Below are 72,089 nucleotides of genomic sequence, written 5' to 3'. Positions count from 1 at the left end.
CACAAGCACGAGGAGAACATACAAACTCCTTGCAGATGTTGTTCCTGTCAGGATTTGAACCCCAGACTCCTGTGGTGCTAACCACTGAGCCACTGTGTTGCCCTGATCCAGCTGCATTTTGCCCAGTATTGTGTATAATAATAATAATAATAATACATTTTATTTATATAGCGCCAACATATTCCGCAGCGCTGTACAATTTATAGGGTTCAGATACAGACATACATAACAAAGAACGTCATTTCACACAATGGGACTGAGGGCCCTGCTCAAAAGAGCTTACAATCTATGAGGTAGAGGGGGTGACACAAGAGGTAGCAGGGGCGGCATTGCTTATACAGTGTTCAGACAATTTTGTGCATTAGGAATTGTGATAGGCTTGTCTGAAAAGATGCGTCTTTAGTTTGCGTTTGAAACTGTAGAAGTTGGGAGTTAATCTTATTGTCCGGGGTAGAGCATTCCAGAGAAGTGGTGCAGCTCGGGAAAAGTCTTGTATACGAGCGTGGGAGGTTCTGATAATAGAGGATGTAAGTGTTAGGTCATTGAGTGAGCGGAGAGCACGGGTTGGGCGGTAGACAGAGATGAGGGAAGAAATGTAGGGAGGTGCGGCATTATGGAGAGCCTTGTGGATGAGAGTGATAACTTTATATTTTATTCTATAATGAATAGGCAGCCAATGTAGTGACTGGCACAGACCAGAGGCATCGCTGTAGCGTCTAGCCTGATAGATGAGCCTGGCTGCTGCATTCAGAATAGAATAGTGTATAGTATGGGCATCAGAAGCAAACCTGTACAGTTGATCAGTGTGGGGGCCAGATGTTTACCACCCACCAACCAGATATTTATGGTGTCTCCTAATAGGTCAACCTGGTAAAACTCTTTAAAGTAAGAGTTTCCCTTTAAGTTGTATCCAGATGTTGATCTTGGCAACTTAGATTTCAGCGTTGCTGTTAATTCTGATTGTTGCATTGAATATGTATATATCTGTATTTTACCAATAGTTTAGAGTATTTTATTGGATCTGTACTATGTATGCTAGAGATGTATATACAAAGGGTTAATGTTATGCTGTTTTTGCACTGGTTGCTAAGGTTCCGTATCTCCTTTTGGGGAACTGAACCTTTGTATAACCTGGATGTTGAACTGCACAGAGAGTATATTGACATGACCGGGATATTCCTATGTCATTGGGATATAACGAATGAACAAGCTGAAACCTAGATGACCCCCCCGGCCCAACCCACCCTGGCATAAATAAGACTCATAACAACTTGTACGATGGAATATGAGCGGCCACAAACAGCCAATTTATTGAATAGCATTTAAACAATTGATAACATATGCAATACTTAAATGGAAGGTCTGACAGGGCCCACATACTAGATAGAGAGGCAGTCCAAACAACCTCCCAGCCGCAGCGCGCCGACACAGGAGAAGACAAGATGTCCTGGTACTGCCGTGAACTCCCACTTCACCTTGATACGTTTTCCTATTATGATAACGAACATTTGCAAAGGTACCCTTCCATGGGTCCCCTGTATTTGAGCGATACTCCACTTTGCAGAGTGCCCTGCTAGACCTTCCTACCGCCGGCTGTCGTGACAGAAAGGACGGTCAACCTGCAAAAAAGGAAAACAACAAAGGCACAGAACAAAGAAACTACAAGGCAAAAGCGAAATGGGGAAAGGGAGGGAGGGAAAGTCCCAGGTAAGAGTGACAATCTTGTGAGGGACAAGGGGAGATTAAATAGCCCCTATAATCAAAACATCCCACCCCTTTGTCCTAACAATGACCCCAAATATTGACGGTTACACTGAGGCCATTGACCCCCACTGTACTGAAAGATTTACAACAGCATGACAAGAAAGTTCCCTGTCATGACGGGCCTAATGCAAAGTTCCTATGCTCGGCCCTAACTTGACCGGGATATTCCTATGTCATTGGGATATAACGAATGAACAAGCTGAAACCTAGATGACCCCCCCGGCCCAACCCACCCTGGCATAAATAAGACTCATAACAACTTGTACGATGGAATATGAGTGGCCACAAACAGCCAATTTATTGAATAGCATTTAAACAATTGATAACTTATGCAATACTTAAATGGAAGGTCTGACAGGGCCCACATACTAGATAGAGAGGCAGTCCAAACAACCTCCCAGCCGCAGCGCGCCGACACGGGAGAAGACAAGATGTCCTGGTACTGCCGTGAACTCCCACTTCACCTTGATACGTTTTCCTATTATGATAACGAACATTTGCAAAGGTACCCTTCCATGGGTCCCCTGTATTTGAGCGATACTCCACTTTGCAGAGTGCCCTGCTAGACCTTCCTACCGCCAACACTATCATGCATGACACCTTATACATGATAGTCCGCCCATGCTCTGACAGCTCTCTCTACACCATCCTGCAAGGCTAACATCCAGATGTCACACCCTACATCGTTCAGATGGACACCGTCCCGGCTCAAGTGGCCGCTCTGTGGGACCTCCAAATCACAATGGCGAACAACGATGCCCCCATTGCGGGCTACAAAGGCCGAGACAGCGGTATTAACCTTATGCCTGGCCTTATTCAGTTTGGCAACAGAACGAGCGTGTCTCCAAGCTAACCGGGCTACAATGTCTGACCAAACAACAATAATTCCTGGATACATAGACAACACCTGCAAGAGATCATATTTGATGTCCCTGATGAGTTCGCGGGAGGTACGAACACCCAGATCGTTACCCCCCGTGTGAATCACTAAGACATTGGGGGGGGCAATGCAACTGGGCATGAAAATGTAGCAAAGGCAACAATCCCGACCACAGCATACCTCGTACACCGATCCACCTAACTAACGCCTGGCTGGGGGAAAAACCTAGTTGCCTACCATTAGGTCTAACAGCGGCTCTGAGGGCTCCCCAGTGGACATAAGAGTGCCCCACAATCCACACAAGGCACGGAACAGCACCTAGAAAAAATACAAACATGAAAAATGACAACGATCCAGAAAAAGAACTAAGGGAAGCAACTATTACAACGGGTGAGGGCGGACATACAAGCGATAACGCCTGGACGCCCAACGTCCTATGCGCATAACTGTAGCCTCAGGCAATCCACACCCAGAGGCCTCAGTGGCTGCGCCAATACGAAAAGAATGGGAATTGTATTGGTCTGGCGAGATGTTCAAACTGGTCAAAACTTTGCGGAATACGGCAATAAACTGAAAACGGGAAAGAGCTCTTCCGGACAAATGGATCAAAAAGGCCCCGCCGCAAGCGGGCCGCATATTCAAGAACCCGGTAACTGCCGAAACCGGGCATGAAGAGGCCCCTAACACTGGGAACAAACGTACAGCCGTACCCCTAGCCTCCTGATCTGTCTTGGAGCGCCGTATCCGGCAGACAATACTGCCATCACGAACAGTGACATGTGAGAACAGCAAGCCGTCGTGCGCCAGACCCGAGGAACTCACCAACTCGCTGATCCTGAATGCCCCATAAAAGGCCAGAGAAAAAGCTACACGGAATAACTGAGCCTCATAATCTGACCTACAAATAGAAGACAACCGGGGCAACATCGATTCCAACAGGCTGAAGGACACCGGTCGACGAGCGTCCGGAGAAGGGGAAGAACGACTGAAACCCAAAAGAGCCTGGCGGACCAAAAAAGTCTTGGTGGTATCAACAAAGCCGAAAAACTTAAACCAAAAAGACAAGGCAGCGAGGCTCTTGCGGGCAACAGTCTTGGACCTACCTTCCGAAAAACAGGAACCCAACCAAGCTAAAACCAAAGACAGAGGGGCACCAGAGTAACAATCAGACTTCAGACCTGCTCCTCCGTGCAGGCCGCGACGTGGATTTCCTGGCAGCGCCGCGGCCTAGCGACGCTGCCGCTGACGTCACTCCGTGGACGGGGGGCGGGGCCTGCAGGAGTAGGCCAGGGGCCTCCGTGGCAGTGGCTTGGCAATCCGGGCTTCTGACGGCGTCGCTAGGCCGCGCCGCCGCCGCCGCCGTCATTCCGGCGTCAGGAGGCGGGGCCTGGGGAAGTAGGCCCGAGACCTCCGTAGAAGTAGGATCCCGATGGCGCCGAGCAGATGGATTCCGTCGGCCCTGAGAAGCCACATGGCGGGAAGGCTGATCACCGGAGGCAAGCTCAAGGGCCGGCGGGTCCCTGGCGGGGCTCCGTGCCCGGCGCCGACGTACCGGTGAGGAGGATGGGCTGAGGCGCTGAGGCGGCCGGGAAGGCCTCGTGCGCCGTGAAGAGGGCAGCAGGGATGCAGGAGGCGGTGGGGAAGCAGGCAAGGCAGCAAGCAGTGTATCCCGAATCCAAGCTGCACCATGGAGAGAAGATAGGCGACGAATGGAATCCTGCAGGATCTCTTCATCAGTTGGGGAAGACATCATGGAAAGTGACGTGGAGGACGTGGAGTAGAAAGTCCCAGGTAAGAGTGACAATCTTGTGAGGGACAAGGGGAGATTAAATAGCCCCTATAATCAAAACATCCCACCCCTTTGTCCTAACAATGACCCCAAATATTGACGGTTACACTGAGGCCATTGACCCCCACTGTACTGAAAGATTTACAACAGCATGACAAGAAAGTTCCCTGTCATGACGGGCCTAATGCAAAGTTCCTATGCTCGGCCCTAACTTACTTCACAGTACAACCCTGCCATGGCTACTCTCTATATAGGAGTGCCTGCACATTACTTCATAAGCTCCAGTTTGGTGGTGTTACATATCAACACCTCTGTCCTCTGGAGTGCCATCATTGTATCAACTGTGAGGCCAAACTACTACCGCCATGTAAAGCTCTGCTGAGGTTGTCTCCCAGGTTTCTCTGTACCTGCTAAACCATTTAATTCCATTAAAAACTATGATGGATCCAAATGGTCTGATCTTCATTTTTCTTATCAGATTGAACCAGACCCCCCAAACCCAGCATCACAATGGATGACCAAATATTATTTTTACTATAACCCCCACCACCCCGTTTTATATGTATGACTGCTTGCTTGTTGCATTGTATTGATGGCACTTCTCTACTTCTTGTATAAGCTGCTATTACAGGATGGTTCCAGACTTGAATAATTTTTTTGCATGACAGTTACTTTATAACACTAGTCCTCCCACTATTCTGGGCACTGCATATTCTGCGAGTGAGTTTATATCTAGTGATGCCCACTGTTAGACTAATAGTATACCCACACATAAAGTAACAGATTCCTGGTGTGAGCACAGGAACAGCTGGACATTATCAGTGTAGGAGGTTACTGATGGCACTTGGCTGGCATCACATTTATTCCGTATCCTCCCAGCAGATTCCGTCTGAGGTTATGTTAAAATATACAGCAGATTGTATAATAATATTTTGTTCTGCAGAGGTGTCTGGGACAATTAGGTAGTCACGTGGTCTGGAGAGCAGCCATTGTATCAAGTTCATGTAAGCAGAATGCTAACATGTTTTCAGTGCAAGCAGAAAAGCTAGCAGGAAAAGGAACCCATTGAAGTCCATGGGAAGCTTTTTTTTCAGCGCTGAATCTGAGGCAGATTCGACGCCAAATTCAGCACCATTTTCCTCTGTGTGAATGCTCCCTTCATCTTCCCTTAGAATGAAGCACAAGAACTCTTGTATTACTGGCGCTTCTTTCATTTCTATGGGCTGCCTGAGATTGCATGAATTGAAATATTACACTGGCAACTCATTAAAAGTCATGTTAAGGGTGCGTTCACACGGAGTAACGTGCCGCGTGATGTGGCACGCATATGGCGTGTGAGACTCGTATACGCTCCCATTGATTTAAATGGGAGTTAGGATCGTATACGCCGCGTTATTTTGCAGCCGACTGCAAAGTCTCACACGCCGTATATGTGCCCAATCACGCGGCACGTTACTCTGTGTGAACGCACCCTAATAGATACAACAGCCGTACCTCTGAATGCACCCTTATCATTGATACGCCCTCTGAGTTGGATACACAATTTTTTTTCTTGTTTAACAATTTTTTTTTCTTCTTCACAGAAGTACAGAAAGTACTAAAGCGTGAGGATTGAGGAAGACAGTAATTTACACATTGCTTATACAAGTGTGAATTGTGTACATGAATCATGAACAATAGCTGCACAATAATGAAGGAAGCACTAAAGTGTCTGCAGAAACCCAAGGAGACTTCAAGATGGGAACTATTCCTGCTATCTTTTCAGAACTAATAATAGGATATTATGATGTGGTTTGGATGTGAAGGTTATCGGCATGGAAATGTTATGGAACAGACCCAGTAAATATGGAAAATAAATCTTGAGGTTCAGAGATACTTGAGAAGCGAACACCCTGAAAGTCTATGAACAGTCATATTGAAGACCAATTCCTTATTACTGCTTATAGTTACTTAGAAAGATGAAGTCCACTGACAATACTGATGTGAGAATCCATAGGCGACAAAGACAAAATATAATTGATAAGGGACAGGTACCAAAACTGATACAATGGGCAAGGAAATAGTCGCTCAAGGCAAAAGATCAGGATACAGCTTTAATTTCAGAAAAAAAGGGGCCTCTGAGAAGTGAGAGGTGAAATTTGGTATAACTTGCATAGATAGCAGTTATCATATACACAGGTATAGGACTTCAAAACCTAGCTGTATATACATGCTGACCGTTCAGTGGCCTCCAAACATTCTGATGATTTTTTTTATTTTAGCATTGTTATGAACGCGATTAACTCTACAGATCCCGGGAAGAATCCGGCACTATGATGGAATGTAATGAGCATCAGAGAGGACAATTGCTCCCACTCACAGGCTAAACCACAGTAGATCCCATTATACACTGTAAACATTTGCCGCTGACACATATGTTCCTATATTCTCTGTTATGTCACTCGGTGGCGGCAGTAGAGAGGACAAACAGAAGGCTACACTGACCCAGGACACATGTTACATTGTTCCAGTGAACAGATGCTTGAAGAGAGGACTGCTTTGCCTGCAACAAGCTGTATGACAGATGCCTGCACTGGGAGGGAGAGGGCTCAGCCACTTGTGCCAGGGAAGAAAGGGCACTCAGTCTACGAACATTAAAAGACTGCCAGTTCAAACACTTACAGAAGTATAAAAATAAGGGGGGAGCAAAGAAGACACAAAGCAAATGTTTCTATAGCAAGCAGATGGGAGGAAACATTTCACCAATACACAGGAATGATAGATAGATAGATAGATAGATAGATAGATAGATAGATAGATGGATGGATGGATGGATGGATGGATGGATGGATGGATGGATGGATGATGGATGGATGGATAGATACATAGATAGATAGATAGATAGATAGATAGATAGATAGATAGGAGATAGATAATGGATGGATGGATAGATAGATGATAGATGGATAGATAGATAGATAGATAGATAGATAGATAGATAGATAGATAGATATCTGCCTTAGGCTATTTTAAATGGAGTATGCTCTGGATCCTACTCGCCCTGTGTTCACACTGTAGACATATTCTGGGTCCAAGAGAGGTATGTTTATTTAGTGTAGGGTCCCATCTGAATGAGGTTGCCTTGTACAGGGCTTTGTACAGTTTGATCAAATATGTACAACAAAGAACCTCTAATTTATAAGAGTAGTTTATAGATTATATTAGTTGGTTTTAACAATGACGTAGTGCCTTTTGGATTTCTATTTTCACATGCCCTGGTGCTGTGTGCAGGGTGTTGCTGTTTTTTTACCTGTATAAAGCCATGGTGGGTAGCACCTGTTCACATTGGGATGTGCCATCTAAATTTTCTTTTGCAGATAGATAGATAGATGGATGGATGGATAGATAGATAGATAGATAGATAGATAGATAGATAGATAGATAGACAGATGTTAGTAACCAGGGTTAACCTAACAAGATCTGGGTCCTGAAGTCAATAGCCTCTTACCATCCACAATCATCTCCATTCATACATGACTACGATAGATCCCCTTGTCCTATTGGTCATATAGCTATTCCCTATCTATAAGAAAACAAAAAAGATAACCAATAAAATTAGAGGTGAGCGAATCGAAGCTGATGAAGTGGAATTTGATCCAAATTTCAGAAAATATTGACATTGAATCCAGATTTCCTCACAATTCGTGGCAATGAATCGCACAGCTTCAATTGGGTATTTTAACTTCTTGGATGCCGCGGTCAAACATGACTGCGGCATCCAAGGTGTTCCGCCATGCTACTTTTCCCCCTCAACAATCCCCACGACAAGATTGGGGAGTCCTGTCAAGATTAAAAATAAAAAAAATACTGATACTTACCTGTCCTGAGCTCAGCATCCACTCAGGAGCTCTTCCGGCCGGTGACTGAGGTCATGATTCCCAGGCCTCACTGCTGAGGCCTGTGATTGTGCCCCAGCAGTCAATTGGAGCACGCCGGTGTAATGACATCATCGCAATCCACTCAGGTGAGGCCTCAGCAGTGATGTCTGGGGCCACACATACAGTTCATATTTTATATTTAGTTAGTTGCTCAGACGAGCAGGTTTTGTTTAACCTTTTTGCCTGTAGTTAAGGCTGTATTTTATTTTGCTTATTCTGTGCCTGACATAAAGGTTTTGTTGTAATATGTATCCCTGTCTCTGACTGGTTTGGTGTGCACCACTGCTTCTACCGAACTACCTTCCCCACAATATATATAAAGAAATACAGTATAGGGCGCTTGAGCCTAACAAATCTCATGTAGCAGTTATCCAGTGAATAACTGAATGACTGGAAAACTTTAACAATGTCTATGTAGAGGATTTCATTTTCAAAATGTATGACAGCTGTAAGGATATCTTAAGAATAGAATGTTGGGCCTAGGATCAATAAAAAGTGACCACCTCCTTTTAAGATAATGAAGTAGGTTTATCTATAGTCCTATAGAAAACTACAGCAGAATTGTGCCAAATGAAAGACACAGCTCTGCTATAACTGTGCTAGCTTATGGAATAATATATGTCCTGCTATTTAAAAGACTGTCTCAGACGGCTACATTCTTAACTTTAGATAATTGTTGTAAGAAGGTAGAAATCTTATCATTTCTTAAAGGAATGAAAACTGATATGTATACAATATGTCATTAGTGTGCCAAATGATAAGCATATACAGGGAAACTGAAGAGGTTTACATACATATAAGGTAAATTATAAGGCGGGTGGGTATGGCTGGCATGCTTGACCACTCTTCCATGCACACTGCTGGCTCGCCCTCCTTCTATATTCTCCCTCTGTGTTCATTCTCCTTAGGAATTCCAAGAATGTGATAAGAGAAGCAGAAAACTAAAGCAACCAAATCCTTTTTACTCCAGGAGGGGGAAGGAGTTATAGAGTTAGTGAATTATGAACAGGGACTCTACATCTAACCTGATGTTCTTTAGCAGCATCAGGAGAGGTGTTCATAAATGGTAAAGATGGAGTTCCTTATTACACTGCTTATTATCATAGTCTAGTATCTCATAAACACTACCGTATTTTTCGGTGTTTTAACCCCTGGTGGTTGTCTTATAGGCCGGGTATACAGTAATTAAATGTAGACTGTTTTGGTGGGGGAGGGGAGGCAGAAGAGTGGTATTGCAACATCACCACACTCCTGCCACCACCAGCTTCCTGCAAGAGTAGAGCGATACTGTGGCCCTGACACATGTTTGGTCGACACTATCTCTCCCTGGCATCCGCCGTGCTATTACAGCAGATGCCGGATTCTCTGGTGTAATGTACAGTGGAGACGCCGGGGCTAATGCCCACAATCACTCTGATCGACCTCAGTCCACTCTGGTTGCAGGCATTATTACTTCGAAGTCTCCCACCACCCCAAAATGTCAAAATAGCCCTCAAGGCCATTCCCCTGGCCCCATACCTGTAAAGTTGCAGGCCAGCTCCTACACGGCGAGGTCGCAGGAGCCAACCTGTTCCTGTGACAGCCGGGAGCCTATTGGAAGGCTCCCAGGCCTGTCATAGTAATATTACTACTGAGGCTGGTCTATGACCAGCTGCAATAGTAATGTATAGAATCTCCCATAGACTGCAATACAGTATTGCAGTCTATGGGACTTGCAATCAAATGATTGCAGGTTCAAGCCCCCTAGGCAGGGGCTAAATTCTAAATTGCCTCCTTTCCTTAGAATTCATATAAAAGTAGAAAATTACTGTGATATACATAAACATTAGGTATCCCTGGGTCTGAAAATGCTCTGTCTACTTATAAAATATTTTTCCTGTACGGTGAACTGCAATATCAAAAGTTCCAAACTGCCGGGTTTTTTTCACTGTTTCACCTTCACCTCTGATTTAAATAAAAGGTGATCTAAGCAATGGACATTTCCCAAAATGCTAGAACTAAAAAGTACATCTGGCCCCGCAAAAAAGACGCCCTATGCATCCCTGTACAGCTGCATTTTTACAGGTGGAGAGGCTGCATACGGACATCGGCGGTTTGCTTTAAAACCTATTCAAATGAATGGGTTGTAAAGCAGACTGCTGGCAAGCTGTCGCCTATCTAGGTTCTCCAGGGTTCAGGACGGAAACCCCGGGGTGGACAGCGGCGGTAGTGTGAACCCTCCTTTATAGAAAAGATGGTTCGGAACTGGAAAGTAAAAAGAAAGCATTAAAGAGTATGGCAAGGGGTAAGTGTGCATTAAGAAGAGGTACCCCACAGAAGAGGGGTAGTCTTATACGGTGAGTATATCTCAAACTCTATATTTTAACTGGAAAAATTGGGGGTCGTCTTATACCCCTGGTAGTTTTATATGTTGAAAAATACGGTATATAAGATATTCTGTAACGGTATAGGACATAGATGACTGGAACTAAAGCGGTAATCCCCCTACATAAGATTATGGAATATGCACAGAATCAACCTCTGAGCTAAATATGCCATAATTGACTATCATGGGAATACCTCTTTAACCCCTTCCTGCTGCAAGCATTTTTCCGTTTAGTTTTTTCACTTTCTTAAAAAAGCCATAACTTTTTTATTTTTCTGTGCATTGAGCCGAATATAGTGCCTAATTTTTGCAGGACAAATTATAGTTTGTAATTGTACCATTTAATATTTTGTACTGGGAAATGGGAAGAAAAAACATTCAGAATGGGTTTAATTAGAGAAAAACTAAGTTTATGCAACATTCTACCTCCTCATAGAATGTAAGCTCTTGTGAGCAGGACCCTCACTCCTATTGTTTGATACTTTTATTTCTTTGTGACATTGTAATGTCTCATATTGTCTGTTCATGTGTCCTCTGATTTGTAAAGTGCTACAGAATATATTGGCACTGTATAAATAAAGTTATTATTATTATTACTACTACTACTACTACGGCGCTCACTGTAGAGCCAAAATGACTAGAGATGAGCAAACATCGTTCGATCAAATAGGTATTCGATCGAATATCAGGCCGTTCGAGGTATTCGTTCCCAATCGAATACCACACGGCATACGCAGTAAAAATTCGTATCCCCTCCCATCTTCCCTAGCGCGTTTTTTACACCAATAACTGTACAGGGGAGGTGGGACAGGAACTACGACAACGGAGGCAGTGAAAAAAATTGAAAAAACCCATTGGCTACCGAAAACATGTGACCTCCCATTTATAAGAACGGCCGCTGCCATATTCGCCAGATTTGCGGTCAGAGATAGGGAGAGAAACATATCTGCTGAGGGCTAGATAGGCATTAGCTTCAGATAGGCAGGGAAAAACCGAAGAACAACAACAGCTCTTCTCAGAGCTATACACTGCAGGGACAGGAGTCCAGCTTTCCACGGACGGTGGAAAACAGGGATACAGAACAGTTACTTGATGCTATATATGTGCAAACCAGCTTTTGTTAGGGGTGTCCCCACACAAAATAGCAGGAATCCACAGCAGTTACTTTTTGATATATACGTGCAAACCAGCTTTTTTGGGGTGTGTCCCCCCCACAAATTTGCAGAAATCCACAGCAGTTACCTCCTGCTATATACGTGCAAACCAGATTTTATTAGGGGTGTCCCCCACAAAGTAGCAAGAATCCACAGCAGTTGCTTCTTGCTATATATATGCAAACCAGCTTTTCTTTGGGGTGCCCCCCCACACACACACACACAAATTTGCAGGAATACAGAGCAGTTACCTCCTGCTATATATGTGCAAACCAGCTTTTATTAGGGGTGTCCCCCACAAAATAGCAGGAATCCACAGCAGTTACTTCTTGCTATATACGTGAAAACCAGCTTTTCTTTGGGGTGTCCCCCCCACACACAAATTTGCAGGAATACAGAGCAGTTACCTCCTGACATATATGTGCAAACCAGCTTTTATTAGGGGTGTCCCCCACAAAATAGCAGCAATCCACAGCAGTTACTTCTTGCTATATATGTGCAAACCACCTTTTATTAGGGGTGTCCCCCACAAAATAGCAGGAATCCACAGCAGTTACTTCTTGCTATATACGTGCAAACCAGCTTTTCAGGCAGTGTGTAACCCCAAAACAGGGATACAGAGCAATTAGGTCCGGCTATGTACACTCAATCCAGATATCCAGGGTGTGTACCCCCAAAACCTAGGTGGGAGACACCGAAATTCAGTCAGGCTATGTACGCTCAATCCAGTTTTTCACGGTGTGTACCACCAAAACCTAGGTGGGAGAGACAGAAATTCAGTCAGGCTATGTACGCTCAATCCAGATATTCAGGGTGTGTACCCCCAAAACCTAGGTGGGAGACACTGAAATTCAGTCAGGCTATGTACGCTCAATCCAGTTTTTAAGGGTCTACCCCCCGAAGCTAAGTGGGAGACAGCCGTTCATTCAGTCAGGCCATGTATGGTCAATCCAATTTTTAAGGGTCTACCCCCTGAAGCTAAGTAGGAGACAGCCGTTCATTCAGTCAGGCCATGTATGGTCAATCCAATTTTTAAGGGTCTACCCCCCGAAGCTAAGTGGGAGACAGCCGTTCATTCAGTCAGGCCATGTATGGTCAATCCAATTTTTAAGGGTCTACCCCCCCCCCCCCCCGAAGCTAAGTAGGAGACTACCCCCCAAAAGCAAAGTGTGATGCACAGCAATTCAGTCACGCTATCTCAGCTCAATCCCATTTTTTGTTCAATCCAGTATTGTTTGCTCTCCATGATGTGAACTATGCCTTTGTCTCTTGAAAAGCAACCCAACATGAAGTCAGCCATGTGTGCCAGTGTGTTACTTGGCATGACTTCGCTGCCCCCAACTGTAAGGGTCACTCTCCATTTCCTCCATTTTCCACTCCCCTTCACACCATCTGTGAATGGGATGCACCGAACTTCACCCTCAAGCCTCGTGTGGGACAGTGACATGAAATGCCACTTCATCCCCCTCGTCTTCCTCCGCCAGCCAACGGTGCGAAGATGACAGGAGTGTGCTCTGAATGTTTTCAGCCTAGCAGAGGCTACTTCTCACTTATGAAAATGGCCGCACTTCGACCAGTATATCAGGCACAATGGTGTAGGTTTCAAAGAACCTTTGCACCAACAAGTTGAAAACATGGGTCATGTGTGGACCATGTTTGAGTCTGGCAAGCTCCAGATCTGCTTCCAGCCATTATCACATAAGCAAACATGCCTGGGCCCAGGTGCAGCGGGGAAAACCATATTACCATATCATCCTGGATGGCATCCCTCACCTCAGAGGCAGTGTGCTGTCTGTCCCCCAAGCTGATGAGCTTCAGCACGGCTTGCTGACATCTCCCCACGCTAGTGGTACAGCGTTTTCAGCTCGTAGTTGGGGTGGAGGTTGCAGCACAGGAGTAGGCTTTTAGAGAAACCCTGCCATAAATTTTTGGCTGGGAGAGGAGATAGGCCACCACAGTTTGCACCCCGGGCCCAGACTCCACTACATTCACCCGGCCTGTCTTTAAAGATAAGCAGCATCCCTGACCGCAGGCGCTTGTCGATGCGTCAGTGGTCAAGTGTACCTTGCAGCAAAGCGCAGAACTCTGGGCCCAACTGATGTGCAGGCGCAAGGCGGGGACAGCACACCAACAGAAGTAGTAATGGCTAGGCCCAGGATAGGGAGGTGCCCAAGCTGCCATCTGGTGACGGAAGGCCTGAGTATAAAGAAGCAACAACATTTCCAGGGCCAGCAGTTTTTAGATGAGGCCGTTAAAGTCTTGGGCATGTGGATGGCTTGCACTATACTTCTGCCTACAATGAAACACCTGGGAGATGGGGAGTGGCTGGGAAGAGGCGCATGATGGTGCAGGCCAAAAGGGCAGATGAGGGTGAACTCCCCAATGTGTCAGAGACAGATGTGTAGGTGTCCAGGCTGGTGTAAACAGTGGAAGAGGCAGTGTCGGCAATGCTGGGCGTCGATTGTCCTGCGTTTGCTCTCTCCCACTGAGCCCAGGGCTTGCCTTCCAAATGACAGCACACGCAAAAGGTGGTAAGGTTGCTCTTTTCAGAGCCCCTACTTAGTTTAGACTTGCAAAGTGTGCAAACCGCACTAAATTTGTTATTTAACTGGTGACACTAGGCATCTCAGTGGCAGTAGTTTGGCCAGGGGGTGCTGCTAGCCTCCTGTGTGACAATCAAATCATCTGCTACTTCGTCATCCTCCTCTTCCTCCATCAATATACGCTATGAAGCAGACAGGAGTGTGCACTGACTATCCTGCTGGAATGGTTCTGCTCCTATGCCCAACTCCTCAGCGTACAATGAGTTATTCCTAATGGTGATGAGGGATTCTTGCATCACACATAGGAGCGGGATTGTTAAAATCAGTAATGCGTCGTCAAAGCTGACCCTCTTGGTGGACTCCTCAAAGACACGGAGAGATCTCGCATAAGTCTGGCAACATGGGCGAGTTTTGCTCATGGATAGTCATGGCTAGTACATGGAAAATCTTTGGCCTTGCTGCCTCTGGACATGCCTCTGCCGACACCTTTTTTCCTGCTTAGCTCGCCTCCACATCTACACTGCTTTCCCCGCTATACATCACCTCTGTCCATATTTCTGCCTGTAGCCACCTTTTTTGCTGCTTAGCCTGCCTCCATATTTACATATCATTTGTGCGATTTTTTTGCTCTCCTGTACCAGAACAAAGGATGAGATTTTTAACTTATACCAGGGGTGGATTGCAAAAATCCATTATTGTTTGCTCTCTATGATGTGAACTATGCCTTTGTCTGTTGAAAAGCAACCTAATATGAAGTCAGCCATGTGTGCCAGTGTGTTACTTGGCATGACTTATAATGAGCTTCTAACCAGCACAGTTGGAGGAATCAGGGTGGATTGAGCCTCTAACCAGAAGAGTTTGGGGGCATTAGTGTGAATTGAACCTAGTAGGAGCAGAATTGTGCAACACTGATGGTGGAGGATTATGAGGAGGAGTTGTTGCGTGTTCTGACCTCTGAGTCCTGGGGTCACTGCTGATGCTAGGTCTTGGCGTCACAGCGTCTGTGGCGCTTTATGTCAGATGGCGACCTGAGGAGGACATTGGATGCCACTGGGCACTGCGAAGATTCCCAGGTAAGGTATGATAGGATGAGTATAAGTCTGAGGAGACCCCAGAGTATAATAGTGCTCTGTGGTTGATAAAAATCGAAAGTTTCGAGTCCAACCCGAGCCAAAAGCTTTTGGAGAATTGAGGGCCTAAAAGGGACAATATACTGTGTGGAAGTCAGTAAAGGGGACCCTATACTGCTTGGGGACCAGTAAAGGAGGCAATATACTATGGAGGCCAGTAAAGGTGGCAATATACTGTGTGTGGACTAGTAAAGGAGTCAGTTTACTGTGTGAAGGTCAGTAAAGGTGGTGTTATGTCGCGTGAGGACCAATTAATGGAAAAATACACTGTGAGAGCAAGTAAAGGGCATAATATACTGTGGAGGCCACTAAAAAGGGAGTTATACTATGCATGGACCAAATAAGGAGAGTAGAGGGCTTGGGGCATGGACTACAATTTTAATTAGGGGTCCCCATAAAGGAATCAAGATCGGGTATCTTTTGGTAGGTGGGGTGCCTTTCTGTGGGTTGCCTCAGACAGCAGAGAGGCTAGGTTTACCCCTTCAGTCATTCACTGGGATACTTGCTCCAAGATACAACAAAGAAGCACCTCTATTGTATAGCTCCTCTGATACAGGCTCATTAATTGCAAATCAGAATGGCAACCTTTCATCTTACACCCATGAAATGAGGTGGGAGGAGGATGAAGAGTGTATGTGACAGCTTGATCTAGTGAAGTTCACCAGAAACAGTCCAGAGAGGTGGATACAGAGGAGTTGGATCGGCCCTGATTGGTATTGTAATTGGGCCTTTACATTAATCGTGGAACTAGCACTTGAGCTTGCTGTGTTTCTGGACTGTGGCCACTGCCTTTCATTGACCCATTAAAGGGGCTCTATCATTGTCAAAAGTCATTTTTAACTAATCACATCCTTTCATAGCCTTTAGAAAGGCTATTCCACTCATACCTTTTGTATGTAAATTGCCTCAGTAGTGTTTGAATAAGTCTGTTTTTATTTATATGCTAATTAGGCTCCTCGGTGCAGCGGAAGTTGTCAGCCAGCTCTCCTCTCTATGCTGTGTGTTGTGTATGAGAGCAGGGAGGAGGAGTCAGCAGCAGCAGCCTGTGCTGTATATACAAAAGACAGTGCACTAAGAGACTTCCAGGGTGCACCGAGAAGCTAATTAGCATATGAATAAAAAATGACTTATTCAAAATCTACTGAGGCAATTTACGTACAAAAGGTAGGTGTGGAATAGCCTTTCTAAAGGCTATGCAAGGATGTTAAAAATGACTTTTTCCAATGATAGAGCCCCTTTAAGCTGTGAAAGCCATGTATTGTCCTTGTCCATAATTGCAGCTCCACATGTGGGCGGTGACTTGCACCTTTCCCCAGACTGACATATCTAATGAAAGGCCCACGGTCTATCACCCACATGGATATATAAAGCAGGGACAGCTTTTCTAGAGAAATAATGGCAGCTAGATATCCTCCATTGAAGTTAAGCCCATGCCATCAGTTGGTAAAACACAGTGAAATCCACTAAGTGGTACAGCAGTGAGTGCACCACCAGAAGCTTGGCCAGGCGTGAGTTAAGTTGCTGCTTTCTAGTCACACATTCCCTTATGGGGCATCGAATTTTTACTGCCCCTCCCACCTTCCCTGGTGCCGAGAGCTATGCGTTGGAGGTATTCCATCGAGTATATTCGCTCATCTCTATTCAGGATGAACCTGGCTCATTATGAAGTGTTAAACCGCAAGGAGGTCTGATTACTAATGCATTGCAATGCAAATTGAGAGCTGTATAGAGCAGCCTGTAATACGAGTAAATTACGGACAGGCCTGGTAGCCTTCAATAGGCTCCCAGCTGGCATGGCAATGGATCACCAGTGCATATCTAATTCTGGTGGCAGAAGTTCTCCCCAAAATGGAAGGCACTGACAGCTCCTGTGTGGTCTCAATATTTAAATTCTCAACATCTATCATACTAGTACTTCGGATGTCAGAATATTAGAAGGATAAAAATGTTTGAAAATGGATGCACAATCCGTTTACATCTGTGATACATTAACTCAATAAAAACAATTATGTGTTTTGTTTCTAAAAATATATCTGAGTGTGTGAACATGATGTGAATACACCCTTATATGTAACCAAAGAGGCACATAAGTCTATACATGGGCTGTACACTCAAAGCTGTTGGAGCTTTTTAAACAATACAAAGTTTTTTCATGTACTAATGCAATAAGAATTATTGCAGACTTTGAACATAGCCTAAATTACTTACAAAAACAAATGACAAAATTTAAGGAGCGTTATGGCAGAGGCATATGCCATTCACTGAAAGGACAACAATAAAAAACATTCATTAGCAGCATCTTATACATAAGTCACAATACTATTTTACCGCCAGACATGTTATGAAATAAACCATAACAATTTTCCACAAATGTCTCAATTTAGCAAATGTTTCTTCACGCCTTGTCACTACCAGCAAAACAGAACCTGACACAACAAGGCAACAAAATATTCAGCAGCCGCAGAGTTAATTAGCATAATTAAAATTTACTAATCAGCAGCTCTGTCTCTCACACAATCAATAATTAATGTAACAAGGAATTGGTAATGTTTCTGGATCTCGCCTCTAGTAGCTGAAGACTGTGCTGATCAAAGTAAAGATTATGTGTTTCTCTATAATGGCGCGGCTTGCCACCAATGTGGGGACCTGTCAGACATTATACATAGAGAAAGCCAACAATTTATGCTCTTAAAGGAAAACAACCAAAATTTTCCAATATTTTCTAAAATTGCCTACTGTCTCTGACTTTGTGTACTACTGTCTCAATCACCAGTGATATAGTCGGTGCCATCTATTGGCTGGAACATGGCCACATCTTCCCCTACGGCTTAAAGGTTGCCATCCCAGTGACCTCTGAGCTGAGACAAAGTCTCCATTCCTTGCAGGTCTCTTCTCTAAGATTGGTTGTTAAAAATGGCTTAGGAGTTGTAATTCACCAGCTGGCCATTCTGTCTTCTCCTCTTGTGGGGATGTTTCTTCCCCGTGACTTCTGCCCTCTCTGATGGGTGTGATGTAAGGAGTATAAACCACTAATCCTCATCTTTGTAGGCTATAAACAGCAGCTGGGGAGCTGCTGATAAGGGCAGATCCTCTGGGATGTACCACAAAAGTGTAGGGGCACCACCTGAGTGGCCCCTGAACCCTCCTCAGATTGCACTTTGTACATATATCACATTGCTGATGATATTCAGCAGGGTGCACGGGACCTCCTGAAGACAGAATGTGAAGTGGAGGCAGAAATGGGCAGGAGTGGGGATCAGTAAGTAGGACTGCAGCACTGAGAGCATTTGTAGGGCGCATGGTCACCTGGTAGTTTCCTTTGGACTGAACACGTCTGAATGGAACTGCTATTAATTTACTCTGGGTCTGAAGAAATGCACAGCATGCTCTCTATGACTCTGCATAGTTGTCAATCACTGAAAGCACATTATAGCATTATAGCAAAGAAACAGTGGAAATTTCAATGAATAACATTATAGTGAATCTTTCCCCACACATTTATACATCAATCTGCTCGGTCTTTTCAAGTTTATAACATGTTGCCTGTGGATTGCACTGCATTTTCCTAGTAATAGGTCCCCTTTAGGGTAAGGCCCCACGGGACAACCCACAGCTATAAAGTGCTGCGGGGGGGGGGGGGGGGGGGCGGACACAGTGCTTTATAGCTGTGGGTCATCCCGTGGGGTCTTAGCCTAAAACAGGGTGAACAATCTACATACCTTTTATTGTAAAATGGAGTACCCCTTCTTTAGAAGCTCTTCACTCTGGCTAATGGGGGGAGTCCTGATCAGGTTTCAGTGGTAGTATCCATACATGCCTATGCAGGTAAAATTTATACACTGTATTATGTCTGAAGCGGTGAAGCTTGTCACAAGGATTTAAAGAGCAGCAAGGATAGAATCTCACATAACACATTTTCCTTATAGTGTTACTTTAAATTGGGACATCTCTAGGATGCAAAATAAACCTACTGATCGATGGCTGTTTGGGGTCCTTCTGCCCTGTAAGTAAGCCAGTATTATTAAACCTCATGGGGAGGGGGATTATGTTACAAAATGGTCAGTTAATAAATACAGTATTTTAGTAGTACTCCAAAAGGAATTGTACATAGATCCTGAATGGCACCAGAAACCACTGCCAATTAAAATTCTTTTAGGGATTATCATTATTGCTCTCTGTTATATCGGAACCTTTTATTTAGAAATCTGCAGTTTTACGGGATTTCCATCATTTAATGACCCCTCCCCGTGCACTTTTTCCTCACTACATTCCATCGTATCCCTGGTTTCCATCTCTAAGTTCTAATTAGTTGGAAACCCATATGATCTGACAGCAATGTTTATTTTCATTGACTTGTGATATGATACGGAGGTTTAGGAAGATTTTCCATTTATTTCAGGGAAACAGAACTAACCAGCTGCTGGATGATTAAAAAATAATCCCGAATATCCCAAATGAAGCTCAAAAGCTGAAAACAATCGTTCCATAGAAGCAAGATGTTCAGATTCAAGATTCAGATTGGTAAATAGCCTGCTCGACATGCAGACGCTTCCTAACAACCCAACTGTGAGAATGTGCTTATTATTATGCATCTAACAAAGACATTTGTGTAAAGGGGGAAAGTAGCATTACATGAAGGCTATTAAAATAAGTGGCCATCCATCTAGTGCACTGGGTGTAATAGAGGGGTGAAACACACCTACCTATCTGGTCAATGGAGTCTGCTGGCCTACATATGGCAACTGAAGATGACTAGTGGCTGATGCCTTTTTGGAGGAAACAAATGTCTGAACTGGAACTAATACAGTCAATGGCATTGTATGCTGATTGTGGCTTCAAGTTACAATTCCCAGGACAGACTGCTGTATGTTGAAAGTACTGTAACTTGAGGCCATTTGAGGAACAACTACATATTGTATAAATCTACATAAAAATCTGAGTCACTTTCCAGAGCAGTATTCACAATTCTACTAGTCATTACTGGAAGCAACAGACAAGCTTGCAGTCCAACACCACTTATAGATTTCCTGAATTTCTATAATGCAGGATGTTATTCCTACATATGACTGTACAAAACCTGGTGTAAAGAGGGCAGTTTCCCCAACACAAATTACCAGAGGAAGCTCTGTGCAAATATTAGGCCCATCGGGAATATTGGGAGATTTCAGCATAACATGATCCAACAGAGAAGTGTAAATTAATCATAAAGATTCCCTTATTAAAGGATCACCATCATTGTCAGGTTATTGTCCTGCATTGAGCAGTGCCTGATGGTGATATGTTTCTCTCATTCCATTTTAATCAATATTCCCAATAATTATGTGAACATTGGGAAGATGACTCTCCTCTTGCATAGATTTCCCATGAAGAATTGTCTCAGAGCTTCTGTATTAAGACTTATTGGTATTCACAGAGTTTTCCACTGACTTACCATCGATTCATAGTAGAAAACAATGAATTGATAGTTGTCGCATGTCAAGCTCTTCTGGGGTATGGTGGAACAAAAAGAATCAAGGAACCAATTGGCAACAGGATGTTTTATACCGCCAAACAATAAATAAGTAAGCAATTGTGTGTTAGGTATAGTACAATGTATCGGTCTCACCCAGAAAATTATTTTAGGCTAAGGCCCCACGTTGCCAAACACAGCTTTTTTTGTTGTAGATTTTATTGCAGTTTTTTGAGCTAAAGCCAGGAGCAGAGTATAAAATGGAAGTACAAGAACTTTATATTTCCCATTCCTTTTGTAGCCATTCTGCAACAAAAAAAGCTGCTTTTTCTGCCACGTGGGGTCTTAGCCTTCAATACTCTGGCGGCATATGTGTCATCAATAAAGGTGGTAATATACGTTATTAACAACTTTTATAATTACAAATTCCCTCACATGGATGGACAGGGATATAGATTAATACATAAATTCTTCTACTTTGCTATATACAAAATCTATTCCCCCATATAAATCATCCATCTAGAAGATAAATAAAACTTAACTTTTATTGCACCTATTAGCAGCTTAAAAAAATAATGTGAATAACATCCTAGGACATAGTAAATAAGGAGAAAGGGTAGACTATGTCTAAGTGCAATTTGCTATAATTCTAAATTCATAATCGTGTAACATAGCCAAGAGTCTGCAGTATTCCTATCTATTATTATGCTGTCCTCGGGTGTATTAAATAAAAGCAGGGAATCATGCTCCCCCAACAAGTTTCACCACTTCTTCAGGAATTAGAGGCTGTGTAGCTGACCATCGAACAGCCAGGGCATAAATGACCTTAACATTCCACCCTGGTGTAGAACACTAACAAATCTTAATGATATTACACTGAGTGGACAAAAGTCATGGGAAGGCACCGGATGCGCTGTTAATAGTGGGTCACCTCTCTGTGAGCACTGATAACTGCAGCAAGACGATGAAGCATGGACTCCACGAGATGTTGGAAGAGTTCTGGAAGGATATTGATCCACGCAGTCTGCACTGCAACCTACAATTGGTCCTGTGTAGTTGGCGCTGGGTCCATGGAACGGACACTGGTATCCACAGCATCCCATAAATGTTCTATGGGGTTGAGGTCGGGTGAGCGGGCAGGCCAATCGAGGGTCGTGAGTATGTTCATTAAGCCAGTCCCATGCCACCAACGAGCGATGACATGTTGCATTGTCCTGTTGGTACACAGCATCCCCATAAGGGAACTTCAACACTAGAAAGGGGTGCAGATGGTTTGCCATAAGTTGCATGTATCGAGCACCGGTCGTTGATTCCTGTACCCGGACAATGGGGACCAATTGTGACCATGTGAACATGGCCCAGACCATGACAGAGCCACCTCCTGCCTAGGCACATCCTTGTTGGCATGCAGGATCCATGGCTTCATGGGGCATACACCACACTCTCACTTGCCCATTGGCTCTGTATAACTGGAACTGTTATTCATCAGTCCATGCCACATGCCACCAGTGTTCCATGGTCCAATAATGATGGTCGCAGGCCCATGCCAGTCTTTGAGCTCTGTGTTGTGGCATCAGCAAAGGGACATGGGTCAGGCGTCGACTGTTGAAGCCTATGTGCTGTAGTTCAGGCGTCGACTGTTGAAGCCTATGTGCTGTAGTTCTCGGCGCACCGTCCTGGTGGAAATGGGGTCCTGGCACCAAACATTCAAATCGGCAGCGATTTGACCCACAATAGACCGTTGAGAGCTCCGTACGAATCTGTGGATGTGACGTAACGTCCATTCATCGAACACTCGTGGTCGATCGGTGCGCCAGTTTACACGGTTGCCAACTTTGTCTCTTGTGATAGTGCAGGTCCACCCGAGACACTGTTGACCTCAGAAACCCAAATTCCCAAGTAATCTCCAAAATGCTATGCCCCATCCGTCTTGCAACAATTATCATCCCACGTTCAAAGTCACTTAACTTGTGACGTACTGCCATGTTCATGATAAACCTGTCTGCATCAGACTGCTCAGATATCCTGGCGACACTTGCACCACAGGCCGCATCGCGTCACAATGTTTGAGCATCATATCCAACACAACCGGCACTGGGACACACCTTCCCGTGATGCATCACATGACAGACAACAGAGGTGACCAATACACATGAGAATACATGCTATGTGCAACCATACCCTACAATAGTCCAGTTGCCAGCCCTACCATTGTGCCTGCGTATAATGAACCTGAAATCCACATTTAGGCTGAGGCCCTATGTTGAGGAAACACTGTTTTTTTGTAGATTTTTCTGCTTTTTTTAAGTGGATTTACCTGAAGGGAAACATCTAAGAGCTTCCTTTATATTTCCCATTCTTTTCAAGCTTCCGCTGACCTTAGCTCAAAAAGCACAGCAAAATCTGCAATAAAAAAGCTGTGTTTCTTTAGCCTCAGTGTGTTTTTTTTTTATTGCCTGCAGAAATCTGAACACTATTTCTCACTAAAGTATGAGTGTACGGACTCTTCTATAGTGCAGGAATGTGGCTGAGGGAGGGGGGCAGGGCCGCATCAAGAAATTATATCTTTGTCTATATAAAACTTAGAACAGTGTTTCTGGTGTCATGTGACAAGTGTGTTTTTAACTTAGTTGAAAATCTGTAAGGGTACGACACCCAGAAACCTGCGGGCTACCTGCTTGAAGCGGCTGTGGTGCACCTTCATGCTGCAGCATCTTCAAACAGTTGGGGGCCCAGTTATTCGATCCCTGATAGTTCTTAATTGATGACCTATCTAAAGGATAACCTTTGGGTTAAGAACACCACTTGACCACAAGTAAGAAATAATGAGATCTTACAAAGATTTTAGGGGTCTGACCAGTGTAATGACCATAGAGAAATACATTATATACATACAGGCCGGACAGAAGCAGGCCAAGACCAGTGTAACAGTTTAAAGCCCACTGAGATTCATTGCCCCCGAGGCATGCCAGAATAAACAGCTTCAAACAGTAGAACAGTGGAAATCATTTACATAAATTGTAAGTTAAAAAAAAACAGGTATAAAATGAGCAAAATTATATGCAAAAAAAATAAAAAAAACTGCAACAAATAAGAGTAACTGACTGAGGTCTGTGGTGGGCAATGCAGCAATGGCTAACCACCATTTAAGGCAACATTAGGTAGGGTAGTATACCCAATAACAGACCTTTGTCACTTACAAATTTTGAAATGTTCTTCAAATAAAAAAGGAGTAAGACCCCAAAACAGAATAATGCATCCCCAAAAAATGAGACTGGGAATTTGTGGGATCTTGATGCGTAATCTCTTATATATTGAGTCCTTGCATTTTCTTTTTTTTTGTTGCAACTCAGTTTCAAGTGCAAGAAGTCATGAAAACATGAATCCACAGGTTGGAGATGTCCGTTGACTTCCCGGTCGTGACAAGAGGGTGCTGTCCATAGAACAGGAAAGACCCTGGTCTCTGCTTGTTAACACTAAGGAAATAAAGAAGAAGAACATTAGAACAACAAAGTTTCTTGTGCTAAGCAAAAAATAGAACAAATACGATGGATGAAGTGCTGACCTCTGCAGCTGGTCCTCCTCCTCCTCCTCGAGAACCCAATAACCCACGTTGCTCATTTCGTTTCTCTGATTTTAACTCAACAGCAAGTTCAGCTGAAGCTGGATCCTGAGATCTGAAATAGAAGTCAGTAGACCAACGTGTTAGATGCAGGATATTTCATAGGGTCAAAACAAAAAGTCCATTCAAATCCCTTTACCAACTGCCTTGTTAGGCTTATTGTTTGTACCAGCTGACAGCTCACTACACGTACATCAAAATCAAGTTGTGTTGAACATTGCTGAAAAGATCCAGCAGGTCTGATTAGATTATTTTGCATCAATAATCTAATCAGATCTCAGAGCTCTTCTGTTACAGAATTTAGGTACTTTTTAGAGTTGACTTATTTCCTAATCATGATATTACAGACCATTATCCTTCCAAACTTTAGTAATATGATATCTATAGGGATGTATCTCTAATAAATTAAGTCTTATGTGACTTTCAACATGCCCATGTCAGGGAGAGCAGTTAAATATGAGGATAAGTATAATAGTCTAATATGACCTATATATTAATATTAGTCTGTGGTATATACTGTAGTACCAAACCAACATGAAACTGGATAAGTGATCAAGCAGAGACTGGTAACTAAGTATACATACACTACTTAACAGATATTACTTTCTATATGGGGTTGTTCATTTAGCAATTCGCTCACAATGAAAAAAAAAATAAAAAAAAAATATCACAATAATGCATATAGTTAAAACACCCAATGCCCTCCTTTTGTAAAACTTTATGGTGCTGTCCCTCTGTCTCCCAGTCCCATTTACAGTCTTTAAAGGGATTCTATCATTGATGTCAGTGGTTTTGAGATAAAGACGTTCCTGGATAGCCTTTAAAAAGTATGAGTTCTAAGAGTTCTATAGCGTGCTACAACAAAATGGTGCTCAGGCATGCACAATACAACTCTGAACGAAGCGGAACTGCGCATGCCTGAGAATTCAAATGCAGCAGCGCGATCTGGCAGAAAGAACATCCAGGGAGGAGGAGGGTCAGACGGAGCACAAGCAATGGAGGGGCGTTTAATGAAGGTATGACATGGGGGGTACTTGCAGGCCTGGGGAACGCCCAGAGTGCTCGCTGGGCTCATTTACATAAAGTAATTAACCAGGATTACAAAGGAACGACAGGGAAAATCGAAAAAAAAGAAGGTAGTAGTAGAATAGCCTTTTTAAAGGCTATCCAGGAATGTCTTTATCTCAAAACCACTGACATCAATGATAGAATTCCTTTAAGACTACCATATGCGCACTGTTGTTGAATGGACTAGCCAATAGCAATGAGGAGTGTCTTAGACTACCAAAACACTGAGAAAAGCTTGGAATGAAAAGTTGGTGGTTATTTTACAGAAATGAAAATGAAAAAAGGAGGACAATAATTATTTTAACTATGAACTATTGTAAAGATAAGATAATCCTTTAATAGTCCCACCATGCGGAAATTCAGTGTGTTACAGCAGCATGGATAATACAATAATAATAATAATAATAATACAAAATACAAATGCAAAATCTACACGGTAGAGACAGGAGGTACAGATAAATGGTAAAGAATAAATGTTTATTGAGAATCGGAGGGTCACTTTAATTTAACCAGGAGGTCAAATGGCCAGTAAGCTATGGGCTATTTTGCAAGATAAACATCAAGTAACCAGAAAACCCTTAAAGAGGTTGCCCATTTTGCATAATCCTGTGAGTAATGTCCTCCAATAATAAGATGGTCACAGTTCTAGAACCCAACAAACACAAATAATTGGTCGAAAGCCCTGGCAGCACGAGTTTACACTGCAGCACCCTGAAGGGGATATTCAGGACTGCAGAGTTCTCATTGAAATGAATTTATAATGCACAGCCATGCTGCATCCTCTGTTGTAGTCACTCTCCATTCAGATTAAATGAAGGTTAAGAACAGAGTGCCCTCTATTAACTTAGAATTTTCTAACAGGGTATATAGTGAGTAGTAGTGAATTGACCAAACCATCCTTTGTATAGGGGATGTGAATCCATTTGGCAAGGTTATAATACATGTTGAAATAACTAGAAACAGTTCATGATGTAGACAAACACCTAGACAGACAGGATCTTGCCAACGTGATGACTTTGCATTGCCTTAATAAATACTGATGCAGTTCAGCATCACGGACAAATGTTGGATCGTAGGCCCTATGAGTTTCCTGAAAGGATGTTTAAAAAAGCCAAACAAACAATATTTGACACAATCGAACCCTAAGAGGAAACAGAAAACACGGCAAGATTACGCTTTTCTTTTTATACACAGTGAGGCAATGTGCTAATCTCTTATCAACTCTCATAGAGTGGACGACAACATAAAAAAAGCTCAAACATAATAGATTTGGCAAGTATTAAAGAGTAAATCCCCTATCCTGTGTATGTGTCATGAGGATTTGTTTACGTCCGCTCTCTCAGCAACAGATATTTTTGGCTCTGTTATACAACTTTATTTCCATAGTTTCACAGAATGGCAACAAAAATAAAGGAATCCAACTTGGATAATGAAACTGGATTTGATATGGCCTTTACCAGGACCTTCAAGTACAGGGCAGATGCACCTATGGCCAACCTATGTTGTCTGACTACAGCTATGGCCCCAACAGTATCACAAACATTTATAAGCCATGCACATAAAAAACAACAATAAGATGCAGCAGAAGAAGAGAAAAAAACACCCTTTTTGGATTGGATAAAGATATATCAAGCAGACAGCCCCTAGGTTTCCTATCTAGCATGAGAAACCTCCCCAGTCCCCATTAAATCCTCTAAATTGATAGAATAAATAGAAGATAGGAGAGGGGGATGCAGCTGCAATTCCTCTTTATCCCTGAGACTGCAGAGGGAGGAGCAGATTAACCACTGATTGACAGAGCTTATGACTAGATGCACACCAAGGGCCCGTCCACTTAGAAAGTATACAATGTGTAAAAAATAGACAATGCATAGATTATACAGTCAATATGTTTGCAATGCATCTATTGCATATCCACGGCTACCTAAGAAATTTTAGTTCCTTAGAATATATTAAAATTATTTTTTCTTCTCCAAAGGATAGAAAAACAGGAAGACATATTCTCCAAGGGATGTGATTCTTTTATGTCAAGAACAAGCCTAGACTTCCTGACTTTGAACTTGACAATATACTAAGCTAAAGCTGGTTAAAATTGTCATCTAATAGTCAGGGGATATGTAAGGGTTTGATCCTCGGGCACTATGAAAATGAAAATCTTGAGATTCTGGCAGAAGACTCTTATTATGGTCAAATTCAGCTTTTTATATTAAAATACAACTCCATCTAAAATACAGACTTCCTATTGCTAGCTTTGGCTTTCAATCCTGCCATTCAAAGCAGAATTGGTCATACATGAGACTCACTGGTCCGTACAGAAATTCTACCAGATGTCATAATATCATGTAACATCCTTCTGGTATTCATGAAAATGAGAGCTCTGCCCCTTAAATCCATTGAATATAATTTTTAAAGGTTCTGAAATATTTGAAGAGAATTTCCTAGCTCTCCTGGCATGTTTGAGCAAAATAAATTCTGGAGCATATTTTCTTAGTATTCTGCATTGTGTGTTTCCTCAATAATTCTTCCTGGAAAAAAGCTGACTAAATTAACAAAAGCACCTTGTGACCTGGGTGTGAGCCTACATACTGTGACATTTTCCAGTCATATATCCTGTGATAGTAGATATCAGGACCTCTTTAGCTAAAACTAAGGACATTAGACTGAACTGTACGAGAAGTACCATAGTACGGCACACATTAAATATACACCCACATTAAGCATTACATTTTGTGTATAATAATATGTTTGATCTATTATGTTTACGAAAGGAGAGGGGGTGGGCTGCAGCCAAGCCCCTCTGGTGCCAATATCAAGCAAAAGAGGATAATTTGAAATAAACCCAAAAAAAGACACTTTCACTTGGTAATTTATCAATAGCCCTGGCATTAAGAGAAAGCAGCACAAAGCATTATACAATCAGTTCAGCACATGCATTGACAGCAGCACAAATACCCCCATTATAGCATCAGGTTTTGACACCTAGTGCAGAAGGAACTGGTGTCTGTTTGTTCCTTCACGGTCACCATGAACTTTGGGCCAGGTCCCTGTCCTCTTTTTTTGCTAACAATGTAGGAGAGGTGACTCCTGCACAGATACTCACTATTAGAGATGAGCGAACACTAAAATGTTCGAGGTTCGAAATTCGATTCGAACAGCCGCTCACTGTTCGAGTGTTCGAACGGGTTTCGAACCCCATTATAGTCTATGGGGAACATATACTCGTTAAGGGGGAAACCCAAATCCGTGTCTGGAGGGTCACCAAGTCCACTATGACACCCCAGGAAATGATACCAACACCCTGGAATGACACTGGGACAGCAGGGGAAGCATGTCTGGGGGCATAAAAGTCACTTTATTTCATGGAAATCCCTGTCAGCTTGCGATTTTCGCAAGCTAACTTTTCCCCATAGAAATGCATTGGCCAGCACTGATTGGCCAGAGTACGGAATTCGACCAATCAGCGCTGGCTCTGCTGGAGGAGGCGGAGTCTAAGATCGCTCCACACCAGTCTCCATTCAGGTCCGACCTTAGACTCCGCCTCCTCCGGCAGAGCCAGCGCTGATTGGCCGAAGGCTGGCCAATGCATTCCTATGCGAATGCAGAGACTTAGCAGTGCTGAGCCAGTTCTGCTCAACTACACATCTGATGCACACTCAGCTCTGCTACATCTGATGCACACTCGGCTCTGCTACATCAGATGGGCTGACCGGCATCAGATGTAGGAATGCATTGGCCAGCCTTCGGCCAATCAGCGCTGGCTCTGCCGGAGGAGGCGGAGTCTAAGGTCGGACCTGAATGGAGACTGGTGTGGAGCGATCTTAGGCTCCGCCTCCTCCAGCAGAGCCAGCGCTGATTGGTCGAGTTCCGTACTCTGGCCAATCAGCGCTGGCCAATGCATTCCTATTGGAAAAAGTTTATGTCACAAAAATCACAATTACACACCCGATAGAGCCCCAAAAAGTTATTTGTAATAACATTCCTACCTAAATAAAGGTTATCCCTAGCTATCCCTGCCTGTACAGCTATCCCTGTCTCTTAGTCACAAAGTTCACATTCTCATATGACCCGGATTTGAAATCCACTATTCGTCTAAAATGAAGGTCACCTGATTTCGGCAGCCAATGACTTTTTCCGATTTTTTTCGATGCCTCCGGTGTCGTAGTTCCTGTCCCATCCTCCCCTGCGCTGTTATTGGTGCAAAAAAAGCGCCAGGGAAGGTGGGAGGGGAATCTAATTTTTTGGGAGTTTGCCACGTGATGTTCGATTCGAATCGAACAGCCTGATATCTGATCGAACATGTGTTCGATAGAACACTGTTCGCTCATCTCTACTCACTATCTAATAGCGAAGTGGACAGTACCAAACAGTCCCGGCCCAGGCCTCTCTGAAAGCCCTTATTTCCAGGATACAGGAAGAAAACAAAACAGTGAAGCACAACTACAGGTAGAAACACACAGGTGGGGTCGCAGGTCCAGTCACTAATGAATAAGTGACACACTGAATAATTCCAGGCTATTTCTCATTATTGAGGAGGTGACACTCTATGTACCTGGATGTACTTATACCTGCAGTCAGTTCTGGGGTCACAGGTACAGTCACTAATAAGTGACACTGATTAATTCCAGCCTATTTCTCATTATTGAGGAGGTGACACACTATATACCTGGATGTAGGTATCTCTGCGCTCAGTTCTGAAGTCACAGGAGGCGTCACTAATAAGTAAGTGACACTGATTAATTCCAGGCTATTCCTCACTATTGAGGGAGTAACACACTATGTACCTGGATGTAGTTATACCGGCAGTCAGTTCTGGGGTCACAGGTACAGTCACTAAAAAGTAAGTGACACACTGATTAATTCCAGGCTATTCCTCACTGTTGGGGGGGTAACACACTATATATCGGGATGTAGTTATACCTGCAGTCAGTTCTGGGGTCACAGATAGAGTCACTAATAAGTAAGTGACACACTGATTAATTCCAGGTTCGCTGCTGATGACGCAACCAGAGAGGAGACAGCAGGAAGGAAAGGTAAGCTGGGTCTAGTGTAGTGAGGGTAGGGGAGGAGAAGTGAGGAGACTGGAGGTGAGGGATGGAGACTGAAGCGGTGATATGGAGAGTCACAGGATACTATAAAGATGTGCCTGTGGTGGTCATGTAACCGCCCCAGCCTTCATGGTAAATATTGTATAGTATTGATAGTAAAAGTGATTTATAAAGTGGAAGGGGTGGGGGTTGTTGTTTAGTTTAATATAAAAATGTCTTTTCATCCCGGACAACCCCTTTAATTCCAGGCTATTTCTCATTAGTGAGGGGAATGACACTATGTACCTAGGTGTAGTTATAGTTGCACTCAGTTCTGGGGCCACAGGACCTGTCATTAATAACTAAGTGACACGATTATTAATTCCAGGATGACACTGCTTGTATACATACAGACAACTTCACACAGATAAGGAACATACAAAGAAGTAATAGTTAAAAACACTGGTACTTTTCCATAGTGAGATACAATGCAAAATGTGTTCCCTTATTCTGTAAATGATCAATTGAAATGCTCAATTCAGATGGGGCAATAGCCAGTGGTACGTGTATATTCAGCACCTGGTACCAAGTTGTAGCAATAACATCCTGCTCACAAGTCTCTACTCGTGTTTCCTTCTGATATCGCTTAACTAAATGTCAATAGAATCTTAAAAAATGGAAATCCCCTTTATTAAACATTTAGTGAATGAGGTCAAGGTGCTCTCTCTAATTCAGCTGAAGCAGTCTAACGTGACAACTATGTGTATCTGTGCTGAAGTATCGCCCTTATCAAAGGCTCCCTGCATTCCTCTATGTGTGGAAATCTGTACTCTTTCAGCCGTTGCACTTCAGTCTACATAGTCTTTGATGTCTGGACGCTGTTCTGTAGTGAGGAGACATGCTTTCTGATTAATACGTCTAGATAAATAAAGCCAAGGTTACTTTCACATTGCTTGCCTTGACTTACACACAGTTTTACTTTACTGTACCCAAAGGAAAGTACAAAACAGTCGCCATACCTTAGGCTTGTATCTACAAAGACCATACCTGAAACAAGGACTCAAAAAGTACTGGGAAACATCATAATATCTGATAATAATGGGGCCTTACTGTTACATTTTACACACTAATAGTTTTTATTTAAAAGCATCATTCCCAGATTCGCTCATTTCCATGCCAGGGTTTAACCAATTCCATTTGCTTTGTTTTAGAGAAAGAAAGGCATAACTCTTTCCGTTGCTTACAAATTCTGCCTATTTTAGCTTTAACCGCTGTCTCTATAGCCAATACACCTCTGGCAGCAGAAATGGGCACTCGCCTCTACTACCTGTGGAGGTCACTGTAATAAACATTACAGGCAGCAGAGATCAGTGCCGATCTTTACTGCTGGACATACATAAACTTTACATAGAAGACAAAAGTCTAGGTATCAGGCTTCACCACCAGTTGTCATGAAGCTGCAGTGGGGACCTCTAAGTAAAGGTTAAACAGTTACAACCTATTGATCATCTATCCATTAATAATGGATCAGTGGTCGTCCAACACAGGGGCCCTGCTGATCAGCTGTTTGATACACAAGCCATCTGTATAGTGGCCAAGCAATGTTTTTATAGGCTGAAATTACATTGCACAGTTGCTCTAAAACAGATTGGTGGGTGTCTGACAGTTAGGAACCCAGCAGATCAGCTTTATCCCACAGCTTGCAGCTTCTAGCATTGTTTCCATACCAGGCACTGTGCAGCTCACTCGCTGTATTCTTGATAACACCAGTTATGGATACTATAGTTTTATTCCTTTCAAGTCTCTGGGATACTGCTGCATCAGCCATAACCACCACTATCAAGAATACACTGTAGGGAGAGGGTAGGTCAAAGTTTTTACTGAGGCCCACAAGATTTACGGTAAGTTACACCACTGATTTCAACAACATCTAGCATTTGTCTCACTGCCTGGGAGACTACTATTGTACCTGCATGTACTGAAGAGATAACTAGTGTTTATTAAGTCCTGAAATCTTGTATTGCCCAATTTTAAGCTGACACTTGCTGTTCTCTGTTGATCACTTTTCAGCAGGAATTTCATTAAAGTTATTGGCAGGACTGCAATGAAAACTATCATCTATATATACACTCACCGGCCACTTTATTAGGTACACCTGTCCAACTGCTCGTTAACACTTAATTTCTAATCAACCAATCACATGGCGGCAACTCAGTGCATTTAGGCATGTAGACATGGTCAAGACAATCTCCTGCAGTTCAAACCGAGCATCAGTATGGGGAAGAAAGGTGATTTGAGTGCCTTTGAACGTGGCATGGTTGTTGGTGCCAGAAGGGCTGGTCTGAGTATTTCAGAAACTGCTGATCTACTGGGATTTTCACGCACAACCAGAGGTCAGAGGAGAATGGCCAGACTGGTTCGAGCTGATAGAAAGGCAACAGTGACTCAAATAGCCACCCGTTACAACCAAGGTAGCCAGAAGAGCATCTCTGAACGCACAGTACGTCGAACTTTGAGGCAGATGGGCTACAGCAGCAGAAGACCACACCGGGTGCCACTCCTTTCAGCTAAGAACAGGAAACTGAGGCTACAATTTGCATAAGCTCATCGAAATTGGACAATTGAAGATTGGAAAAACGTTGCCTGTCTGATGAGTCTCGATTTCTGCTGCGACATTTGGATGGTAAGGTCAGAATTTGGTGTCAACAACATGAAAGCATGGATCCATCCTGTCTTGTATCAACGGTTCAGGCTGGTGGTGGTGGTGTCATGGTGTGGGGAATATTTTCTTGGCACTCTTTGGGCCCCTTGGTACCAATTGAGCATCGTTGCAACGCCAAAGCCTACCTGAGTATTGTTGCTGACCATGTCCATCCCTTTATGACCACAATGTACCCAACATCTGATGGCTACTTTCAGCAGGATAATGCGCCATGTCATAAAGCTGGAATCATCTCAGACTGGTTTCTTGAACATGACAATGAGTTCACTGTACTCCAATGGCCTCCACAGTCACCAGATCTCAATCCAATAGAGCATCTTTGGGATGTGGTGGAAAGGGAGATTCGCATCATGGAGGTGCAGCCGACAAATCTGCGGCAACTGTGTGATGCCATCATGTCAATATGGACCAAAATCTCTGAGGAATGCTTCCAGCACCTTGTTGAATCTATGCCACGAAGAATTGAGGCAGTTCTGAAGGCAAAAGGGGGTCCAACCCGTTACTAGCATGGTGTACCTAATAAAGTGGCCGGTGAGTGTACATAGTACAGGCTGTACCCTTGACAATAGGTGATGTTCATTGCTTTACCTACTCCTCTTTGCACAATAATACAGGCCACACATCATGTCTAGAAAACCTCTGATAAAAGTCAATGAGTTATCTCCACTTTGGTTCATTCACCTGTAGGGGATCTGAGTTGCAGTAACCTAGCAGGTTTCGGCTCCCTCCACTTTGTAGTTCCTGCATTGGTGGCTGCTGAGAACAGATGGTTGGTGGGAGCCCTGGGTGAGGGAACTCCACCAATCTGATAGTGATGACCTACACTAGGGATAGGACATCAATATCAAGTGATTGGAAAAACCCTTTAATACCTGTGCTGCATTTTATTCACTAGCCTGACTGTAGCCCGAATGTTACAAAATACTCAGAAACTAACATGACAGAGACTGGTAAACACAAACTGTCATGAACTAAAATCTAATATGTGATTTGCCTTCCATAACAGGAAATGATTCTTCTTTAACCTCAAAAAAGCTCATAACTGTTGGAATTGTGGCTTTTTTTAAACAGATGGGCTGGGAAATTTTAGCTTTAGGCGGGGTGATGCCACATCTTAAGTGTTTTGTGGTTCATAAGAATAAATTAGCTAAAGTTCATAAAAAGAGAACGTCTTTCCTCTGGGAAAAATGCATTCTCTGTACAATTTGAGGATACATTTCTGAAATAGTAGATCTTGCCACAGATATAAATATAATACTCACTTAAAACGTTACAAAAATAACCATCTTTGGTTCTCCAACTTACTTAGGGGTAACAGAAACATACAGGAAAGAAATAGAAATGACCTGTCAAATGTTTTATTACCCCCTCCCCCAATCATGTCTATAGATATAGCTTGTGCAATCGTTGTATGTAAAAGAGATCATCTATCTTGCTTGTCAATTTATTCATACATGTCTAGGAGAATTAATAATAGTAGTAAAATACAGGAATGTAAGAACAGATGCTCCACTATTTCATGAAAAATATATATGTATATATATTTTAGGGAAGTTGTCCAGTCCTCTTAAAGGTGATCTGTACATGTCACGTTCTCAATAACTCCTGGTGCAACACTACATATATGTATGGTGCTGGCGCCAAAGCAAAGCAAAGCAAGGAATGCAGCAGGCACAGCAGCTGTGCTCTCACTAACTGCAGGATAGAATAGCTAGAATGGCCTGGATCCAAGAGAAGTCAAATCTCAGCTATGTAGCCCATAAAGAAGCTGCAGTCAGTGGTAACTGTGGCATCTATGTGGCTTTCTCTGTCTCCCGTCCGCCACACCCCTGTTTCCCCCAGGTACAGGGAGTTGAGGGCTTTCATGAGGTCTGATATCTGAGTAAAGGCCAGTGGCCCCCTCAGACACCAGTACTGTATTAGCGAAACCGCAACCAACATATTATTTCGGAAAGTAGAAATTGTAGCTTCTATTCTTTGAGTTGAGTTATCCTTTAAATGCTACCTCAATAAAGACACCAACAGGCTGCATGATGTCTAAGCATAGCTTTTCACAATCGGTATGCCTATTACATCCATCGGAAAGTATGAGAGGCAGAGAAGTGTATTCTTCAAATGAATGGACAGGAAAAAGACATCACAGATATTATTATATCATTTACAGCACATGACAGAAGAAAGCAGATGCACACAATTTTATTCTGGCCGATATACTAGCTGGGAGTCACCAAGCACAGCTGTCGAAAAATAAAATGGTGAAAGCTGCCAAATAGAAAAGCCGGCATTTAAGCTATGTAACGCTTTGCAAGTTATCTACTTATTATACAGCAAGAACACCAACACTCTCAATAGACAACATTTCAGAAATTGCAGAAAAATGATATATTCACGACATATCCACAGATTATACCATAAATCTCTGATACAAGTCGCGTGTAGTTACAGTATCTATGGTAGGACGGGAATCCCTGTGTTTAATGAGTCACAATTGTATAGGTAAAAAGTCATATATTTACTTACAGAAACATTTATGACTTTATAACTGAAATCTACAGTTCTAGAGCAGAGACTTCCATGAGATACATTTGGTACATTTCACTATTATTAAGAATGGCATACAAAATGGCAATTTTAATACATCCCCCCCCCCAGGGTAATGTTAGGGGAAGGATTAGGAATTTACTACACACATGTATGTGGCGCTCACTAACAGAACAGTGGACATACATTATGAGATATAATTTAGGTTGGCTGTCACTTTATCATTTTCATTCCAGAATATTCACAATTTACAACTACACTCCATCCAGATTACTTACAGGGGCTGTTTTTCTGATCGGCCACAGGACAACTTTCCTTTTTTCTGTAAGAAGTAGAAGAGAGCGACCACCAGGAGAAGGAGAAGTACACAGACAACCACGGCAATGATAGCTGTGCTGCTGCCACCGCTTTGCTCTGCAAGAGACAATATTGAGCATAAAGTATGTATAGTACTGTAGGGCTGAAATATAAGTAGGAGGGATGAGATAGAGAAAGGCAGTATGGAGAAAGGTACACTTTAAAAAATGACATTAATATCATAGGGGTATATATAGGGCTAGGAAATTAATAGTATAATTTCCTACTCTGGGCTCCAGTGCTGGGCTCCTTCATCTTCAGGCCTCCTGAATGATGTCAGGGTTCACTGAGGCCTATGATTGCGCCATGACACTGCATGGTCACTGAGGCCAAGTCACAAGCCTTAGCACTCCCTGACATCACTCAGAAGACCAGAAGAGGACAATGAGCCACACCAGCGCCTCTACTGAAGAGACCTCAAAGTATAATAATAGCAGTTCTGTCCAAATGAAACCACTGGGCAAACCTTGCCAGTATTGGCAAGGTTTGCCCAACAAATACTCACATCCAGTAGACTTCTGTGACTCACAACAGTAATCCACTTGTACAGTTCATTATAAAATCAAATTATAATGGGGGCAAATGGGCAATTACTATGGATTATTATAATTTACCCCTGGGTGCGTGGCATTTAAACAGCGCATGGCCTAAAATAATTGTTCCTTAATCATAATCCAGGTAAAATGCCCAATTAATTGTGATTTTGATTTAAGCTATAATCGCCCAGCCCTATTGCTATTTGAACTTCTTATAGTGTACCTCTTTAATATTTAACAAATATGTTTCCTTCTGCACTTTTCAGATGAGAGGGTTGAGGTTACTTGATATTGCTGCTGTTACTCAGTGAGTCAGGGAGCACTTTTAAACACTGCTATGCTTGTAGATAACAGGCTACAAGTGTACAGAATGAGGCAATACATTAATTAACAAGCTGGCAGCAGCCTTCCCCTCCTCCCCTCCCTTCTCCGTAGGCTGGTCTTACACGACCGTAATGATTCTACGGTCCGCATGGTGCTGATCAGCAACACTAGTTGCTGATTGGCAACATACACTACGCAGATATCCGTGTCCTGCCGCACTCGCCCATAGAGTTCTATGGGCGAGTCTGTGCAGTGCCGCAATTTACAGGCATTACGGACATGCTCTATAAATTGCGGACCACGGTTGCGGCCCGGCCACAACATGGATAAAATATCCGGTGGTGTAAGAGGCTGCATTGAGTATAATGTGTCCGCAAATGGTCCACAATTGAAAACCGTCAATTGCGGACCATTTGCGGACTTACATTACGGTCGTTTAAGACCAGCCTTAGAGTTGTGTGTGGGAGTTGGATACAGAGGCAGATCTCTATGTAAGCAAGTAGTCTAATGGAAGATAAGCAGGAATAGAGCAGCTTATTAAGTGATAAAGGACACAGATCTCCTTAAGATATACTATAAAGTTTCTTATTTTCTCCTGTGCTATTCATTTATGAAAAGTTGTTTATAACTGGAGGTGTGTTTTAAGTACATTATTTCAATACCAGTATTTAAATTTCATGCACGAATAAACAAGGTTCCCTCATAACATAATATATACAGTATGTAAACATACCTTGGGCAGGTGCAGTGCTTGCAGGCGTGCTGGTTACTGAAGAAAAAGAAACAATAAATCATTAATTGTGATTACCATTATTAATATATATTAATACATGACATTTGATAATGGACTTGTCAGAGTTTCCTATATCAAATACAAGATTCTGTAGTCAACTCAATGATGAAACAGTATGCAGTAAGTTCCCAAGCTCCCTCTAGTGGTGGCTGCATGCAAACAGAGTTTTAAGATTTAGCTGTATGTAAATTATCTGGACTTGTATAACATCAAAACAGACAACCTCAGACAACCTCAAACTCAGACTAATATAAAAATGTATTAAAATATTGATTCGCACATAACATTGAACCTAAAATTACATAGGACTAAAGTAATAATAATATGGGGCTATCATCATCATCATCAGTTTCCTATATTTACAAGATACACCCCCCCTAATTCCCTAAGTCAGACTTACAGATGATCAACTTGAATTTTTTCTCCTTGGATCCAAGTTGATTTTTTGCAGTGCATGAAATTTCATTAATAAGTTTGGAAGTAGCCTTCACTACAACGTTGCTTTTTATACTCATGTCAGAGACTTGCATGTCAGTCTGAGAAGGCTGAAAGAGAAATATAACAATCACTGAATACAGTCCACAGAATGAGCAAGGATTCTGATAATAATGACCATTGTTAGGGTTCAATTAGTCAAGTAGAGATCACAAAACCCACTGAATACACTGAAAAAGGCTGTGGGACTTTAGTCATCATTGGGCAAATTTGTCCAGTTCAGAGAAATACAGTAACAATGACAAATACAGTGAATGCTACTCTCAAAGCAAAAAAAATTTCATTGTCGCTGACTCAAGTTGCTATCCCTAAAAATTATCATAGTATATTGTCAAAAAGCTCAGAATTACTGTGCAAGTGCTAGAAGAAAATGCCTATCCAATAATTTAACATCCAACATTTCCAGCTTCCCAGTACATTGTACAGAATAATTAATGGAGGCATCATGAAGAAAAATTTGTTCTGTAAACATTAAGACCTCATGTGGCTCTGAGAGCGGAAAAATAAAAGTTATGGGGTGAAGTCAAAAACGAAAATCAAAAAATGCCGTGGGTGGAAAGGGGTTAAAAAATGATAACATGGGACTTTTCTAAGTGGCTGTGGCCAAGTATCCCTGATCTCCTCTGCAGTTAGAAATATGGAAGAGCCTGGACCATGCCCCAGGTTTCAAACCTCCTGTGATTTTCTTCTTATGTTTTACTTTTAAATTCCCCTTAAAGGGATATACACAATAAGTTACTTACATAATGAAGGCATCTAAACGCTATATGACAGTAGTAACATTAGGAAGAATATGCAAATCCGCCTTCCATGATGTAATTAGGAAGACAGTTGCTGCCTCATTGTTGCAAACCAATAGAGTAACATTATTAAGACTGGTTATATAAAGCTGAGGCTGGAATAGACTATCTTGCCTATAACATCTTTTTATTATAATGTAATTTTTCACTGACATGACAAATAGAGATGCTAACCTTCAGCTCTGATGGATGCCAGCTTATCTCAGGTTTTGGGTATCCTGTTGCTGAACAAGATAATGTTATATTTTGCCCATCAATAGGTACATCAACTGTTTCACTCTCAGGCCCAAGATCTGGGGGTCCTACAAAGAAGATAATAGTGATTAGAATTGGTGGAGTATACTGTAGTTCTACTGTAATATATGAACATTCCTCTCTACGCAGCTGTAAACTAAATCTAAGGTGCATAAAGAGACATGGGGTTGTGGATTTTGCTAGGCCACTGCAAGAAGGCTACAGTTAGTGGACAAAACAAGAATTTGAAAAGTGAATATGATAGGACAGCCATTCTGATGAGATTTTAAGACTTTGTTTTACTGTCTTTTCAGTGCTAGTAATAAGTTGTCACAAGACATTATAAGGGCTGCATGGAATTAGAAAAGAAGAACAATGTTTATCTATTGCCTGCCACTAGAATGTACACTCATCATCACATAGGGGCTGAACTGTACAACTGTGGCATGAATCTGGAAAATCTCATTGAACCTCTTTATGTGAGTTATGCCCCAAGAATATTTATCCTCTATCCATCTATTTCCCTTGAATTCCTTCATCCACACTTATTTTCTGCCTGGGTGCGGTCAGGTTGAAATCACAAAGGAGGAAGAACACCCCCAATTCTCAAGATTGGTGGTGGGTGTCTGCAATCAGATAACCACTAATCAGATATTTGTCCTCTATATTATGGATAATGGCTAAGAATTCTTGGTGTAACCAAACATACAAAAGTTTCCTCAATTCAAAATAGCAAGCCAACATATGGCAAAACCAACTAGATAGAAAAGGCCGCATATACAAATACAAGTAGTCAATATATAGATATATATATATAAAAAAAAATATATCAATATATTTTATTTATTCAAAAATTGCATGTTAAAATATATATATATATATATATATATATATATATATATATATATATATATATATATAATTATATATATATATATATATATATATATATTCAGCAGAATAGATGGAACACTAGTGAATACACAGATAAAGACCAAAGTAGCAAACAGACCAAACACTTCAAAGGTAAGAAAAATAATATTAGAAAGAGGGATAAGAAACAGGGCAGTTGATATATACCCTGAATATTATATCAATATAAAAAAAATTTTTAAGCAGTAATAGCTTCCCCCTCATTCATAAGCATACAGTATAAGGATTGATCCACAGGAACAATTGAGTAATCCTATGTAGTGCCAGAAAGATTATATCTATCAGTAGATCAACGCTACACTACACAAAAATAATGGTGATAATATGCACCTTGAATATAACCCCTTGAAATACACCATGCATATAAATGTCACTGCAAAGTCTATATGTAAATGATAGAGATCATAGACAGTATACAGCATGTATAATATAGCTCAATATGCAAGCATTGTGAGAATATAAATATAAATAGCAGTAATAAAAAGGTATACAGGTGTACAAGGGATAGATGTAGTGACAATGAGATATGAAAGTCACCACTATCTTAGCATGGGAAAAAACTCAATACCTGTAGACATGATGAAAAACTGTTTGGTCCGTGCTACCACAGTGGAATTGCCCTTAGGCCGAACGCTACAGTGGAATTGCCCTTAGGCGTTCGGCCTAAGGGCAATTCCACTGTGGTAGCACGGACCAAACAGTTTTTCATCATGTCTACAGGTATTGAGTTTTTTCCCATGCTAAGATAGTGGTGACTTTCATATCTCATTGTCACTACATCTATCCCTTGTACACCTGTATACCTTTTTATTACTGCTATTTATATTTATATTCTCACAATGCTTGCATATTGAGCTATATTATACATGCTGTATACTGTCTATGATCTCTATCATTTACATATAGACTTTGCAGTGACATTTATATGCATGGTGTATTTCAAGGGGTTATATTCAAGGTGCATATTATCACCATTATTTTTGTGTAGTGTAGCGTTGATCTACTGATAGATATAATCTTTCTGGCACTACATAGGATTACTCAATTGTTCCTGTGGATCAATCCTTATACTGTATGCTTATGAATGAGGGGGAAGCTATTACTGCTTAAAAAAATTTTTTATATTGATATAATATTCAGGGTATATATCAACTGCCCTGTTTCTTATCCCTCTTTCTAATATTATTTTTCTTACCTTTGAAGTGTTTGGTCTGTTTGCTACCTTGGTCTTTATCTGTGTATTCACTAGTGTTCCATCTATTCTGCTGATCACATATATATATATATATATATATATATATATATATATATATATTTTAACATGCAATTTTTGAATAAATAAAATATATTGATATATTTTTTATATATATATTGACTACTTGTATTTGTATATGCAGCCTTTTCTATCTAGTAAGAATTCTTGGTGACCTAATCCCTTTAATTGCAGCTGCTATGGAGTCAATTTGGCCTGTGCTACACATTTGCTCTTACCCTCCACAATAATTGTGACACTCTCCTCTTTGCGCAATCCTGGCACTGTAGGCACTGTAGCTTCACACGTATAAACCCCAGAATCCGCGTATGATAAATTACGCAAACGATGCCTGTTGCTGCTAGAAAGAACCATGTCCCCCTGTAACAGAACATTGTGAGATGTGAAAACAAGCTCATCCATTACTACAAAGAAAACAGAGAAGGCAACACTAGATGGGAGCAGCTTTACCTTCTTCCAGATCAAGTTGGGTCTTTCTGAACCATCACCTATGCAAGAAAGAGGAGCATCTTCCCCAACAGAGTACCGGACTTCTCCAGATGGGATGAGAGTTAGAGGATTTAGGTCTGTGGCAAATGAAAGGTTGTGTTATAAAGTGGAAAATTCTGCAAAAAGAGAGAGAGACTGAAGAGTGTATTTTTTTAAAATTAGTTTTATTGAAAATAAACATATATAACACAACATAAAACAAGAATAAAAACCACTGTGTAATATACATGATTCCAGAGTACAGTCAACATACAATCGAGAGGGTAGAGCAGGTACAAAATCGATGACAAAGCATACCAAATAACCAACATAGGGCACCGGATATATACATGGTACAAAAACAACAGCATTCAATTTCTAAAGAACGCTCCAATCTCTGAGAGAGCACTACGAAGACCCAGAGAGTATAGTGGGTTAGTGGAGATGAGCACTATGAAACCCATACCTGGGAAAATTTAGCTGGACAACCTCTGTTCTTGTAAACAATATTCTCATAAGGGAGAATGGAATTAACCAGTTTGCACCACCGGGAAAATGTGGGGGTTTTGTCAAGCATCTGCCGAAGGGCTAGGAATAATGCTTCCCATAGAAATACCCTCTCACGATGCGTCCAATCTTCCTTAAGAGATCAGTCCCAAGAGACAAAATACAAGGATAGTCAGGTCTGTCTATCCATCACCCCTTGGAAGAGGAGAAGGACGACAGACAATGATCTGAGTCAGGAATTGGAGGAGGAGAGACCCAATATCAAGGATTCAGAAGCTGCCCAGCTAGGTAGTACAAGAAAACATCCAGCAGTGCTGCACCAGTCTCATCCTTTTAAGAGTGGACAGCCTCAACTTAGGTCTATCCATCCCCCACACGGACAACCACATCACAGACTCAACAGTGGTAAAGTAACAATTTGGGACCAGAGTATCAGTACGTTCCAAAGTGTATAATAAATTGGTAATATTAACATTTTTATTAAATTAATGCCCCATGCAGGGAAAAGGCGTAGTGATTTCCATACTGTCCTGAAATTGCCACACCTCTACCTTGCTTCAACTTACTTTCTTATATCTCTTACCGCCCATTGGCTTGTGCTCATTGCTGTACTGCTGCATTGACTGTATTGTGCCTACTGTTTGCCTCCCTACTCAAGGCACTTTCTGCTATACCACTCTCCCGCCCTTGTGCTGTGTTCCCTGCTGTCCTGTCATTATAGACTGTATTGGGCATACTTCTTCTACCTCTTCTCTTCACCATTTATCATATTATTTTAAGCTTTCGTTCAGCTCTACTTGCCGTGTAATGTACCCCACTGCCATAAAGGCAATCCAATTTCCCTCCTAGGATCAATAAAATGACTATTTATATGATTATCTATCTTGGGGACAGATGGGAGGACAGACCTGCTATAGACTTTCACAGCCTCTGGAACTGGTTATATACACAGTGTAGAACTTACAAATCACACAATATGAACAGCAACATCCTAAACAGTTTTGGCTATGGTAATTGGGGAACAAACCACAGTGTGAGCAATAGAAGGTTGTAGGTCCAATAGGGAGGGGATGGCTCTTGCTGGCATCCTTTATAAATACATCATCTGGTGTATATCCGTGTAAAGCAGGACCAAAACAGCAGCCTGTGGGCCCAACCCACATCCAATGAACCAAGCAGAGTGTTCAAAAATAAAGTATTCTACATAGGGATGGTAGCATTCAATATAATCCATGAGCACTCCAGAGCACTATTGCATCCCATCAAGAGTGTACTTCATAGAGCTGTTCAAACTGTGCGGTAAAACAGATCCATCGAGATCTGGCTAAGCCTAGAGTGCAAAGGTCACAGAGAATGGTGCCTCTGAAAACAGAACTTTCAACCATCATTCCATGAATTCATCGGGGCACTGGCCCTTGGTTCTATCCAGTAATCCAACCACCTGTAGGTTATTCCGTTGCTACCTATTCTCGAATTTGTGTGCATTTTGTTTCCAAAATTCTACCTTTCTATTCAGCTCTTTCACTATTTAAGGGAAGGTGGCTATGCGGTCATCTAGGGCAGATGTGTGTTCCTCTGCATGAACCAATATTTCCCTTAAGTCTCATAAAGCCAGTCTGAGTAGGCTATCATCCACACGTACCTCATCAATTTTTATGGTAAAGGAGATGCTGAACCTCTTTCAGGCTAGGTTCCAAATCATCAAAGACAGAGAGATGGGGAGACTGTGAGTCAAGGTCCAGCAGACCACATGACACTGTGGAGGTGCCATCTGCACCATCTTGAATAAGGTCCCGGGCATAAGCTGAAAACTTCTCTGTGACATGACTCAATTCAGGCTTATCCTCTTCTTATCCAGCTTTCCGCACACTTTATAAGGAATTTTGGAAGAATCAGCAGGATATAAATGAGGATGCCGGCAAACAGCTTGGATTGTGTGCATCCGTTCACATCAGGTACAGGCTATGCCCCCTAAAGGTTTTATTTTCTAGAGGCATAACTCACTTAAAGGGGATGGCCCACACTTCATGACCTATTAGAGGGCAAATTGAGCTAAAAGGGGAGATGAGCACTTCATCACAACCCATAGCTAAGATGTTGTATGAATTTTGAAAATTTCTTCCAGAATGACATCTATCTTGTCCATTTGTGTCTGGTATTGTGATACAGCTCAAACCAAATGAAATGAAGTTAGCAATACCTATGAGCCTTGCTTACTTCCTGCAAATATACATTATTCATATCACTGCTACAGCCAATCGCTTGCCTCAGAAGTCATATACTGTATATACCAGCATCACCGATGAGGCCAGAGATTGACTGCAGTAGTAATATAATTTATGTACATCACATGATGACAGCAGCAAATAAGCAAAGACTGTCAGGAACCACCAGATCAATGGCACTGGAGAGGCCAGGGATTGAAGATGCCAGTAAAGGTTTTATATTTATGTTTATATTTCATTAATTCCTGCTCTGGAGTAAATTAATGAAGTTCCCCAAAAATCCTTTAAGGTTACTACTACTACCTATTGTATATCTCTGCTGCTTTTCATTAAAAAAACCTAAATTATCTAAATAAATTTGTAAATCAGCAAGAATAGCACTATGTGGTAGACAGTGCAAGACAGTGATAAGTGGTAGCATGCAAAGGTCCCACTTACAGTGAATATAGATTTCTTTCTGCTTTTTGAGCTCAACGTCTCCAGGGCTGTCAAAATCCAGAGCTTCACAGAAGTAAATCCCGCTGTCATCCCTAGAGATGTTTTGGAAAATGTAATTCCCATCTGAACCAGAATTCAACTCCTCGATATCATTCTCAGCCTGAAATTTACAAAATAATTACAATGAAGAACAATGGAAGTTGAGAAATATAATATGAAAACAAAGTGGAGGATAGTCACTTTGTTTCCAGAAACCGCACCAATCTTGTTCATGGGTTGTGTGAGATTCACCCTAACTCCATTTAGCTAAGGCCCCATGCACAGAATCATTGCCAAAAAACGCTACAGAAAAGACAACAGCAGAAATGCATTGTAGTTTTTTCTGCAGCGTTTTTCACAGAAAGTCCGCAGTTTTCTTCGCAGACTTTCTGCAGCTATTATACCTGTTTCCGTAGGCAAATTGAAAAAATGCTTGCAACGGAATTGCTGATTTTTTCCTGCAATGTGTGGATGAACACTTATTTTGTTCCAACCTAAGCCTGACTTTAAATGGTTTGTTTGAGTTTAGAAAATCACCTTTCCATTTTCTCTGTAACAACATCTACGCTTTTGTCTATGTACTAGTGATACAGGTTGCGGTCATTCACTTCAGTGAAGTTGAGCTACAATACCAGCCTCAGCCCATAGCCCAAAGTGGCGCTGTTTCTGAAAGAATGCAGCTGTGTTTTTCAAAACTCCCAGCCATGAAAATAGAGTAAAATTGAAAAAAGCTTTAACTCAAAACACCTTCTGTTTGTGGAACAAGTAAGTAGGAGCTGGGTACCCATCTCCTTCACAACGTAGAATCACTTTATCTCCTTCCTTAAGAGGCTGATCAGGCAACACAGTGAATTTCACATTTTCAGTGTAATCTGGAAGTTAAAAAATTAACAGCTATTATAATAGAAATTTAAAAAATTCCAAGACAAAGCTGGTTGATGGGTGCCATAAAAGTTACTTACAGTGGAGAAGCAGTTTGAATTCCTTTGACTCCATGTGACTTGTAGAACCCCCTGGTAGTGGGAACACAACCTTACATGAAAAGACGGCATCCCCATCTGCTTTACTGGGCTTCAGGTACAGTGTACTGGAGACTGTGTACAAACCAGATGCCTCTGTGGTGGTGCGAGATGACGCACGTAAATCTGTAAGGGGAAGGAAGGCTTATATTAGATGTCTACTCCAAATTCTTTTCTCAAAGGGAAACCTGGATAACAGTCAAGTAGGTTATCTATGGAGTTGTCTTTAAACTTGAAAATCAAGCATAGGCCACAGTGTGCTAGATACAGTTGTTGAACCACAACCCCCAGAATGTCCTGATGCTCATACGCCAAAAGTGATAGTTGCAGAACATCTCGAGAGCTATTATTTGTACAGTGCTTATGAACAAACAAATGTGACAATCACCAAAGGGAGCTAGAGTTTTTTAGGGGGTGCTGAGTAAAGTAACTACTGAGGCATCCCTTCCCCAACATGTCTAGATTTCCACCCTGCACAACACACTGTCTAAGAAGCTGCAAGCAGGGCAAAGGAACTGTACTGGCCGCTTTCTAGATGCAGCTCAGATTGCAAATTAAGGCTACTTTGTGTACCCGCTCTCTGCTGTGAATAATATGTATTGAAAATTTGATTTTCCACCATAAACATTCCCTTTTTGTTAAATGTCTCCACTTTACCTGCTTTTCCAGCTTCAGTATTCAGAAGAACCTGATTTCTGTACCATTCAATAGTTGGTGCTGGGTATGAATTTCTACTGGTGCAAGTTCCAACCTTAGGTATAAAAGAGAGAAAATAACGTTTTTGATGTATCCTGTGAGCCCAGCATCCCAGTAGAACACTGGTGAAGATTTATCAAACCCTGTATACCTTCTTTCAAGCATCAAAAAGTCATAAAACAGAGTATTTCAAAAAAAATTTGTAATAAATTCAGAGCATCTTACTCTAGCTGATCACTAAAGTAGCCCCAGTATCAACAAAGTACTGACTAGATCCATGCTATAGGGAAACAGCTTTCAGTGTAATAAGAGACAGAGGAGCGGCAGAATTACAATGCACTATATTACCTCAGATGCTTTAGTTTCTGTGATGGATAATACTTGTGTGTTCACAGATAGTTCTGGGGATGAAGGTGATACTGAAAGGCGGAAAGACAGAAAATCACTAAAATAAACATACTCTAGTCTATGGAATTGTAATATATAATAATAAACTATATGTTATGTCCCATTATATTTTACATTATACTACATTATATTACAGTATGTTATATATTATAAAATATTACGTTGTATTGCATTACACTTTATTATATTATACTATAATATAAAGTATCATCTTATATTGTATTACATTTACTATATACAAAAATGGGCTACAAATGCACAAATATTATTACATAGTAGTGTGCTAGGAGCATATGTCAAACACAAAAACATAGCACACAAAATAGTATTCAATAAAAGTTAAGAACTCTATTAATACATAGAAATTTAAAATTCCATAGAAAAGTTGAGTGACGCCATATAAAATACAAACAACTCACCAGGGGGATCTAGGAACCTGGGGGCACATCATCTCCTCTCCAGGGCCCATTATTGGGATATTGTTTGCTATGTAAATTGAAGTATTATGTCAATCAATGAGGAACTTGAATTCCTCTTTAAAATGAGGTTCAGCAGCAGCTGGTGTCCATTACTGTACAAATGAAACCAAAACTGCAGCAGAACTCTTTTCCAGGGCTCTCCCCATAATTATTGGCAGCACTTTTGGACCCAATCGTGAATTATATGGCTTTGATTTATGGTTGTACCATCTATAATGATTGTTATTTGCGTATATTGGTTAATTGCCTCATTTCTATCCTCAGGTTTCAATCTAAAAAGTTTCTAACTAAAAGAATGAAACAAAAAATGTAATGTCTAGGGTCATCTGCAGTATATAAGTTATAATGACTAGAGATGAGCGAACACTAAAATGTTCGAGGTTCGAAATTCGATTCGAACAGCCGCTCACTGTTCGAGTGTTCGAATGGGTTTCGAACCCCATTATAGTCTATGGGGAACATAAACTCGTTAAGGGGGAAACCCAAATTCGTGTCTGGAGGGTCACCAAGTCCACTATGACACCACAGGAAATGATACCAACACCCTGGAATGACACTGGGACAGCAGGGGAAGCATGTCTGGGGGCATAAAAGTCACTTTATTTCATGGAAATCCCTGTCAGTTTGCGATTTTCGCAAGCTAACTTTTCCCCATAGAAATGCATTGGCCAGTGCTGATTGGCCAGAGTACGGAACTCGACCAATCAGCGCTGGCTCTGCTTGAGGAGGCGGAGTCTAAGATCGCTCCACACCAGTCTCCATTCAGGTCCGACCTTAGACTCCGCCTCCTCCGGCAGAGCCAGCGCTGATTGGCCGAAGGCTGGCCAATGCATTCCTATGCGAATGCAGAGACTTAGCAGTGCTGAGTCAGTTTTGCTCAACTACACATCTGATGCACACTCGGCACTGCTACATCAGATGTAGCAATCTGATGTAGCAGAGCCGAGGGTGCACTAGAACCCCTGTGCAAACTCAGTTCACGCTAATAGAATGCATTGGCCAGCGCTGATTGGCCAATGCATTCTATTAGCCCGATGAAGTAGAGCTGAATGTGTGTGCTAAGCACACACATTCAGCACTGCTTCATCACGCCAATACAATGCATTAGCCAGTGCTGATTGGCCAGAGTACGGAATTCGGCCAATCAGCGCTGGCTCTGCTGGAGGAGGCGGAGTCTAAGGTCGGACCTGAATGGAGACTGGTGTGGAGCGATCTTAGACTCCGCCTCCTCCAGCAGAGCCAGCGCTGATTGGCCGAATTCCGTACTCTGGCCAATCAGCGCTGGCCAATGCATTCTATTAGCTTGATGAAGCAGAGTGTGCACAAGGGTTCAAGCGCACCCTCGGCTCTGATGTAGCAGAGCCGAGGGTGCACAAGGGTTCAAGTGCACCCTCGGCTCTCCTACATCAGAGCCGAGGGTGCGCTTGAACCCTTGTGCACACTCTGCTTCATCAAGCTAATAGAATGCATTGGCCAGCACTGATTGGCCAGAGTACGGAATTCGGCCAATCAGCGCTGGCCAATGCATCCCTATGGGAAAAAGTTTATCTCACAAAAATCACAATTACACACCCGATAGAGCCCCAAAAAGTTATTTTTAATAACATTCCCCCCTAAATAAAGGTTATCCCTAGCTATCCCTGCCTGTACAGCTATCCCTGTCTCATAGTCACAAAGTTCACATTCTCATATGACCCGGATTTGAAATCCACTATTCGTCTAAAATGGAGGTCACCTGATTTCGGCAGCCAATGACTTTCCAATTTTTTTCAATGCCCCCAGTGTCGTAGTTCCTGTCCCACCTCCCCTGCGCTGTTATTGGTGCAAAAAAGGCGCCAGGGAAGGTGGGAGGGGAATCGAATTTTGGCGCACTTTACCACGCAGTGTTCGATTCGATTCGAACATGGCGAACACCCTGATATCCGATCGAACATGTGTTCGATAGAACACTGTTCGCTCATCTCTAATAATGACAGCTAGTGCCAACCAGCTAGAATATGAATGAATTATTTACGAGTGCCAGATGCTTGGACTCACCATAAACCTTCAGATGAGTACTGCCCATGCTTATCCCTTCACTCCCAGCATTCACTGTGCAAGTAAATTCATTTTCATCCTTTACACGGATGTCAGATATGACCAGACTGTTGTCGCTCCTGATCACTGCTCTGGTGCTGAACTCTGTGCCAAGTTCTATGGATGCCTTTCCATCACTGAAGGTCGCAATCCGAGTCTTTTGTCCCTCTTGGTTAGTCTGTGGGTGAAAGGTGTGGATAAAGGCTCACTGAGACAATACTGTCAACATAAGATTTTTAGGCTGAGATCACAAGTTGCGGAAATTATTTAAAAATTTTTTTTAGCTAAAGTCAATAATGGTTGCAAAAGGAATGGTAAACATATAGGAAGCTCTTATACTTCTACTTTCTGTTCAATATAATCCTGCCTTTGGCTCAAAACCCCCCCAACAAAATCTGCAACTTAAAAAGCTGCATTTCCACTATGTGGGGCATCAGCCTAAGGCTGGAGTTCCACGTAGTGAATCCCATGTCCACTTTGTGGTAAAAACAGTGCTGCGGACACACAGCGATTATCAACACCAGCACTGTTTTGGAAATCGCAGCATGTCAATTATACTTACAGAAACGCCGGCGGTTTACCCACAAGTATAATTAAAACAAAAAGTCCACAGGAAACTCTGCAAACTTTCCGTCTGAAGCGCTGCAAGAAGAAACAAAATACATTGCAGCAAATAAGTGTTGCGGGATGCCACGTGGCACCTTAGCCTTGAAGAGGAAATCCTGTCACAGATACATGTTAGGAAACTATATTGGTGGCGTCTGTGGAGAGCCTGGTATTCAGAATGAAGGGGCTCCACCGAGAGCGTTGAATTCAATTCTGGTGCAAGGAACCTCCCGTGAGGTACCAAAACTATGAACAAGATGGATCCTCTTAATAATAATGCAGTTTTTTGTTCTTTGTTAGCAACCTTTTAATGATAGTCCAAACATTATGGGGCACATTAAGACTGGCATTTTATACCCGGTCTTAATCTGTGGTCCTTGGAATCAGATGTTAGTTGGCCACAGATATATAAAGAGACTTAGGACTTTTAATAACCGTGGCATGTCAGGAGGTTTGTGTGCTATTTGCTGGATAGGACTCAAGAATTACTTATGTTGTACCATGTCCACGGGTGTGAGAGATGTCAAGTGACATGCAAGATTGAAAAAGAATAAAAAGACACAATTATTGGCATAAATCTGGTATGCACCAAAAATTCTGTCTGTTTCATAAACTGTGACTCAAAGAACTAACCAGATGAAAACATGCAAATCTAAAATGTAATTTTAGCTCCCAATTGTCAGCTGGACCATCCATTATAATAGACACTTCCCTTTTACAGTGTGCCAGAACAATGGTATGCTGACAGTAGTAACCCCAGGATAATACAATATTCAACATACAAAATTTAGAACTTTCTAAACAATCCTTTTCTTATCACAATGGACTCTTAGTTCTCATAATAAGTAACACCCAAAGCTCACACAATGCTACTGAAGAACTTTGTAATTGTGAATTTCAGATTGGCTACTATATTACTTGAACAGGTAATCCCTTTCCACATAGCAGATTCCGTGGTAAGGAGCAGATAGTGGGGGTCCATGAGTGCAGCGCCCCCTAACCTTCCCTACCTCTCTCTACCTCTCAGAGCAATGATTGATGGATGGCTACTGTATATATCCTATATATCCTATATACTACTCGCCTTGTGAACACACAGTCCTCATAAACTGTGTTAACTTAATTTCTTTAATTGCTTCTATAAGCCAAATGGCACAATAATTTTTTTGTGTTGTTTTTGCTGCCTATCCCCATACTGGCAATCTGATAGCAGGTAAAGGAATATTGTCTTTGCAGATGAACACATCCCACTGTATTACACAATTGACATGCAATATTCATTATCCCTCTACTTACATAGGACCACTCTACGTTGTACTTCGGAGATCCGGTGAACTTTGGCGTACACATGAAGATGGCGTCATGGCCAAATTGAGCCTCAACCTTTGGTGGGACAGTAACAGTCACTGCACAGAGACAACCTGTGAGACAGAAGAAAGAAGGTTGTAAAACTTGATTCAGATTTACTATAAGAAACATCATCCGTAATAAGGTGCTCATGTTATGAGAATGCCCTCCAACCTTTGATGCTGCAGCATTGAATGACTCTTGGGGCATCTTGTTATGTAGAGAAATTATTGGATTACTGGATCCAGAGTTCAAAATGAATGACTGGCACTGTGTTCAGGATTATAAGAGGTACTTTGCACCATCTTTGCCAATGTACAATTGGCTTTGCATCAGTATATTACCACTGTCACTTGGTATCAGTATCTACAATCATAGCCTCAAACCAGCATTCGATAGTATGGAGATTATGTAGTCCAGCACTTGTTTTTGGCCCAAACCATGAAGATGTGAATGATAAAACTTATATGATTAAAAACACACTATTCTATTCTGAAATGGCATATCTTGTCAATTTAAAAAATATTTTTTTTTGCCTGGACAACCCCTTTACGTTCAGTATATTTTATTAGCAAGTTATATAAGGGCTCGTTCACATCTGCGCCCGGTCTCCATTCATACAGGTTTCCGTTTCCTGCACAAAACAGAGCAGGAGACGGAAAGCTGCAGGACTCTTTCAAACCCATTCATTTGAATGGGTTTGAAAGATGTCCGGCCGTGAGCGCCGGTGATCGTTTTATGCGCTCCACCGCGAAACCGTTTTTTTTTAAACCGGACACAGAGTCAGTTTCGTGGCGGAGAGCATAAAACGCTCACCAGCGCTCACAGCCGGACCCGCATGCAGAAGACGGAAACCTGAAAACAGAGTCCGGGCGCTAGTGTGAACCCAGCGTCAGGCTGTGGCCCAGGATGTTTAGACATTTTTCCAATAGTATCATGTATAGTAGTATAGTTTCCAATAGTCATCTAGTGGTAAAGTTATAATTTATGACAGATTAAATTAAATAAATGTTAAACATGCATGGGAAACTGTATTTGCTGACAATGCAATATGTATTTGGACCTGCAGATTGGGAGAAATATGGATTCAACAAATTTGCTGAAACTTTAGTCCGTGGCCTCAAAGTTAAGTCAGCCTACTTAGCATCCCGATCAACTGATGACAACCCCAGGGACAAATATAAGTCTTCAAAAGTCTCAAGATGCGATTAAAGTGACAAGTTTTCTTGATCACTGCAGTTCTCTATATCAGATGACAATAAGCAAACAAGCTTGCCTCATAATTCCAACCTCCAAATGTTATGGAGTTGTTTTGAGTCCCATCCATTGTACAACTCAATATAATGGCATGGAATATGGCACACACTGTGTTTTGTCTAATCTCACCATCCTTTATCTTTAAATACTGGCATGCATGGGATAGTCATTTCCTGTCCTCACTTTCTCAATTCTCTCGCCTTAATTTCTCAATTTTATGCCCTTTATGTCATTTCTTAATATACTTATTTATGCATTTCCGCCTTAAAAGGGATTTCCTATTACACTGACTCCATATGACCTATTAATGTATATGGACATCCCAAGGATCCAACCTCTCCTTTAAGCTAGAGTAAAAAGCAGCTAACAAACATTGGCTCCTGGGAATTCACACAATGATGTACTACATGGTCTTCCATTTTATGAGCATTATGTAATACCATATTCTTACTAAAGTGGTCACTGCGTGAGAGAAACGTGAGACTGCGAGCAGAGTCCTCATTTAGAGAAAGGAAAGAAGAACATTTCCAGGCCTCATAACTTCATAGCAGACCCTCTAAACTTGAGAATGAAGTCCATATGGTCACGATGGACACTTCCTCACCCAGAAGCTCCTGTTACCACCTCCCTGTAGTTATGGAATGATGACTATTAACACTTTAAAGGTCATGTTGTCCAACTGTAACCTGCTGCTGAACTAAGCAAGGTGAACACTCGTAAGAAGGAAACATATCACATACACCAAGTACTTATCATGTAAGAGACGGAAATATTTCCTACATAGTTATACAGGACACAAGGTCAGTGGGGTTCAAAAATGCAAGTAGGTCCAGTCAATGACAATAAAAGCTGATATCTTAAAAAATTAGCTACATTTTTTCTTATGCAATGAATATGTTTTTTCATAAAAGCCATGGTGTCGATAAGTGTAGTTAGCTTGTAGAGTTGTAGAGTTTTTTAGTGGTACAACAGATAAGAAATTCCAGATACATTTCTACCCCGTTTGTTTCGTGTAGTGTGTTATTGGTTACTGACCGAAGGATCTGTTTGGTTTGATATATGTGGAGTCAAGAGTGAAGACCTCACATTTGGGGCCCACAAATTCTTAAAGGAGTTGTTCAGTATTAGTAATAAGGCTCTAACACAGGGAACACTAATAGTAGCACTATTACTGATAAAAAGCATGCCCCTTTCCTATTCTTGTTCAACCACTATATGTATAGCATATTATTAGGCTCTGTCATTACTGTTTGACTGGTAGGAGTCTAATGATATGTAGACTAGGACATTGTGACCAGAGGATACAGAAATCCCGGGTACCCCTGTGTTTTCCATACACTTTGCCAGAGACTGATGAATTACAATTGTCTCCCCTTCTGCAGGATGGAAATATACTGCAGACGTAGTCCCTGAATGACAGGACACATCACACAAATACAGTCTCACGGTCGGCTATTTCTAACTCTAAATATTTGACTATTTCTGGTTCTGTGGGAAATGGAATAATTATCCACATCCAGGGCCTTTCCTATGCAAGTATACACACTTTCTGCTCCATTATTTTTATCCACTCTTTATCCAGGGAAAAATAAAAAACTGATTTATTGAAGGGGAATATGCAATAAGATCTTTTCCTTTTAAGTACATTACTGAAATGTACATAGTAAAAGGATAAAAATATGGCCCCTTTGAGGAGCTGCTTGATACCATCAGATTCCTAACTGCCAATTACAAGATTTTTAGGTACCTCTATGAGGACAAGACCACCTTGAAGTGGGCCACCTCTTTCCTCTAGGATACTTATGCCTATGACATACAGTATAATACACATATAGAAGGTTGTATGGTTGAGACCCCCTCTTTAAAATGCTTGGCACAGGATATGTGAATTGGCTGCTAATACTGTCTACAAAGTACTACAAAGTGCATGTCTGACACATCTGTACATTACATGGACGACAGCCTATCTCGATGCCTCTACCAAGTATATCAATTAAATAGAGAAAGAATGTCCAATACTTTGTGACCAGTTTACCACTGGTGTGCCCCTAAAGATGGGGGTCCAATTGTACAGATGCCTTTAAGAAGTGCAATTGCTACCAAAGTGGCAATCGGAGTATGGAAAATTGTGTAAAAAGTTGATAGATAGAAGGCACAGTTGCAACCAATAGCTCAGTCAGCTCTGGATCTCCATAAGTAACTATTAAAATACAATCCCAGCATCACCACCAGATAATATTCGTTTACTCAACCATGTACTATTAGTACAAATGTTATCTGCTGTCCCTGCCAACAGTTAATTAATTAGAAGCCAAATAATTCCTGGGCTAACAAAAGATGTTCCTTTACACAACGTGTTTTCTGATAAATTAGTGAAAGACAGGGGTAGGAGAATAGTGATCACAGAGTATAAAATAGCGTGATGACAGAATGACCTGGGCTAATAGCTTAAATAGGTATAGGAAGCCACTACATGGTGTTATACCATACTCCTCTGCATGAACCATTGGGAGCATCCTATGGTGAATATGTACACAAATCTCTATCTCTACCACCAAGCAAAATGTACTGTAGTTTCCTAGGGCCTGGACGGTTTCCTTGCTGTTGTCAATGCTTTGTTACATATAACATGACGACTCAGGCTGTAAGTCACTGTTTTGACTGATCAATGTCTGTTACTGTTCTTTATTGATCACAGTGTAGCACACACAGCTATTTATAGCTACATTATATCAGATACACAACTAAAGCTTGACCATTGATCACCAGGTGACTGTTTGCAGAACCCTTTGGACATTAAAGTGTCTCACCTCTTCCAATGGCAATGAATAGAAACACAAAGGAGCTTTTTGGGGGGACAATAGAAACGCCATCAATCAGTGACTCACTTTTCTTGTGCTGTTTTTTGATATTTCTAGTTTATTCACCACATTAGTGGCAGTCTATGCCAGTGTCATGTACGATTTGTTAATACAAGTCAATAGTAAAGATGTTAGAAGGGGTCCCCGAGATGGAAAAATCCACATGATGGCATTTGCAAAGCACTGTCATATATATTGCATATTCTGGCAGGCTATATTATGAAGAATTTAAGAAACAATATGTCGTCCATTCTAGTCTGTGTATGCTCCTAATACATTACACAATACAACGTAGCAGTATCCCTGTAACACATTTGATTTCTGAGTATCCACATAGTTTGGTCTCAACACAACAAGGGCTTTAGCTACTTGATAAAGAGGGAATTTTTGGATTACGTCTAAGTACTGGCATGTGAAATGCGTTGCAGGTCTGCAGGGTTTATCCCTCTCTCTGGGGTTTTGGTTTTAAAGAAAAAGGCGAGGTCTACTGCAGGTGGTTGCACCCTGCTGCTGTTAGAATGCCAGAGCTGTGACTAAAGGCATAACGATATGTTAGTCGCTTTTAGAATTAGGGATTCCACTGATGGAATCCATATTTAAAGGGAATCCAGCATTTCAACCCATCTCCACAGATTTAGGTTCACCAGAATCAAACTGTGTTTTGCTATTGTGAAACCAATGCATCAGTTGCTAAGATAAACTGGTTTTTCCAATATACAAATGTGCAAATGTGATCTTTCGAGTAACAAGGGTGCTGTGGTTGCTCCAAAGACTTCAACTGCATATTAACACAAATGGCAATATCTCAGCAATGGTGGCATTGATTCACAAGAGGATATGTTGGGTTCTGGCGACAGACTCTATTTAACTGTCCAGCCAAAACACTTAGACATCATCATTAGAGGGTCTGAATTACCCCATGGACATACAGTATATTATTTACATGAATCCAAAGCCATCAGAATATGCAGTATAGTATACACTGAATGTTATTTTTTTTTATGCCTATAATAGAGCAAGAGGATTCATAACTCCACATTGGGCTACCTGAGGTAAGAAAATCACTTTATCTGGCAGCGGCAACACCCTATTCCTAATTCAAAGACCCTACAGTTAATACCTGCTTAGGGTCCCATCTGATCAGCCTGAGGCATCATCTAATTTACTATAAGAGGCTTCGTCTTACAGGCATAGACTACAAATGCCCGCAGAAAAGATAAATGTCTCATACACCTGGATAAACCGAGCAGCTGTGTCCACATTAGATAGAGTGTAATGAGAAGATATTATTATTACAGTCATTAATCTCTACTGTTTTCTTCATACTATGCTTGGTGTGCTTATCCAGTGTATATGCCATCTATGCAACATATTGCCAGGACAAGCGTAACTGTATGGTATATATCTACATATATCTCCCACTGAAACATATAATACACATTCCAAACATATAACCTATGCTCTAGTGTACAAACTGATAGGCCCCTTTACAAGGCACTATGGGGCCAATTATCGAATCCAAGCGCTCTTATCTGGTGGATCACCAGGCAATCGAGCAAAGACGTGATCGTCAGGTGATCGGATCTTTTATGCAACATAAGGGATGTATTATGTGGGGCACATTACCCTTATGGTATGTTCACACGGAGGAAAAGGTGGCAGAAACCTTTTCCGCCTTGTGAACATTCCATGCGGCTAGCCGTGGCGAGATTCCGATGCAGTATTGGCATTCCGTCGCTGCATTCTGCTCCTGATTAGGTCCGAATGAATGGCCCTAAACAGGAGTGTGTCTCAAGCTACGGAATCCGCGGCAAGATAGGTCATGTCGTTTCTTTTTTTTCGCTACTAGCTAGCGGAAAATAAAAGCAAGCGGCTCCTATTCAAGTCAATGGGAGCCGTTTTTGCAGGTGTATTTTGAGGTAGAAATCTACGTCAGTCCCTGGTGCATGAGACCTACCAAAGAGTACCAGAAATACTAAGAGGATAATAAGGATTAAGACTGGTATAGAATACGCAAGTCTTAATAAATTCCTCTCAAAGTGTATAAAGTCTGTTTTCAACTTTATTACTCTCATAAACATATTTTATAAAGTCCTTTTATAGAGCATTTTTTAAGATAGCCATCAGAACATGTTGGCCAGACACAGCCACCTATATAAAGGGTATAGTCATAAAATATGTTGGGAGGGGGGTAGATTTTAACATGACTAATCCTTTTGTTCTCATGGGAAACTAGAAGTGTCTGGAGGTAACTTACTCCCTTTCCCCATCCAGAACTCATGAACGCTCTCTATATAAAATGTATGGCAGGCTTTACTTTCAAGAGGTGTGTTGAGGTGTCTACACTAGTGGTGACTAAACTGTGGTTCTCTGGTTGTAGTTTCTCACAGTGCCCTATATGCTCCTCACTTTTAATAAACATAGATGATATGTTGGAGGTACACTGGGTATGGCTTGGAAATACCCCTGGAAATGACTAGGAATTATACAGTATACCTAAAACATTGGCGAGGTCAAATTGTTTTGTGCTTGTGCCAAGCACACAAGTCCAACGCAAGAAAAAAAAAAAAAAAAATCACCAATTACTATTGTTACGCTACTAGTACTAAAATGAGTGGCCAAAGGATTCGAAGGCAAATCTATCTTACCAGTGGTCAACTTAAGGAAACGTACTGCCTTGTCTTAACTTATACAAGAGTTAAAGAAAAAATTCAAAACTGCCACATCTGCACATATATTAATAAGTATGTTAGAATGATAGTAAGCAGAGCACATTGTCAGCACAAGAAGGTGTGAAGGGTCTATCTATGAATAATCTGCTGTCTGCCCACCAGCAGTCAAGGGTCTTTGTTATGTTGTGGGAATCTCTGCAACCTGGGGGAGGGGAACGTACAGAGATTCCATCAAAAAAACAAAATATTGGGATCAACTGCGCTGAAAAAAAGAAGTATCTTAACTCTGCCTTGGGGTGACCGGAATTCTTGTTAGTTGGATTCACACAAGTTTTGTAGACCTCTAGAATGGAGGAAGGGACGAGAAATGAGGAGGATTAAAGATTAACAGGTGCAGAGAGATCAGGCTGCAAAAACCAACAGAGAGGGGTAGAGCAGGAAGGAGGGACTGGTAATGGGGGGGGGGCACAGTCAGATAGAGAAAATTGACAGGGAAGTGCACTGGAGCAGAGGGAGTGAAGATAATGAGGCTGGTGCTAGAGGGGGCACCTAAGAGAGTACTGGGCAATGAGATGGAAGGGGGAGGGCAGCACAGGCATCTCAGTATGTGGCCGGAGCAATTTGCAAACTAGAAGTTATGCAGAAAACAATGCTCAGGCAGAAATGTCAGATTCATAATGTGAGAAGAGAGGATACAATAGTATCAGTCTACTGTTACATGGAGAAAGAAAGGTTCTCTAGATGTAGTAGTGCAAAGTAGCAGAGGCAAATGTGCCATGTTTCACAATTCATGGTGCTGTCTTAGTGCAGGTACGCTTTCTCAGAGAGTGACTGCAACACACAATTCAGCTCTGCTACATCTACACAAGTGTGAATGAAATAAGGAGGGGCGCCAATGTATAAAGACAACAGGACTGGAGGAGGGCATAAAAGAAGAGGGCACACAGAGGGTTACACAGGGAGGGCACGGAATTGGAAAGAAAAAGCGCAGGGAAGAAGGGTGGGGGGAGCAGGATCCTCGGAGTCACTACACAATAAGAGTGTCTCATAGGCAGTCACATGGGCTATTGTTGAATTCTAAACACTTCACCAAAGCCTGAGAGAGGGGGGTGAGGGGAAATGAGAAAGAAAGAGAAGATAGATTGCTTGTTAAAGTGGCGAGAGGGGAAGGAGAAAAGAAGGCGACCACATTCGGAAAATTAGAAAATAATGACATATAATAAAATTTGTACAAATAATAAATGTCAGAATTATTTCTCTGGAAAATTCATAGAAGAATTCACAAATTAAAGTCATAAATAGCTGTTGTAGTCATAGAATTAAACATATTTTTTATGAGAATGCGATTTGAAAACCTAGGCTCAATCTCCATATACACATAAGGGCTCATGGGCATGGTGGAACTGCATATATATGTTATACACACCCGTAATATGGCACTTGTGTACATATGGGTTCATCACAACCAGCACTGGATTTTACACCTCTATAGGATCCTTCTTCAGTTACATGGGGTAATCCTCAATCTTTCTAGAAACCACTGTTACATACGGTAATCTCAATTATTTCTTATACCACAGACACATAGGGTAACAATCCCAAATCATATTCCTACCATTGTTACAAAGGGTAATCCCAACTCAATGTATATCATTGTGGCATAGAGTAATCCCAAAAAATCATCTGCAAACCATAGTTACATAAAGTAATCTCAAATTATTCTTATACCATAGTTATATGGGGTTATCTAAACTCATCTTCATGCCATAGTTACATGAAGTTATCCCGAATCACTCTCACACCATAGTTACATGGGGTAAAGCCAATTTATCATATATGCTGTCATACGTGCATGACCATCTAAAACCATTTGCACACAGTTTTTTGTTTTTTTTGAGAAACTGGTACAAAGGAAAAATGGACCCTTGCCCAGAGAATTTAACTCAACAACCAATGTGCCTTTTCAGTAGAATTCTGTCAAAGTGCATCTTAGTTGTTTTGTACATCTTAGTAGGAACCTTAGAAAAATTGTACAAACCCATATAGAATTGTATAACCCCATATAGCGGCAGTATAAAAATAATCTATAATCCGAGTCTAATGTAAGACTCCTTCATGTATCCCCTTACCCCCAAAGTGCTGGACAAAAGCTTTCTCAACAAATGATAAGCCACACATTATACAGCGGCACAAGGAGGTGTACTAATAATCATCACACTTTTAAGGAATGGTGAAAGGTCTTTTCCACACAAAAACTTTCCTTTTATTTATCTCGAAATATATTAAAAATGTTACATAATTTTGTTTTTAAAAAATCAAATAAACAGATGAAGATCCTGTTGTAGATATGTCCCATCTATAACAGAGGCCACAATGCAGTGCTTATAATAGGATCTGTCAGGTTCCTTTGGGGTGTCCCTTGTTTTTTTGTAAAGGACTGCGCTGCATGACTTGCCAAGAACTATGACAGAATTTGTGCAAATGTGAACAAAGCCTAAACAGATCAATTAGCATCCGTTTTGCCAGACACTGCGTTTTAAACATGTTTATTACACGAATACAAAAGACTACCTTTATACATTTAGAAACTAATCTTTACATTTCTTCTATTCCATTCTATTTAACCCATTTTCTTTTTTATATGCGGTTTGTAAGCAATTTTCAAAAAATAAGTAAAGCAAATCTGAAAATTCACGAAAAATTGGGTCGTTTATAGAAAATAGGGCAGACAGAGTTGCTTTTCAATCAGCCGCCATTTTTCACTGGGGAAATTAAAGTAGCGGTAAGTATGAGTGATACATGCTCTGCTGGATTACCAGTGGCGGGGGCTGGGTGTACAGGAATATTTTCGAAAATTACTGTAAAGGAAAAATCAACGTGAGCGGCTTCCACGATGAGGGCTGTCATTTAATTGGTTGCTATGACAACGTCTGTGTTCCTCTCCATCTACAATCATTTTCAAAAATACCCCCTCATGCGCACAAGCCGCTGAGTACTTATGTCTTCAATTCGTGACACTTTGGTCTGAAGTCCCCCGCCTCTGCAGTCAATTATTACCAGTCCAATGCCATAAGGCGTAATAACTACACAGTCTAATTGCTGCCTCATAGGCTCATTGTAATTGGTAAAAGGAAAGAATCTGAAAAACTCATAATAGTCATGTACAGGGAAAAACGTGAAAAAAATACAGATAATACTTCCAGTTTTTCTTGGAGCACCTGCTAACATCTATACGCTGCAATGGATTTTAATATAAATCGTACCACACAGTTACATCCAGTACAGCACAGCTTTAGACATTCCCCTGCTAGGCAGAAGCTAGAACATTAGCGGGTGAATAAAATGCTAGGTCTGCAGTAAAGACTGCATCTTACCCAAGCAGATTACAGACGATTCAGAGTTAGCTTGGCCTACTCACTGGGACACATTTATTAAGCATGGGCAGTGTAAAAGATCCTGTTAAGTCAGAAAGCATTAACAAGGGGCACATGGCTTCTAAAGTCGCATCTAAATTATGGTAGCTAACACATGCACAACATTTAAAGAGGACCTTTCATGTCCTCAGGCACATGCGGTTTCATATACCGCTAGAAAGCTGGCTTTCATGTTATGTGCCCGGGTGGAAGAACATTTGGTGCCGTTACCGATAGCTCTTTACTGTCAGGAGGGCAGTCTAGCTGGGAACACCCCTCCTGACAGTACTGTGTGTAGTGCTATACTGTTCCTTACCGCCCAGCGATGACAAATTTTCAACATTTGGTCCCATTTTTTGGAAGTCAGAAACCACATTCTAAGCAGATAGAGGGTAGGTACAACTACAGCAGATCTGTTGTCCAGGAATCTTTGACAGCAGTGTGCCACACCAGTTGTCACTCAGTTTCTCAGGAAGGTTGACTTCAGGAAAATGCACTTTAATATAGTAAACAAGAATACTATATAAAATATTAAGAATAAAGACCTCACAACTCTATTTTACTGTGTTCTATTGATGTTCAGTACAATGTACCTTGCACTCAGCCTCCACCCCCATAGATCTGTCAGGGGGTCACCATTCATTCCAGGCTATACTATAGGTTTAAGGCACAAACAATCACTGATTCATTGAGAGGCAAATACAATGCTATAATGTCCACAATGCCACTAAGCCCTGGCTAAACAGACCCTAAACGGACCACTCCTCTCAGAGCATAGGTCAATATGAAACACAGAGACAGCCACAGGGATGGGAGAGGAAGGAATCAGAGGTGCTTGACCGCTGGGGGGATGGAGAGGAGATAAAACGAGATGATAATAAGGTGAATATTGAGGAGGGGTCTGAGAAGGAGGCCAAGGAGTGATTTGTAGAAGACCTTTTGAAAAATAACTATTTGAGTCACCCTCTTCAAAGATTTCATTTGCTCCTGAGTCATCCTTCACGAAGGTTGTATGCACATCTGCCTCCCTCTCCCCAATTTTTTGCTAAAATACCCTAAAATGACAAGGGACAGGGAGGGTGGTCTGGTATGCCTAACTTCGTCCCAAAGAGACCAGCACTAATGGCTCAGTTGATGTCAATGAGATCTCTCCATTGAGAGCAGGAATTTCAATCCCATTCATTTTAAGCTTTTTTTTTTTTTTTTTTGTTTATGTTTATGCCCTCTAGCTCCTTGAACCAATAAAGAGTTAAAGTGAAGCTCCATTCTTCGGAGCTATTTCCAAAGTCACGGCCTATGAGAAGTGACCGCCCATACCTGTTCTCATCAGACAGTGCCAGCGCCTTTCTGCCTGCCCCAGATCATAAAGATTCAAAGCAAGTGGTTAGCCTAAATTCCCTGTGACACATTCTGGTAGTACAGACTTGTAGAGGTCATGTGAACTACAAGTCTCATCATGCTCTATGCTGCCTAGTACTATGACCATGGGCAACATTTGCTAATCTTATACCTCTTTCAGGCACCTCTGCCAAATAGCTTGTGTCTAAGGCCAACCTTTCCATTACTATAATGGCAGCCTGCATTCTGCCTATGGAGTAGATACAGGATGTCCTAAAAAAGGGTCAATTTATACAAGGTAATTTGTTATAGGACCTTTTGTGACTAAAACTCTGAATATGGTTGTTTCTGCAGTAAGCACATGGATCCCTCGCAGACAATGTACTGTATGTGACTACACAGCTCTGTTATCAGAATGGTATTAAGTTCAACAATATACGCATATTATGGAATTGTTATACATGCAACTGTCTAACATACAACCAAGGGTTTAAATGTGAATTACCAACGGCAAATCAATACTTTAAAGGAAGGGGGGAATATACCCATATGCTGACTGCCAGGATAGTGTTGTGGCACTAATATGCCACTATGTCTTGTACAGTATATTCAGATACAGGGCGAGGCCATAGACTGAATATTTCAATGTTTGTCTCAGGCAGAAAAAAAGTCTAGTAGCTGCATCTGGAAAACCCCTTTAAGATAATGGGGGCAGGAGGTTGGTAGAATGATGGGAAGTGCTGGTGCCATGCTGCTCTCTATGAATCACCAAAGATTCCAAACCCAGCCAGAAAGCGGTTCACACCTGTCTGTGTGTGTGCCTGTAGGCGGGGGCCATGAGCATCCCTTTGTTGTTGGAGGGGGCTCTGTGTGCTTTTGCGGTGGGGAAGGGTGATGTTTTGCCATGTCTGGAATGTGGGAATTTGCTGTGAAATAGCAGAGTACACAAATCCTGTCCCAACCTGTTCCCTAAGCGCCCACCAGGTTGTAATAGTCTGCAACAACCTGGGCTTTGTAATACATATACTCAGTAAAATACATCACAGGTATTGTTCATCTACAATAACAATTGTATAAACCACAAAGATTCAGCACCCCAAAACAGAAGAACAATGGCATACAGGTAGAGCAAGTGGTGGGGAAGTTAGTTGCCAACTGGTGAATGCTATGTTATGCATTTGGTGCCAGGTTTTTATATTGTTATAGTTGGAGTGCATATCCAACCTGTTTATGCTTTTCTTATTTTTTTGCTCCATTTTTGCTTCCCTCCTATATGACCCAATTCCTAGATACCACTGTGATGTCTCTGAATGGATATAGTTCAGCCTAATAATTTTAATGATTATAGCGCCATTAGTACCTTTAACTACATATGTAGGCCAGGATTAAATATTCCGCCTTAAAGGGGCACTCCACATAAAATCACTCTTGTTCCCTGTTGGCAGCCAATTCAGGCAGATAACAGATGTTGACTATAGTACTATTCAAAGGCATTAGTAAGAGGAAATCTCTACTTTATCTTAATAATCTCCCATGATGAGAACATAGTTGCTAAGGATATTAGCAGTTGGTCTTATAGTACTACTATACTGTATAAGGTGCCAATTTTATGTTATGCCAGGAGTACTACACTTGAGGTTCCTTAACTACAGCTGCCAAGACTGTTGGCACCACCATCGTAGGCAGCATTCTGTCTAAAAAGACCTTCCCAAAGGTGAAAATGCACCATATAAACTTCACCAGTACTGTTCTTAAGTCTCTAAAAGTTGTATCTATTGCTTGAAAGACACGGTGACTGATATGCCCAATTACTGTGAAAGAAATCCATTAATTCAACCATCTTGATCTATATTATTTTGATACTTCAAGAAATGTAAGAACTATATTTACTTTTCTATTCAAACGTTTGTAAAACAACCAATGTGAACTCTGCAGTAACACTATAAAGTTCTGCTCCAAGAACGTAAACAACATCTGTCCACGTGACCTTGTCCTGCACTGATGGCTTTAAAAGGAGTCGATCACCTCCCCCCCAGCATATTCAACTGCCACCACCATGTTACAGAGCACATTACAGTGATAAACAACACTTTTGTTACATATGTCACTTTTGTAACTCTGGATTGAAACAATTTTGACGTCTTATGCAAATGAAGCAGTCGGTGCATTGAGGAAGGGCCTTCAGCTTTGGGAGCACTGTTCTTCCCACTCAGACCCCAACCACTTCCTGTCTGTACCACTCCGTGCAGTAAGAGTTGATCCTTCCTTATGATATCATCCACCCAACTTGTGCAGCAAAAGCATTGCTCCAGTTATGCCACTGCATATTCGACAGACTTTAGGTATTATGGGCGAAAAGTATTATAGAAAGCCACCTAGATTTCCAAAGCACATATATACATAAGTGAGTTTAATAACAGCTTCATAGAAGAGGACCCCTCAAGGTATTATCATAAGTTAAAACTTTTAGTGTCCCTTTTATGTCACATATATAGGACTGAAAATCCTTGAAGAATACTCAATGAGGGTGGTGTTGGAAATTTAGTCTCAGGTTAGACGGCCAACATCCAAATCTGTTGGGAAAAAGGATGAAATTGTCTGTTTTCACAGCGGATAGGACATGTCCACTTACACAGTCCATCAAAAAATGGACACAAGAATAACCAGATAGAATGACATTGCTTAGAAAACGCCATGTGAGTTTGTTCAAAAAACGGCCATCGTATGGTCACGTGAATACAGACTTACAAATTCTCTATTCTACAGAAGAAAACAATGCAGTAACATTATGTAAATGATAAGCCACAATTCACAGAGGTTGGAGAAGTTTTCAGTTTAAGCCTGTGATGAAGCAGCAAACATATAGCTAGAAGTGTTCAATATATGGAAACCTATCAAATTACAAAGTAAGGGTGCATGCACACTACGTAACGCCGGGCGTGTATGAGAGCCGTACACGCCGGCATTACGGCAGACTGCCGAACACTTCCCATTCACTTCAATGGGAGCGCTCGTAACAGCGGCGTTTACGAGCGCTCCCATTGAAGTGAATGGGAAGTGTTCGGCAGCCCTGCTGTAACGCCGGCGTGTACGGCTCTCATACACGCCCGGCGTTACGTAGTGTGCATGCACCCTAAGGGAGCCTTCACACGGAGTTTCTCGGCAAGAATTTTGTCGCTGAATCCGTGTCAGAATCCACGTGGAAAAAACGCCTCCCCATAGAGTTCTATGGGTTCCACTAGCTTTTTTTTCTGCTAGCGGAAAAAAAGCTTCCTTCAGGCGGATTCCGCCTGCAAAAACCAACGCAGTCAATGAGAGGCGGAAAATCCACGTGGAACTGGCAAAAAACGCGTGGAAAAACCACTAGAGTTTTTTTCAAGGTCCATACACTGTGCTGGAGGAAAAAACCATTTCCTAATTCCTGAAGAAGATTTTTTCCTCGCCAAAAAACTTTGTTAATAGACCCTTATACAAATGCAGCAGAGTTAAGTTTATCAGCTGTAATACAGAAACGTTTGTCAACTGTAGGAGCATTGAATTTCTCAGGTATAGCAGAGCTATGTTTGTTATGTATAATGGACGTAGCAGATGTTGAGGGCTGAGATTCTTAGATGCTGGAAGTCTAACATTCTCAAATATAGCATAGCTGGCTAAGGTCAGGAGCCCACGTAGTATAAACCACACTGTATTACGGTACCTGCAAAGTGGATGGGATTCTGGCTAACTCCATCCACACATTGCAGATAAATATCCGCAGCGGAAATGCTGCGCTTTCCTAAACCATCACGATTTTGCAAATCACAGCATGTCAATTATATCTACGAAAGATACAGATAAAATGCATATTAGCATGTACGACTTAGCTTCCACTTTTTGAGTGAGACTAAGTCTCGCGAGCCACAGCCAGAAAACGCTGTGGAAAAGACTGCAGTGGAAGCACATGGACTTTCTGCCAGAGGATCCCACAGAGGGCAAGTGTGAACCTAGGCGAAGTTTTTCAAAAATGCAGGCGTTTTACACAGTGTTTTTTTTTCCATGATGTGTGAATGAGATTCAATGAAACACATTCACTTAAAATGCTATTTATTTATTTTTTAACCTGAGTTTACACAATAGCCAAAAATGCTGCCTTTCTGCAACGTGTGGCCTCAGTCTAATAGAGGTGAGGTGCTCCGCTGTAACATAGTTAAAGGTGTATTCCTATCCTAACCAGAGATATCTGATATGATAATACAGTATGCTGCTATAAGGCCGACTGAGAGCCAGGCAGGTGTTACGGAAACAGCGTAGAACAACTGCGCTCAGAAATTTCTGAAACTTATTACCACCTCAGGGGGCCAGAGACTCAGACATTCTCACTTCAGGCTGAGATGAGAATACCCCTTTAAGTTCAGGTGTAGTATCTGCGTTATGTAGCAGGCTACATTTTATCAGATGTAGGACCACAGTCAAACACTCAAAATACATTGGTATTAATCGGAGAGTATTACAATAATACATTTTGTCTCAACATTGGTCTAATGACTCAAACTAGCAGTATCACTGGTATCATTATAGACCCATGGTCTGAGGACCTGATCTGCAGCTGTAATATGGTCCATATAGTAAGTACATACCATGGCTGCATATGACTGTGTAAATGTACTACAGTTGAGTTTTCCAGGTACAGTATAAGGATTCTTAACCTGCCTTCACACAACTGAGTCCGTGTTTTGTCTGGATTTACGGACCTAAACAGTATTCCAGGAGAGGGGGCTCGATGTAGATGGGGTTAGATGTGAATGCGGGGCTAGATGTAGCATAGCTGAGTCTCCATAGTATAGCATACCTGAAATTCTTAAAGGGAGTCTGTCACCAAGTACAAAATGGTGAATGACACATCACTTGATTCCTGCCATGCCCTTGATCAATTTGGATTTTGTTTTTTATCCTTTATTTTGTCTGAGAAAAGCAAAAGAAAACAGCCCATTTGGTCAATAGAGCTAATTTACATACAACTTTCAGGGCCATATTTTTTGAACAGGTGGACCAAATGAAAAACCCAATTATTCAGGGGCACAGTGAGAATGATGTACGGCATTCAGCATTTTGTACACTAGCAGAGCTGAGGTTCTCAGGTATAACTAAAGATATCTACGTGGAAAACTCTGTAAAAAATTTTAACAAATAAAAAAGCTGCATGCTACACAATATTGTTGGTAAAATACTAGACTCCCTGATGGAAACCCAATGAACCCCACTATAGTTAGAAACATGAACATATTCAAGACAAGTTTGACAGGTGGAGTTTCCATGAGTTTCACAGATTATCACCTAACAAGCTTCATGGCGATAGCCTGATGTGTTGCCATCTGTAATTTTGCTTCGAACAGTAGTTATAATAATGAACAATAGTAATGAGAATATCAGTTCTGCTACATCACATCCCAATGCCTTGGCTTCCTGGGGATGGTATAATACACAGAGGTGTTGGATTATTAAACCACTACCCGGCAGAACTGGTAAATGCTAATGTGCTAGAAGAAGCCTGAAGATAATCAATAATGGATGGAAGAAGTATGTGCTATAAGAAAACAGAGTCTCCAGGGCCTGGCAAGACACAGCTCAACATACAGATATGTATCACCACTGGCCATGACGGTGCAATATACTGGAGCGGTGTGTGCCAATCCGATAACAGCAGACATAACCACCCAACAACAATGCCAAGCATTACCAGATGTAAATATATTCATACCCCACCCTATATGAAAACCTAAAGGACACATATAATGTAAGATATCTATCTATGTATACATATATGGCACTCTGGTATAAACCATGTATAGCAGATCTGCATAAAAGAAAAAAGAAATAGAGGTGATAGATATGAAATAGACAGATAGGACATACAGAGCGATGATATAGATAAAATAGATAAATAGAATTGAGATTGATACATAAAAAGATAGGCAGATATGATAGGAAGATATTACAAGTATGAGATTTATTGGATAGAGAGATCATAGATATGAAATAAGGTAAATAGGTATGAACTAGGTAGGCAGCTATAGGTTATACATAGATGACAGATATGATAAAGAGTAATATATATATATATATATATATATATATATTTAGATAAATAAATATAAAATAGATATGGAATTGAACGATATAGGTGTGAGACAGACAGATGATGTGGATGACTGATACATATGACATATGATTATATAGGAGATGGTAATGAAGTGGAGATATAGACGGATATTCGGGATGATATATACTGTCCCCGGTACTCGGGCAGGTAAGTTCCTAGGCACGGTGTGGTACTAGCAGTCTCTCACCTGGCAGCAGGGCTAGGAGCAGCAGCACATCCATGAGGGTCCCGTATACAACACACGACTATGATGGGCGCTGTGGGGGGAGCTGTGGGGTGTCCTGCCCGGGGGATAAGTCTGGAGCTCAGTAGCAGCAGCAGCAGCAGCAGGTGTCCGTCCCGGGTGTTGTCCCGGCCGTGTCTCCAGCCCCCTGTCCTGGCTGTCTCTGGTGCAGGGAGGTCTCTGTATAGCTGCACCGGCCCCTGGGAGAGTATAAAAGGGACAGAAGCAGAGACGCCTCTTTCAGGAGCAGAGACACCTCCTCAAGTACGAGAGACCTCCCTGCTGTATAATAATCAGTGCCAGATTATAATGAGACCGCTCCCCCCAGGACGGAGCCCTCCCACACCCCTCATATATAATGTAATAGAGGGGGGTGACAGCCCTCAGTAATGCTACTAGCTTGTGTTATATTCTGATATAGCTCCTATTATGTTTGGTTATATTATCAGGCTGCATAGAGCAGAATAATAGAAAATTGGAGCATTGGGACCATATTTAACATGAGGCTCCTGTCACTGCTGTCACTGCAGACTTCCCTCTAGTGTCACTCCTCTGCTGGTCCTCTCTTCCATCAGACTTCATGGACATGGCTGTGTGCAGTGTAAATGGAATGGATGGCACATGGATTGGTATCCGTGTGTTGTCCGTATTTTTCACTGACCCATACACTTTTGAATAGACAGAGCCTCAAAAATGGACAGATGAGGTCCTGACTCCTGCTCCATATTTACAAGCTCTTTTCTATAGCTCAGACAGACATTTGTACCGTGTCTGGGCTGAACGGAAACCCAGGAGCAGGTGTGACCCTAGTGTAAGGCTAAAGTCACATCTGCGCTCGGGCACCGTTCAGGGATTTCTTCCCCCATCTCGCTTGAAACATGCGGAAAGAGAAAAGTCCTCAAAGCAGGACTGTACTCTCCACATTTTTCACATGGGAAACCTGATGGACCCCATTATAGTGTATGGAGTTCACGGGTAACTGCTTTTTAAGCAGATTAGATATTCAGTTTTTCAGGTTCCTAAGCGGACCCGAGGAATGGAAATCCCAACGCAGCTGTGAACTGATGGGATTCTAGTGAATCCCATCCACACATTGCAGAAAAATACCCACAGCAGAAATACTGCAATTTTCTAAAACTTTTGCATTTATGGAAATCACAGCATGTCAATTATATCTATAGGAATGCTGGTGATTTCAGTATAGGCGTAATAGATGCAGTAAGTCCTCAGAGGAAAACTGTGATGCTGCTATGTGGAGCCACGTTGCAGAAACACAGCTTTTTTTGTTGCAGATTTTGCTGCGATTTTTAGAGCCAAAGCCAAGAATGGCTACAAAAGGAATGGGAAATACATAGGAAGTTCTTACACTTCTACCTTATGCTCAATCCAGTCCTGGCATTGGCTCCAAAAACCGCAGCAAAATCTGCAACAAAAAAAGCTGCGTTTCCGCAATGTGGGGCGTTAGCCTTAAAGCAGCTTTCCAGCCCCAAATGTATATTTTATACTCATCAGTATGTATCTGTGGGGGTCCATCAACCAGACCCTGCACAGTTTAACATTGTTTCAGCAGCCTCTAGGGTGGAAGTTGGTGCAGTGGACTGGGAACATGTATAGACAGTAGTAATAGGAGTGGTGTTCCATACCTCCCAACTTTTGAAGAAAGAGGGACAAAGTGTGCGGCGCGCGTACCGCGCCAAGGAAAATTTGCCCCGCCCACTTTTGTGTTGACTCCGCCCACTCGTTAATTTTTCATGTGCCCGCACACAGTATAATCCTCCTACAGTCACCCGTAAATTATATGTCCCCCCTCTATCTCTCCCCCAGTTTCATATACACCCTTCATCTGCCCCCAGTTTCATGTCCCCCTTCCATCTCTGCCCCCAGATTCATATCCCCTCCATCTCTGCCCCCAGATTCATGTCCCCACATCTCTGCCCCCAGTGTCATGCCGTCCTCTCCATCTCTGCCCCCAGTGTCATGCCGTCCTCTCCATCTCTGCCCCCAGTGTCATGCCGTCCTCTCCATCTCTTCCCCCAATGTCATGCCATCCTCTCCATCTCTGCCCCCAGTGTCATGCCATCCTCTCCATCTCTGTCCCCAGTGTCATGCCATCCTCTCCATCTCTGCCCCCAGTGTCATGCCGTCCTCTCCATCTCTGCGCCCAG

At 41.9% G+C, this 72,089-nt stretch overlaps 1 protein-coding gene across 1 annotated transcript; it reads right to left on the bottom strand.

The window, feature by feature from the left end:
• Nucleotides 1-23,833: 23,833 nt before the first annotated feature.
• Nucleotides 23,834-70,137, bottom strand: BCAM (basal cell adhesion molecule (Lutheran blood group)). The gene is made up of 16 exons (XM_075280271.1): nucleotides 69,889-70,137; nucleotides 51,971-52,095; nucleotides 50,030-50,246; nucleotides 47,454-47,524; nucleotides 47,067-47,160; nucleotides 46,353-46,535; nucleotides 46,138-46,262; nucleotides 45,352-45,511; nucleotides 42,164-42,279; nucleotides 41,932-42,073; nucleotides 39,448-39,575; nucleotides 38,379-38,523; nucleotides 37,919-37,954; nucleotides 36,247-36,382; nucleotides 24,557-24,668; nucleotides 23,834-24,467 (listed from the first exon to the last, which is right to left on the bottom strand). Exons 1-16 carry the CDS (start codon nucleotides 69,920-69,922, stop codon nucleotides 24,462-24,464), a joined length of 1,830 nt encoding a protein of 609 aa, XP_075136372.1. The 5' UTR covers nucleotides 69,923-70,137; the 3' UTR covers nucleotides 23,834-24,461.
• Between the last annotated feature and the right edge of the window lie 1,952 nt (nucleotides 70,138-72,089).

This window comes from Leptodactylus fuscus, chromosome 6 (genome assembly GCF_031893055.1).
Source record: "Leptodactylus fuscus isolate aLepFus1 chromosome 6, aLepFus1.hap2, whole genome shotgun sequence".
NCBI classification, from domain to species: Eukaryota; Metazoa; Chordata; class Amphibia; order Anura; family Leptodactylidae; genus Leptodactylus; species Leptodactylus fuscus.
Note: the sequence above shows the minus strand (reverse complement) of the source record. Positions and strands in the feature narration are given on the sequence as shown.

Excerpts from the sequence above, each read along its gene's own strand:
- BCAM (XM_075280271.1), bottom strand. The coding sequence starts at position 69,922 with ATGGATGTGCTGCTGCTCCTAGCCCTGCTGCCAG. Across the intron at positions 46,263-46,352 it reads ATTCAAACTGCTTCTCCACT|ATTACACTGAAAATGTGAAA; the intron begins GTAAGTAACTTT and ends TTTAACTTCCAG. Across the intron at positions 38,524-39,447 it reads GGCATCCATCAGAGCTGAAG|CCTTCTCAGACTGACATGCA; the intron begins GTTAGCATCTCT and ends TTTCTCTTTCAG.